This window comes from Pelophylax lessonae (genome assembly GCF_965119305.1).
Source record: "Pelophylax lessonae genome assembly, chromosome: 2".
Lineage (NCBI taxonomy): Eukaryota > Metazoa > Chordata > Amphibia > Anura > Ranidae > Pelophylax > Pelophylax lessonae.
In genome coordinates this window covers 634,233,955-634,306,043 of record NC_138769.1, presented here as the reverse complement: position 1 = coordinate 634,306,043, position 72,089 = coordinate 634,233,955, and positions in this window count along the sequence as shown.

Genomic DNA, 72,089 nt, shown 5'->3' with positions numbered 1-72,089 from the left:
GGCGGTAAGTCTGGGTTTCTTCCCCAGGATCGGCGCCAGTTCAACGTCAAGAAAGGACAGCCTACCAGAAAATTTGTGCCTGACCGGGCCAGGGAAGCTCGTTCTTATAGACCTGGTCGGGAGTTCAACCGGAACTGGAGATCCAGACAGTCTTCCAGGAAGACGACAAAGAACGTCTCCTCTGGGGACCGCGAGCCCACTAAGTCCTTTTGAAGGTGGGCCCGCTCAGACATGTCGGGTGGGTGCACGTCTACGCTCCTTCCGACATGTCTGGGCGGCTTCGATTCAGGACCCCTGGGCCGTCAGGACGGTGTCTTCAGGCCACAAGTGGGTCTTCAAGGAGAGGCCAGGCTCAAGGTTCCTGCCTACTGCCATACCATGTCTAGAAGAAAGGCGTCAGATTTTGTTTTCTTACGTCGAAGCTCTCATTGCTCAAGGGGCTGTCATCTCCGTTCCAGAGTCAGAGCGAGGCCAAGGAATATATTCTCCGCTCTTTCTGGTCCAAAAGAAGAACGGATCATGGAGACCAGTAATAGATTTGACCTTCTTGAACAAATTCATAAAAAAAGAAAGGTTCAAAATGGAGACCCTGTTGTCCATACAGCAGTCAGTCCAGCCGGCAGATTGGATGGTGTCCATCGACTTGAAAGACGCCTACTTTCATGTCCCTGTGGACGAAGATTTTCAAAGGTTTCTCCGGTTCGAAGTGGGAGGATTACATCTTCAGTTTATCTGTCTCCCATTCGGGCTCTCAACATCTCCACGGACCTTTTCAAAAATCTTATTGGCCGTGGTAGCCCTACTGAGATTGAAAGGTATCCGTCTTCACCACTATTTGGACGATCTACTCCTGTTGTCCCAAGACAGAGACCAACTATTAGTTCATCTGGAGCAGGTCGTGTCCACTCTCCAGAAGTTTGGTTGGTTACTCAACAAGGAGAAGAGTCACCTGATTCCAACTCAGTCCCTGATCTACTTGGGCGCTCTGTTCGACACAGAGAAGGCGACTATCTCTCTTCCAGAGGAAAAGATAGGGACTCTCCGAGACAGGATTCGCTTTGCCCTCTCATCCTCTCATCTTCAGGCACGTCAATGTCTGAAGGTGATCGGGACTATGGTCGCAGTAGTCCCCATGGTGAAGTGGGCCCTGTGGAGGATGAGACCTTTTCAGAAGGGATTCCTTCAGCAATGGGATACGTGGCATCTGGATCAACGCATCTTCCTAACCCCTTCAATGAGAGCGAGTCTTCCTTGGTGGCTATGCAGAGACCACCTGCTGAACTGCCACTCTCTGAAACCAGCTCCGTGGGTAGTGGTTACCTCGGACGCCAGCAACATAGGCTGGGGTGCCCACTGTCTGTCGGAGGTGGCACAGGGCAGGTGGGAGTTTTCCACTCGAGGAATAGTATCCAACATACTAGAACTCCGAGCAGCATTCCAAGCTCTTCGAGCATTTGCTCACCTGACAAAAGACCAACCTGTCATGCTGCGCCTGGACAACACCTCAGCAGTGGCATACATCAGGAAACAAGGGGGTACACGCAGCTGGTCCCTATTGAGGGAAGTGGAGCCGATTATGTCCTGGGCACAGAAAAATCTCTCGAATCTTTCAGCGGTTTATGTTCCAGGAGTCCAGAATGTCAAAGCAGACTTCTTGTCCAGAGTGGATCTGGACAACAACGAGTGGTCCCTTCACAAGGAAACGTTCGACTGGATCCTAACATTGGGGTTTTCTCCAGAGGTAGATCTCTTCGCCTCCCCCTGCAATCACAAACTGCCGAAGTACTACTCAAGATTCAGAGATCCACAAGCATCAGGGATAGATGCACTCTCGGATCAGTGGAGATTCCACAGGGCATACGCCTTCCCACCAATTCCGATTGTGTTGCAGTTCCTTCGGAGACTCAGGTCGGAGCCAGTGGAGGTAGTGGCGGTGATTCCCTTCTGGCCGAACAGGCCATGGTTTCCCCTTCTGACGCTACTCAGTGTCCAAGATCCAATCCCGCTACCCTTCAGACCGGACCTGTTGTCCCAGGGGTCTGTACTCCATCCGTGCCCAGACCGTTTACATCTCAAGGTCTGGATGTTGAGAGGAGGAGGTTACAGGCTTTAGGCTGTCCAGAAACGGCAATCTCGACATTACTTAGTGCTAGAAGAAGCTCAACGAACAGGGTGTATCAGAGAATCTGGGAAAAATTTTCTGCACAACTGAATACAAGGCCTGACCCTCAATCTTCAATTAAGATCCAGGATGTGTTGAGCTTTCTCCAATCAGGACTGGATTTGCCTCTATCAGTGAGTTCGCTCAGAGTCCAGGTCTCGGCTATTTCTGCTTTTACAGGGATCTCCTGGGCCACTCATGCCCTAATTCGTCAGTTCTTCCAAGGGGCAGTGAGAATCAGACCTCAGAGAAAACCCAGGTTTCCCAAGTGGGATCTGCCACTAGTTCTGGATTTCCTGGCGAGTCAAATTCAAGACATGTTTGATTCTTTGACCATAAGAGAACTTACACTGATAACAGTATTTCTGGTGGCTATAACCTCAGCAAAAAGAGTGTCGGAAATTGGGTCCTTTGGGACACAAGAGCCTTTCTTAACCTTTTTTCCTGACAGAGTGGTGCTCATTCCCATGCTGGATGCGAGACCAAAAAGGACCTCTGTCTTCCATGAAAACATAGAAACAGTATTACCAACCTTTAGACAGGAAGAGGAAGATTCTTCGGTTCATCCGCTGGATGTTGGAGAGTGTATTAAGAAATATTTAAATGCCACTTCCTCTTTCAGAAAATCAGAACATCTTTTCGTTACCTTTTATGGAAAAAACAAAGGTTCAAGAGCCTCGACGAGATCCATTTCCTCTTGGATCATCCAGACCATCCAGTGGGCTTATAGGGCTAAGGGCTTGACCCCTCCAGCAGTAGTTACAGCTCATTCGACGCGGAGCATCTCTACCTCCTGGGCAGTATCCAGACATGTGGCTCCTGAAGTCATTTGCAGAGCAGCATCGTGGTCCTCTATTAACACTTTCTTATCCCATTACTGTGTTGAGCCAGCGGCTCTTTCTTCTGTGAATTTTGGTTTGCAAGTCCTGTCTGTTTGACAAAATGCATTAAAACTTTTCTGTTCAGCACCTGCCCACCCTGTGTGTACGGCGAGTTATTTCCCGATACGTATGCTGCCATGGAGTCTGTCAGGAAAACGGAAAATTTATATCAAATACTTACCGTAATTTTCCTTTCCTGATGGACTCCATGGCAGCAGGAGTTCCCTCCCGGATTTCTGTGGAGGATAGTTACAGAACACGTGTGCTGAACAGGAGCAAAGATTTATGGGAGTGAGGTCCTATGGGTAGGTTTGGAGGCGGGGCCAAACCCGATACGTATGCTGCCATGGAGTCCATCAGGAAAGGAAAATTACGGTAAGTATTTGATATAAATTTTCCGTTTTCTTTGCATATGCTGTTCTTTTGTTGTTGTTTACACTTTTCCCCTCTAGCAAAGAAAAAAGTACAATGTATATTTTTCTCCATTTAAGAGGAGAAAAAAAAATACAGGGCCAGGCTATACTGTAACTGATTAGAGGCTATTACAGTGATCAGGTGATTGGGTATTGGGACTCCCAGTTCCCAATCATTAGTATGAGACTGAGCTTGGTGCGAGCTCAGTCTCTGTGCTGGGAACGAGCTTTCAGCACAAACACAGCAGTGCATTAATGTGGCCCCATGAATCAGGACTCATTTCCATAAGGCTGCGTGTATCCTTTTCCAGTGGAAAGGGGTTAAACTAGCAAAATCACATATTTTTGCTAGTTGCTGGTTTAAGAAGTCTCATATACTAGAAATTAGTGTAAGGGTTTCACTTTTAATTGGAATGTGGAAAAGTTACACCCCCCTGTCAGGTTTTGGGAAATCCAAAATTTTACATTTGTCACCAGAATAATAACATAAGAAATCTCCCAGTAGGGACACTTTTTTCAGGTACAGCTTTTAAGAGTTATTTCCCTCCTTTTTTAATTAACCACTTAAGCCCCGGAAGATTTTACCCCCTTCCTGACCAGGCCCTATTTTGCGATTCGGCACTGCGTGACTTTAACGGACAATTGCGCGGTCGTGCGACGCTGTACCCAAATGACATTGACGTCCTTTTTTTCCCACAAACAAAGCTTTCTTTTGGTGGTATTTGATCACCTGTGCAATTTTTATTTTTTGCGCTATAAACAAAAAAGTGCGACAATTTTGAAAAAATAACAATATTTTTCACATTTTTTTACATGAAATTCCCCCCCCCCAAAAAATGTAAAAATCTAAATTTTTTAACATTTTAGGCCAGTTTGTTTTCTGCTACATGTGTTTGGTTAAAAAAAAATCACAATAAGCGTATTTTGATTGGTTTGCGCAAAAGTTATTGCGTTTACTAACTAAGGGAAAGATTTTTGTCATTTTTATTGTTTTTTTTTAATGAGTAATGGCGGTGATCTGCAATTTTTTTTGTGGGACTGCGACATTGCGGCGGACAGATCGGACCCTTGACTGACATTTTTGACACTTTTGGGGGTACCAGTGACATTACTACAGTAATCAGTGCTATACATATGCACTGTTACTGTAAAAATGACACTGGCAGGGAAGGGGTTAACTTTATTGGTGATGCAGGGGCTAAGTGTGTCCCTAGGGGCGTGCTTCTAACTGTAAAGGGGTGTGGCTTGTGATGTAACCACAGAGACATACGATCCTGCATAGCAGGATCGTATGATCTCTGTTCTTACATAAGGGAGAATGACAGGCGGCTTTGTTTACATCAGCCGCCTGCCTTTCTCCCTCTCCACCGGGAGATTGCGAGTGACCGGCGGACATCGGGTCCTCCAGTCACACGTGTGGACATGTTAGGGAACAAGCGGGGGTGGGAGCGTGTCTCCGGCGGCGCGCGCTTACCCCCTAGAGGCTCCCAGGCTAGCGACGTAGTACTACGTCACTTTGCCTGTACGGGGCTGACTGCCGCAGTAAATATAGTTCCCAATGGTCGGCAAGTGGTTAAGCAGATTTCTCATACTTCCTGTTGTTTCTCCAGGTCAGGAAGGAAAGAGAAATCTTCCTAATGGGACAGGAGCAGACAGTGAGACGTTCGGGGTCATTAAGAGCATGATTTTCACACAATTTTCTATAAAATATTCTTGATATTATTTGTAACTAGAAGATAGGCACCTGAACAGCACTATAAAGAAAAAAAAAGAGGAATTGAAAAACTAGAGAAACAAGAAGCTTAATAGCTTAATGTATCGTCTACTGAGTCAGTGGCGACCATTGCCCAGCAGTCAATGCTGAAAAACATAACAAATCACTTTTAGGAAGGTGCTGGCAGGTCTCCAAGATGAGATCAATGTATCTATATATATATATTTTAATGTTTTTGTGATTAATTATCTCCTGTGTGACCTCACTGTATTCACAGACACGACTGCTATTTAAATTAATGATGGTAATAATAAAAAAAAGAAAAAAAAAAAAAAGAATATTTTAAATAACATTTCCTTAACCTGACCATCTGTGTGCAGCTCTGGGACAGACATAGGCTGCGTGCTTAGACTATTTCAGAACACAGCCTAGTCAATCTCTTATATAAACCCTGTACATTTGATAATAATGACCCATTCAGATTTATTTGACCTGTTGCAGAGCGTAAAAGTTGAACCCCCATGGAAATGTATTTTACCTGTGCAGCGAGTCCCTCTCCACACTGCGAGGGTTACCTGCTTGTTTTTCTAGGGGATGATGAATAAGGTTATATGCTTACCTTACATCTTGCTCCCGCAGGCCTCCTCCTTTTCATGTGACTGGTCTGCCAAAGTCTTTACCCTTTGTTACCTGACCTGCTGCAACTGATTTCATCCTGTGCAATTCAGGACTAGCATTCCTAGATTGTACAGGGGAAACTGAGGACCTGCCTACTACCAAGGACTAAGAATTACTTCAGGCATGTTTCCGAATCTATTCTTAACCTATGTGGCCAAGCCTGCTAGAAAGCTGTCACCTGTATTGGGTCAATCATCTGCAGGAGGAGCAGGTTGCTTGTGGAAGCAGTCACACTGCTTAAACCATACTACCACATGTATGGAAAGGGTTAAGTCTCCTTGCTCTTTCTCCAGCAATAGACTTGGTGATCTACATTGTCTTCAGGACACTCTCTAGCATCCCCTTTACTGACACCCGTCCACTGACTCCACTGACCCCCCCCCTCAGGTCTGACCCCTTGACACAGATCTGTACTCACTGTACTGCAGAATCAGATCCTTCAGTGTCTCCCCTCTTAGTCATCTCCACAGGACCTCTGGGTTCAGTTTCTCTCTAGCTCTTTAGGCCCTCAGGTTGACTACCTGAGGCGGCATGGCACTTCTAAAGAGGAGGAGGCAGCCGCCCCCTCCCTCCGGGACATCGCTATTAAGACAAAAGACTCCAAGCACATGTGCTCCTGGTATTTATACAGTATCCCAGCATGCGCCGAGTCACTTTTCCTCTGCCAAATCACCAGGGCTGTACTAAATGCCTGTGCACTCATTTGTCAGGTTTCCTCCCACTCTCCAATATGCCTCCCTATTGGACCAGTGTGAAACACTCTGCTGACAGACTGAGTTGCACCTGAGCATATTGAGAAGACCTCACTAGCAGATTCTGCTCTCTGGTAGGCAGAGAACAATATAGATTTACCTGCAATCCCTCTGGTAAGCAGACAGGATTTAAAACTATACTCTCTCTCTAGAACCTACCTAGGAGGGTGCTACATATATCTAGGACATGGGACAGTAGTGTTCTGGAAATTTTATAGATAGGCAACTCCTATCCTCATATTGATTAGTGGTTCCAAATGAATAACTACTGCAGTAGGGAACAGACACAAAAAGATACACTCCTCATCTTTCCAAAATAATTGTTTTGTTTTAGTTGGCGCAATTAAAGACTTTTATACACATGATTAAGTAGGTATATCATTAATATTAAAATTGTACTTTTATGGTAACAAGGGGTGCAACATAAGCAGGCTAATTCTAATCAGGACTCGAAAAAAGCAAACATTTAATGAAAACATTACTAGTGCCCTGTGCACACTGAGTAATATGCAATGTGCAATACATACAAAATAGAATACAATAATATACAGGATGTACAAATTTCCTTTACAATCTCCTCTCTTTTGATCAATATTTTGATCACTAACCATACCTGCTATCACCTTTAACCTGGAACCTCCACATGCTTAGTTGGAGGTATACCTGACCAAAGAGGAAAACTCCATTGTGAAGAATATAATAGCTGAGAGCAGCTTTTTTATTACAAAGTGACTTTTCATTGTTAAAAAAGATTGATAAAAAAAATATTTACAGAGTAATGGGCTGCACACTCCCGTGGCCAGAAAGGCCTTCTAACTTAACTGTGGACATGCTTACTTATCAGCATAGGTAAACACAGACAATTAGACACAGACAATTAGACACAGACAAGAAACGGTTATTATAAAAACAACCCTGGCACCAGTGGCAGCCCATCCATTGGGGGCGCAAGAGCGCCACCCCCCCCCCCCCCCATCCATGCATCTGGCCCCCTAATGTACATGCAGGGTGCTGGATGCATTGATTCCAATAGGGTTTTGTTTTTTTTAAGCACCTGATTAGAGCCAGAGGTTCTAATTGGCTTCAAAAAAGGGTGGGCTCGGGGCCCAGAGCACAGCGCCCTGAGTCCACCCAGTTGTATGACAATAGCAAAGGAATATTCGCTATTATCACACTGATTCTCCTCCCAGACAGATTGATTGGCTGAAAAGAGAAGTGATTTTACTGGCCATATAGGAAGAGGGAGGAGACGCAGAGGTGGTAAGAATGCTGGCTGTCCAGCCGGCCATCTGTCCCGCTGGCGGGGGGTTGTGGCATTTGCCTGCCGGCCGGACGCCCGTCCCGCAGGGGGGAATGGTGGATTTGCACAAGAAAAGTCTTGTTTTATAAGAAGTTGCCCCCTGTGGACCACTTGTTCTTCTCGTTCTGGGGTCCTTAAAGTTTAAATATTATTCCCAACTCTACTGGGCCAGAACTAGGGTGGAATCTGTGAGTTGCACAGACCCAGCAAGTGTCTGTGGCTACCTCGGCAAGAAGCTGGACGGCCAATCAATTAACTAGCATGTTTGATTGGTTTACCTGCCGAAGTAAAAACAAACTTCTGGCCCTTCAAATGGAACCAAAAGCTCTCTAAATCTCTACTATCTATATAAATGTATACTCTTTTGATAGCTCACAGGCATTGCTAAAGCATGGAGCTCTGCTTCTTCAGCTGGGGAAGAGGGATCCAATGACTCTGAATACAGAGCGCTCTTTTGGGTGATAATTGCATACTCAGTATGGTTATTGCCATACTGATAAACCGGGATCAGATCTACAAAAAAATCTAATATCTGGGTCTTTAGGGAGTGTGTCCTGCACTGGGCTCACAGTGACTGATTCCTACGTCATTTGTTTAAAACATGTAATTTTTCTTTGTCCTCAGCTTCCTCCAATACAGGCAATAAGGTGGCTGGGACAAAAACAAAAAAAGAGAGGGAACAAGGAGGTGTCTCCTCAGAGGGTTGCAAGAACAGAGGGGATGCTCAAATCTGATTAATCAAAAGATAAAAATGCTTTTATTGAAAAAGTGTTACAAAATATCATCTGGTACAGAGTCTACCAGTCAGAGCCGGTTCACACTGCCGCAAACCAATGTCGGAGCAACTTTTTACTGCGATTTTACAGCGACTTTAGCGCGACTTGTGAATTAATCTGCGCGACTTATATGACAGACGACTTTGTATTTGGCCAATCAGAATATGATGTGTTGTGACCTAATTCCCCTTTTCTGTTTTTTTTTTACTCATTTCCTCATTGCCCACCAGTGCCACGTATCAGTGTCCACCAGTGCCACTACCCGCCAGTGCCACGTATGTGTCCACCAGTGCCACTGCCCACCAGTGCCACGTATCAGTGTCCACCAGTGCCACTGCCCACCAGTGCCACGTATGTGTCCACCAGTGCCACTGCCCTCCAGTGCCACAAATCAGTGTCCACCAGTGCCACATATCAGTGCCATGAATCAGTGTCCACCAGTGCCACGTATCAGTGCCATGTATCAGTGCCACAAATCAGTGTCCACCAGTGCCACATATCAGTGCCACGTATCAGTGTCCACCAGTGCCACGTATCAGTGCCACATATCAGTGCTACGAATCAGTGTCCACCAGTGCCACATATCAGTGCCAAGAATCAGTGTCCACCAGTGCCACGAATCAGTGTCCACCAGTGCCACGTATCAGTGGTATGTATCAGTGTCCACCAGGGCCATGTATCAGTGCCACAAATCAGTGTCCACCAGTGCCACGTATCAGTGCCACGTATCGCACGTATCAGTGCCACATATCAGTGCCACGAATCAGTGTCTACCAGTGCCACATATCAGTGTCCACCAGTGCCACGTATCAGTGCCATGTATCAGTGCCACGAATCAGTGTCCACCAGTGCCACATATCAGTGCCACGAATCAGTGTCCACCAGTGCCACGTATCAGTGCCACGTATCAGTGTCCACCAGTGCCACATATCAGTGCCACGTATCAGTGTCCACCAGTGCCATGTATCAGTGCCACGAATCAGTGTCCACCAGTGCCACATATCAGTGCCAAGAATCAGTGTCCACCAGTGCCACGTATCAGTGCCACGAATCAGTGTCCACCAGTGCCACGTATCAGTGGCACGTATCAGTGTCCACCAGTGCCATGTATCAGTGCCACAAATCAGTGTCCACCAGTGCCACGTATCAGTGCCACGTATCAGTGCCACGTATCAGTGTCCACCAGTGCCACGTATCAGTGCCACATATCAGTGCCACGAATCAGTGTCCACCAGTGCCACATATCAGTGCCACAAATCAGTGTCCACCAGTGCCACGTATCAGTGCCACGAATCAATGTCCACCAGTGCCTCATATCAGTGCCATGTATCAGTGCCACAAATCAGTGTCCACCAGTGCCACGTATCAGTGCCACGTATCAGTGTCCACCAGTGCCACGTATCAGTGCCACATATCAGTGCCACGAATCAGTGTCCACCAGTGCCACATATCAGTGCCACGAATCAGTGTCCACCAGTGCCATGTATCAGTGCCACGAATCAATGTCCACCAGTGCCTCATATCAGTGCCATGTATCAGTGCCACGTATCAGTGCCACTAATCAGTGTCCACCAGTGACACGTATCAGTGCCACGTATCAGTGCTACAAATCAGTGTCCACCAGTGCCACGTATCAGTGCCACGTATCAGTGTTCACCAATGCCACGTATGCCTTGCTAATCTCTCTCTTCTTCCTGGAAAGTCTGATAACAAGTCGCTTCAATTAAGATAAGGAGGTGACTCCCATTGAAGTATATGGGACAGTCGGATCACAGGTCGCCTCAAAGTAGTACAGGACCCTTTTCTGAAGTCGGAGCAACTTCAGTAGTGCCAATTAAGACGGCACTGATTGATTAACATTGCTTTTGTTATGTCAGGCGACTTGAGGGCACACAAGTCGCCTCACAAGTCGCGCTACTGTGAATGGGCTCTCATAGTGGACAGTGATACCACTGAGGAACCGGAAAGATAAAACAGTGGACAAAAGACAGCATAAAAACAACAAAAACAAACACAACTCTCTTTTTTATGCAATAAGGTGGCTGGATTTAAATGTACGCTCTTATCATTGTTAGATTTGTACATAAACAACAATACAAATTCATATTTAAACCTTTCATTAAACAAATATTTAGTTTGGCTGTTTGCAATATTTTCTGCACAAAATGTGGACCATTAAAAGTTAAATAATTGACTAAAATAATGTCTGTAACTTTGTCCAGTAGAACCTTGCTGCTACTTTGATTTACCTTGGTGAATCCTTCATTATTGGGTCCAGCTTGCATGAGATATATTAAAATTGCTTGTTTTTTTCTATCATGCTGTTTGTGTAAAAACTCCAGTTACATGTTTCTAAAATAAAACCTTGTCCTGGCAATATTATACTTTCTCATTGCTTGTGCTGTTGTTAGTTTTAGCAATATAACACAGTCCTTAGTTTCCATCTGACAAAATAATATATTTCATAATAAATGATAACAATATTGTGCAGTATTGCATCAGTTTACCACTGCACTTACAAGGAAAAGGAACATATCATTTCACAATCCACACATTCTGCTTTGGAATTATACATAGATAAAAACAAAAACTACCAACAGAAAAACCATGAGCCAGATCAAAAATTATAAAACAGCTTAGCTGCAGGTGGCATCTATCCTAACAGGGTGTGTGGACTTGATGTGATGGGTCTGTTATTTAAAGAGGTTGTAAACTCAAATTTTTTATTTTTTATTTTTTTTCAACCTGAAAGAGAAACCCATAATGAACTAGTATGCATCGCATACTAGCTCATTATGAAATACTTACCTTAGAACGAGCCCCCGCCGTGCCGCCGGCTTACCTCTATGTCGCCCGTCTTCCGGGATCGCGGCATCCGGCCATCTGATTGGCCGGAGCCGCGGTGACGTCACTCCTGCGCACGCGCACGGGAGCCGACGGTCACGGCACGGGACTCTGAAGGAACGGCACCAGCGGCCATTCCTTCAGAGCGCATGCGCCAGTGATGTCACTGGCTGCATGTAAGGTAAATATCTCCTAAACGGTACATGTTTAGGAGATATTTACAGTACCTATAGGTAAGCCTTATCATAGGCTTACCTATAGGTACAACTTGCAGAGGAGGGTTCACTTCCTCTTTAAGGTTGTATTTATTACTCTCACATCATGGATCACACATCAAGTTATTATCAGACCTTTAGATTTCATCTTTTGTAGAAAATTCCAACGTACCCCATCTATCTTGGCTTTGTTCAGTATTATGGCAGCTGTATTATAATTATCAACCTCATCTTAATCTAAACTAACCCCAATATTAAAAGTTTTCCCAATAACCTGTATTTTATTTCCAACCAAAGGTTGTCTAAATCAATTAAAATATATTTATAATATTAATAAAATTGCTAACGTCACATCAGAAATTAATCCTTGAGTGATAATCTCAATATAACACCCTAATTTCAATATATTCCCACAGATATATCTCCTTACGTTTTACCTAATTTCCCTCTTTTTTTTTTAACCACTTCCATACCGCCTCATAGTAAAATGACGGCGGCAGGAAGGCTTTACCGATCCGGGCCGACGTCATATGACGGCGGCCTGTTCTCCCTGCTACTGGGCGCCCCCAGGGGTGCGCAGCACGGCGATCGGGGATGAGGCTCGTCCCCCGGACATAGCCCATCCACCAATCAAGGTAAATAGCCAATGAAATTGGCTGTTTACCACGTGATCGGCTGTGTCAATCACAGCCGATCACATGAGCAGCTCCAGCGCGAGCCGCTCGTTCTCTTCTCAATGTGCACCCCACGGGTACGCGCAGCGCGGCGATCGGGGACGAGGCTCGTCCCTTGGACAGAACCCATCCCCGATCTAGGTAAAGAGCCAATGAAATTGGCTTTTTATCACGGGACCCGCTGTCAATCACAGCCGGTCACAGAGTGTCAACAGAGAACACGGTAAGTAGCTGTCACCGTGTTCTCCTCCTCACCCACTGATCCTGTGTGAGGAGGAGATTGTGGTAACAGCTAGTTACCGATTACAGTGCACCCCAAAACACACTGATTGCCCCCCCCAATAATGAGTACCTGTCACCAGCCCATCAAAGTACCTGTCACTAGCCCATCAAAGTACCTGTCACTAGCCCATCAAAGTACCTGTCACCAGCCCATCAGAGTACCCGAGTATCTGTCACCAGCCCATCAGAGTACTGAGTACCTGTCACCAGCCCATCAGAGTACCCGAGTACCTGTCACCAGCCCATCAGGTACTCTGATGACAGGTACTCGGGTACTCTGATGGGCTGGTGACAGGTACTCGGGTACTCTGATGACAGGTACTCGGGTACTCTGATGACAGGTACTCGGGTACTCTGATGACGGGTACTCGGGTACTTTGAGTACCTGTCATCGGAGTGCCTGAGTACCTGTCATCAGAGTACCTGTCATCAGAGTACCCGAGTACCTGTCACCAGCCCATTAGGTACTCTGATGACCGGTACTCGGGTACTCTGATGGGCTGGTGACAGGTACTCGGGTACTCTGATGACAGGTACTCGGGTACTCTAATGGGCTGGTGACAGGTACTCGGGTACTTTGATGGGCTGGAGACAGGTACTCGGGTACTCTGATGACAGGTACTCAAGTACTCTGATGAAAGGTATTCGGGTACTCTGATGACAGGTATTCAGGGTACTTTGAATACCTGTCATCACAGTACCCGAATACCTGTCATCAGAGTACCCGAGTACCTGTCTCCAGCCCAGAGTGCACGAGTACCTATCTGCACCACGTCAGATTACCCGAGTACCTGTCTCTAGCCCATCAGAATACCCGAGTACCTTTCTGAAGCTCATCAGAGTACCCGAGTACCTTTCTGAAGCCGATCAGTGTACCTGAGTACTTGTATGCAGCCCATCAGAGTACCTGAGTACCTATCTGCCACCCATGCCTCCTAGATTATGTGTTGGGGTGTTTGCTTTCCAAAATGGGGTCATTTTGTGGGGGTTTCCATTGTCCTGGGGTTCCAGGGCCTTAAAAATTGTGATAGGTTGTAATGAAATTATATGTGTAATTTATCCTCCTAGAATGCCTGACGGTGCTCCTTGCATGTTGGGCCTCTGTATGTGGCTATGCTGTGACAAAGTCCCACATATGTGGTATCGCTATACTCAGGAGGAGTAGCAGAATGTATTTTGGGGTGTTATTTTTGCTATGTACATGCTATGTGTTAGAAATATCCTATAAATTGACAACTTTGTGTAAAAAAAAATATGTTTTCATTTTCTTTCCACATTTTCCAAAAACTTGTGGAAAAAAATAACATGTTCAAAAGACTCATTATGCCTCATAGAATATACATTGGGGTGTTTGCTTTCCAAAATGGGGTAATTTTGTGGGTAATTCTATTGTCCTAGTGCTCCAGGGCCTTCAAAAGTGTGATAGGTCGTTAGGAAATTATATGTGTAATTTATGCTCCTAGAACACCTGACAGTGCTCCTTGAATATTGGGCCTCTGTATGTGGCCAAGCTGTGTAAAAGTCTCACACATGTGGTATCGCCATACTCAGGAGGAGTAGCAGAATGTATTTTGGGGTGTAATTGCAAGTATGCATATACTGTGTGTGAGAAATAACTTGTAATTATGACAATTTTGTGTAAAAAAAAAAAATATTTCTTCAATTTCCCAAGAATTGTGGGAAAAAATTGCAACTTCAAAAAACTCACCATGCCTCTTACTAAATACCCTGGAATGTCTACTTTCCAAAAAGGGGTCATTTGGGGGGTATTTGTATTGTCCTGACATTTCAGGGCCTCAGGAAATGAGATAGGCCGTCGGTACATCAGGTGTGATACATTTTCAGGGATTGGCACCATAGTTGTAGACTCTATAACTTTCACACAGACTAAATAATAACCACTAATTTGGGTTATTTTTACCAAAGATATGTAGAAGTATAAATTTTGGCCCAAATTTATGAAAATAAATTACTTATTCGCAAAATTTTATAATAGAAACTAAAACAAAATGTGTGTTTTTTTTTTCCGCTCTTTTTTCACTTATATCGCAAAAAAATAAAAAACCCAGTGGTGATTAAATACTACCAAAAGAAAGCTCTATTTGTGTGAAAAATTATAAAAAATTTGATTGGGTACAGCGTTGCATGACTGAGTAATTATCATTCAAAGTGTGAGAGCGCCGAAAGCTGAAAAATGGTCTGGGCAGGAAGGGGGTATAACTGCTCTGTATGGAAGTGGTTAAATGCACTGTTTCCACTAACAAAGGATATCCCGAAATATCGGCAATATCAGTAACCTCCGTGGGGCGATTCTGATATATCGGGAAAAGTGCATATCGACCCTCGATATATATCGACTTTGCCGATAATCGGTCGATCCCTAAAAGATATATATACAGTTGTGTTCAAAATTATTCAACCCCCACTGAAATTGATTGTTTTGGCCAGTTTGACATTGATTTTGATCATTCAGTCATCCTGCTTACAATTAAATCAAAGAGGCACGTGTAGGTCAGACAAATATAACATAACATTTATAATGAAATAACCACAAATGTCTTTTCTGTGCTCACATCATTATCAGTTTTATTCAACCCCCAAGTGACATTCAATCATAGTACTTAGTACAACATCCTTTTACAGTTATAACAGCTTTTAAACATGAAGCATAGCTTGACACAAGTGTCTTGCAGCGATCTACGGGTATCTTCGCCCATTCGTCATGGGCAAAAGCCTCCAGTTCAGTCACATTCTTAGGCTCGTGCACTGCAACTGCTTTCTTCAAGTCCCACCAGAGGTTCTCAATCGGATTTAAGTCTGGTGACTGTGATGGCCACTCCAAAATGTTCCAGCCTTTAATCTGCAACCATGCTCTAGTGGACTTGGAGGTATGCTTGGAATCATTGTCCTGTTAAAATGTCCAACGTCTCCCAAGCCTCAGGTTTGTGACGGACTGCATCACATTGTCATCCAATATCTCCTGGTACTGAAGAGAATTCATGGTACCTTGCACACGCTGAAGCTTCTCTGTACCTGCAGAAGCAAAACAGCCCCAAAGCATGATTGACCCCCCGCCATGCTTCACTGTAGGCAAGGTGTTCTTTTCTTCATAGGCCTTGTTCTTCCTCCTCCAAACATAGCGTTGATCCATGGGCCCAAACAGTTCTAATTTTGTTTCATCAGTCCACAGAACACTATCCCAAAACTTCTGTGGTTTGTCCACATGACTTTTGGCATACTGCAGTCGACTCTTCTTATTCTTTGTAGACAGCAAGGGTGTGCGCCTGGGAGTTCTGGCATGGAGGCCTTCATTACGCAGTGTGCGCCGTATTGTCTGAGCAGAAACTTCAGTACCCACATCTGACAAATATTTTCTCAGTTCCTCAGCAGTCACACGGGGACTTTTCTCCACTCTACGCTTCAGGTAGCACACAGCAGTCGAAGTCAGCATCTTCTTTCTGCCATGACCAGGTAGCGTTTCAACGGTGCCCTTTGCCTTGAATTTGCGAATGATGCTTCCTATGGTGTCTCTTGGTATGTTTAACATCTTTGCAATCTTCTTATAGCCATTGCCCTTCCCGTGAAGAGTAATCACTTCTTCTCTTGTCTTCCTGGACCATTCTCTTGACTTCACCGTGTTTGTAACCACACCAGTAAATGTCTAGAAGGAGCTGAGTATCACAGTCATTTTAAAGCTGCCTAATTGGTGCTTATTATGCTTTATTGCTGCTCCCTGACATCCACAGGTGTTTTCAATACCTGATTGAAAACACTTCAATGAACCTCTGTTCTTTAGAGTGGTAGTCTTTAAGGGGTTGAATAATTGTGTCAATGAAGAATTCACAAAATAAACATTTACTACTGTATTACAAAACCAATTGATGTCATTTTAATTGCATATGGTTCTTTAAGAAGTCCTTGTAGGATTTCATTCTGAATACAATTACAAATGTACACTAAATTCCCTAAAACCCTTTACAGCATTGGGGGTTGAATAATTTTGAACACAACTGTATATATATATATATCTTTTAACAAAATTATAAACGCAACACTTTTTTTTGCCCCATTTTTCATGAGATGAACTCAAAGATCTAAGACTTTTACTATGTACACAAGAGGCCTCTCAAATATTATTCTAACTCTATTGAATTAGTGAGCACTTCTCCTTTGCCAAGATAATCCATCCACATCACAGGTGTGGCATATCAAGATGCTTATTAGACAGCATGATTATTGCACAGGTGTGCCTTAGGTTGGCCACAATAAAAGGCCACTCTAAAATGTGCAGTATTATCACACAGCACAATGCCATAGATGTTGCAAGTTTTGAGGGAGCGTGTAATTGGTATGCTGACTCTTGGAATGTCCCCCAGAGCTGTTGCCAGGGAATTGAATGTTCATTTTCTTTATCATAAGCCGTCTCCAAAGGTGTTTCAGAGAATTTGGCAGTACATCCAACCGGCCTCACAACCGCAGACCAAGTGTAACCACACCAGCCCAGGACCTTCACATCCAGCATCTTCACCTCCAAGATCGTCTGAGACCAACCACCCGGACAGCTGCTGCAACAATCGGTTTGCATAACCGAAGAATTTCTGCACAAACTGTCAGAAACCGTCTCAGGGAAGCATATTTGAATGCTCGTTGTCCTCTTCGGGGTCTCGACCTGACTGCAGTTTGTCGTCGTAACCAACTTGAGTGGGCAAATGTTCACATTTGATGGGGTCTGGCACTCTGGCACTTTGGAGATAAATCCCAGTTTTCTTAGATCTTTGAGTTCAGCTCATGAAAAGTAGGGGCAAAAACAAGTGTTGGAGTTATAATTTTGTTCAGTATATATATATATATATATACACACACACACACACACAGTATCTCACAAAAGTGAGTACACCCTTCACATTTTTGTAAATATTTCAGTACATATTTTTATGTGACAATACTGAAGAAATGACACTTTGCCACAATGTAAAGTAGTGAGTGTACAGGTTGTATAACAGTGTAAATTTGCTGTACCCTCAAAATAACTCAACACACAGCCATTAATGTCTGGGCCAGGGACTGGGCCGCAGCGCAGTATTCCAACATGATAACAACCCCAAACACACCTTCAAGATGACCACTCCCAAAGAAGCTGAAGGTAAAGGTGATGGACTGGCCAAGCGTATCTAGGACCTAAACCCTATTGAGCATCTGTTGGGCATCCTCAAATGGAAGGTGGAGGAGCGCAAGGTCTCTAACATCCACCAGCTCTGTGATGTCGTCATGGAGGAGTGGAAGAGGACTCCAGTAGCAACCTGTGAAGCTCTGGTGAACTCCATGCCCAAGAGGGTTCAGGCAGTGCTGGAAAATAATGGTGGCCACACAAAATATTGACATTTTGGGCCCAATTTGGACATTTTCACTTAGGGGTGTACTCACTTTTGTTGCCAGTGGTTTATACATTAATGGCTGTGTGTTGAGTTATTTTGAGGGGACTGCAAATTTACACTGTTATACAAGCTGTACACTCACTACTTTACATTGTAGCAAAGTGTCGTTTCTTCAGTGTTGTCACATGAAAAGATATAATAAAATATTTTCAAAAATGTGAGGGCTGTAGTCACTAATGTGAGATACTGTATGTATATATATATATAAATATATATATACTGTATATCTTTAAAGCATTTATTAAATTATTTTACCATCCATTTAAAACAACATTGCAATCCTTACGAATGTGTTTAAATACAGCTTCTGACTAAATCACTTTTTCTGAAGAAAAGCCATAATGACCTAAAGAACAGTGTGGGGCCATCCTCAAATAACAATTGTGAAACAAACGAAAAGCTGCAAGAGAGGCTTGCTGCATAGGTACAGTATATATAAATTATTCAATGCTTTGCAAGAAATCAACAAATTTCAAAATTAGCTACAGTGACTGCATTGCTAAACATTGACTGATTGGGAATATTTACCTATTATGTATTGCGGGCAGTGGTATGGTACAGGTCCAACATCTATTTTATTGTTCCAGTTGTTCATCAAAATGTAGTAAAAGAAATTGGATGGTCATGACACCAAACTTCTTGGTTGATGTAGAATTTTCGATTCAGTATTCTGATTTAAACGCGCTTTCCATTTTATGCCAGTATAACAATTTATATGCTTTTCAAACAGTATATACATGGCAAAACACCTTCTTTACAGTGACGTTGTCTGGATAAATAAGATAAATTGCACTCCAAGGATCCATTTATTGTGTAAACAGCACAGATCTGGTCCATTCATTGTCCTTTTAAATAAATAAAAGGCTGTCGTTAGAACAGTTAAGCTGGAAGTACAGTATATCTAAGAAGAGGGAAGTTAAAACCCATGTCAGATTTTTGCCATCTTCCCTTAGGGAGCATTCTTCACTTCTCAGGCAAGTAGACAAACAGGAAGTACGAGTAAATTTATCCAAACAAGAAAAATCGCTACTTCTAAAGTTGTCAAAGGGACAAACAAAAAAGTGTTAGCCTTAAAAAAAAAAAAAAAGCCTATATATATATATATATATATATATATATATGAATATATACTGTATATATACAAATACATAATAGAATTTCTCTGACAGGTAAGGCACAATATGATAATAAGTCAAGTGTTTTGTGCTGATAAGCACCCAGAATGCTTGCAGAGGAGACTGTGATCTAATTAGGCTCTCAGCCTATTACCTACAGCAAAAATGTTGCATTAAGCCTAGGTTCACACATATGCGATGCGGGAACCAGCGTGATTCTAGTGCAAGTTCCCGCATCGCATCTCCCCGCAGACAGTTTACTCTGCCCTCTGCGAACTGCTGCGGGTGTCAATACAAAGTTAATGACACCCCCCAAATCGGTTCGCAGATTGCTGTGTGAACTGTGAGTTCGGACAGGAATTCGGACACCCATGTGATCTGAATCCAGTGCGGGGAAGAGAAACGTTCCTGCACCTTTTCCGTGCAAATCCAATGCGAGGTCAATTCACGTTTGCACAGACATCGCATGTTATCTGCACAGCAATGTGGTGTGAATCACATGCTATGTCTGACATCCCATATGTGTGAACCCAGGCTTAAAAAAGAACAAGTTACTGTAGGAATATAACAGCATATATATTATGTTTCTCTTAATTATTAAGAAACTCAGGAGAATACATCTACAGCTGAACCAGAAAAAAATCATACAAGCTGCAACTATACCAGTGAGACTTCTGTGGATAAAACTTTGCTATATGCTCCTACAGACTTAGCTAAACAAAGAGCATTGAAAATGAGAATTTCAGTTTGAGGGCAGTAAGTGCAATTGTACATAGAACCCATCTAAAGCCTGGTGCATGCAATGAGATTATCATGATAATGATCCTCAAATGATCCCCCGTTTTTTTTTTTTTGCATGCTACTCTCCATGTCAAAATTGAATAGGTTACTAAAGTCCTGAAAATTCTCGTACGACAGAATAAAAATTTGGAAGTGATGTAACATTTTGCAGTGTATTTGTATTGTATTTTCGGGCAATAACTGTACTCATTAAACAAAAATCATACAACTTGGTATTGTACGAGAAATATTTTCTTGTTTGTGCCTCTAGATAATTCTGGATGAACTGTCGTGATCAGGTCCTGAAAGCTGTGTACTAACGATCAGATTATCGTACGATCACTTTGAAAGCGTTACTTTTCATATGATTTTCTGATCGTGTGTACGGGCCTTAACTCTGCTAAGTGTCGGTTATTTTATGTTCAGTCTCCAGTCATTATATTTTGTGTTCAGTCTTCAGTCATTATAAACACAGATACCATCTGAAAGATTTCCAAAGACATACTGCTTTATAAATATATACATCCTTGAACTACCAGAGCAGTCATGTGAGGTTCTCTGATCTGATGACAGAACCTCAAAATCCTTAGAAACAGCTCTGCAATATTTGCATCCCCTTCTCCTATCAACTCTAACTAACCACAGGTATGAACAAAAAAAAAAATTCAAATGCCTAATTTACTTACCTGGCAGATAATCCTTCTTTCTTCTTCTCTTTACCTCCTGGGGTCCTTCTTTGAGTGTCCACATCACTGCCTGCACAATGTGGACATATCCTATTGGTAGAGGTGACCTTTGCAGCACACAAGGACCTCTCTCATAGGCCCCATAGGCTGGAGAATTCAGTGGGTGGTGAAGGGACCAGTGCCCAAGAAAATAACAGGCACAGATAAATGCCTTGTTCTCAAGGAAGGAAATTAGCTCATAGAGGAAACTGTGACTTTGATCCATTGCACTAAAGGATGGCTTAGCAAGAATTGTTGGGAATCAAGACGGAATAATAAGGTCATTGATGCACAATGCACTTTTTAAATTCCATTTTGGATTGGAGTTTGGCTTTACAGTAGTTGTAAACTCAAGGTGTATTATTTTTATATTCTAATAGACAGATGTGTACCTTTAAGTAATCTATATTTCTACTTTTTAAATAATGTTGCTTTCATAGTTTTTTTTGGAGTATGTAAGATGCATCTTATGCGATTGCTTTTCATTGCTCAGCGCATCATGGACCTGCAGGTGGGCTTTGACTGACTACTGGGGAAGCTGCTGTCAATTAAGGAAGGAAGGATGGGCGGGGGACATGGCTACACACTGACCTCAGACGATACCGGCACAGTGTGTGTTTGGACAGCCTGCCTGTGTTTCAGAACAGAATAGCATCCTCCAACATAAGTTTTACATGCTTATCTAAAGCTTTCTCACCTCTACAGCAGTTCATAGTACAGAATTGACACCACATTTCTTAGCTCTAGGAAACAGTGGGCAGGGATCTGATGTCACACACTGGCACTGCACAACATAGAGCACAGCTCTCAGTGTAATTTGAGGCCTGAGTGGAGGGAATGGACACCCCTCCCCCTCTCTATAAAGTCTTATAGGGAAACATGCACAGCCAAAGTTGTCAATCATCTGCTGGGATTCATGCACATATCAGAGGGAGAAGAGAGCAGAAAGAAATTACACTAGGTGCTTTGGATTGAGGCAATCACACACTATTTCAGAAGTTTACAATCACTTTAAACAATGATTATATTGTATCATTTGAATAATCACAGAAATAAGTCAGTTTACAGCATTTATACTACATACTGTATGTTGCAGGTCATAAATGTCTTCAGTCAGAAAAGTTTATGTTTATCAGCTAGACATTTTTTCAATAGTAATATACAGTATGAGAGCATGCAGATCACAGAATTCCCGAATAGCACTTTCCTTGGAGAAAGAATAAGAATACTGAGTTACCCTGCAATCCCCAAAGTCATTGCAGTTAACAGGCTGCCATAGGGAGACAGTTCCAAGAAGATGTAAAAAGAGTTGACATGGAGGCACTACACCACTGCTAAGAGGTCCAGATAAAACTTTATTCCATTAAAGGTTAGGGTTACAATTTAAAAAAGTAGACAATGAGTTTCTGGGGTGCCAAGAGATAAGCAGAAGAGAAGGGGAAACTTACACTTTGCCTTATCAGGTACCACTCCACTCACATTGGGAGATTTTCTGATTTTCTCTTATTTCTTGTCCTGGTGGCACTCTGTCCCATACTGACATGTAGGGTATTACTTGGGACAGGGAGTGTAAGCAATCTATCCAATGGAGACTAGGGATGATCAAACTTTTGAAAAGTTTGGTTCGAGCAGAACACCCAAATTTCCCGAAAGTTCAGTTCGGATTCCCTGGCCCCATTGAAATCAATGGGACCCGAACTTCAGGAATCAAAAAACACCATTTTGAAGCCCTAAAACCTAATAAATGCCCATAAAAAGTGCCTAGGGTTCTGGGTCATGCCCCAGGGACTATGAATCAGGCAAAAAAAATTCTTAAAAATTGTCGTTTTTGATAGAGAGCCAATTATTGAAAAAATTGAAAAAAAAAAATTTAGATTTCTTTGGATTTAGTGTCTGTGGGGTCTAAAAAGTGTACATGTGAAGTTTCAGCTCAGTAGCATGTCCAGAACCAGAATTATAGCATGCCAAACCTTCAAAAATTAATTTTTTGCTTAACCGCGCCTTTCTTTTGCTCCTAATCAACTGCACTGCCAATGTGTATGATGGGGGACATAATGCAGTGCACTGGGAACAAGATTAGAGTTTTTTTTGGGAAAAAGGGGCTGTCTCATTAAATGTGGATATAATTAACGGGTGTATTTTCACAATGGGGCTATTATTACCAAATGTTTTCAAGAAGTCATGTAGATGCACTTTATTTCATGTAAAATGGTGTTTGGTGCACTTTAACTTGAATTCTCACAAGAAACAGACATATATGCATGGATACATTGAGGGTTAGGGTTAGGGGTAGGCGCCACAATGTAGTGCACAGTGAACAAGATTAGAGATTTTTTGGATGAATACTGTTGTCTCTTGACTTTGAATAGAAGTAAAGGATGCTTAAAAATTGGGCCTTTGGTGGTGCCGAGGATGCCTTGACAATGATATGCATCTGTGAAACAGGTGCGCAAAAATTGTTGTTTGGGTGTTGGCGGAGCCATACCACTGTAAGCCCAAAGAGCTGGTGTTGAAGTAGGCGAAAAAATTAGGAAGATGTGTACCTATGGATCAGGTGAGCAAACATTGTGTTTTGCTTGTTGGCGGAGCCTCCCCACTGTAAGCCCAAAGAGCTGGTTTTGAAGAAGGCGTAAAAATTATGAAGATGTGCACCTGTGGAACAGGTGCGCAAACATGGTATTTTTGGTGTTGGCGGAGCCTCCCCACCGTAAGCCCAAAGAGCTGATGTTGCAGAAGGCCAAAAAAAAAAAATGTATCTTTTCTAGTGGAAACTAAAATGAGGTTCTGTGAACCCAAACAGAACGAGAGGAGGGTTGGAGGGTGGAACCCTGGTCCAGGCTTAAACTGAGGCTCAGCTGCCACATCGCAACGATAGACTAGTCTACAAGGTCTGCATCAGGTGCCATCAAAGCTTGATATCCATGACTGATTCATTTTAATGAATGTCAAACGGTCGACTGAGTCGGAGGAGAGTCTCGTTCGATGGTCTGTGATGAATCCTCCTGCTGCGCTGAATGCCCGTTCTGATAGGACACTGGAAACAACTCCATGGCATACTGGGCCAGTTCTGGCCAGTGGTCTAATCTTAAGACCCAGTATGCCAGTGGATCGGATTCGTCACATGAAAAGCCCTCTGTGTCACTTTGTGCCTTGACGTAATCGTCCACCATGTGATGCAGACGCTGTCGATGCGATGTGGCAGCTGAGAGGCCTGGGCAGTGAGGACTTAAAAAAGACCGAAAGGTATCCGTCAACCGCACGCCTTCTCCAACGCTCCTCTCGTGACCCGCAGTAGAGTCCATGGTAGGTTGTTCCTGCCCCTGCACCCTACGGCAGTCGGGGAACGTGTTCACCAGAATCCTCTTGAGACTGTCCTCAAGGGATTTGATCCTGTGGACTCTCTGGGTGGATGGGAAAAGCTCAGAGACTTTTGACTTGTACCGGTGGTAAAGTAGGGTGGCCAACCAATAGTGGTCAGTCTCTTTAATGGCCTTGATTCTGGGGTCCTTTCGCAGGCTCTGAAGCATGATGTTTGCCATGCGTCGCAAATTTGCAAAGGCCTGAGAAGCTGACTCCTCGGGGTCACTCAAAACGACATGATCTTAAACGTGCTCCTCCTCCTCCCAGCCACGTACTACTCCAAAGTGTCCCGAGGGAGTCAAACTAGGCCTTGCAGATTGCCGCATGTCTTCCTCCTCCTCAAAGCCTGCAAAAGTTCCCGAAGAATCGTCCTCCTCCTCCTCTTCCAACTCTGGATCCTGCTCGGGCCTCTGGGAGCTAGGCATAATGGGGTCAGGATAAAGGTGGCCTTGAGAGGCAAGGAAGTCCTCCTCTTCCTCCTGCTGCTCTGTCTCCAGTGCCCTGTCCATAATGCCACGCAGAGTGTGCTCCAACAAAAACACTATCGGTAGGGTGTCACTGATGCACGCGATGTCCCGGCTGACCATCCTTGTGGCCTCCTCCAATGGCGAGAGGACAGCGCATGCATCCTTAATCAAAAGCCACTGCCGTGGCGAAAAAAAGCCAAGGTGCGCTGAGCCAGTGCTGGTGCCGTACTCGCAGAGATATTCATTGAGGGCCCTCTGCTGCGTGTACAGGCGCTGCAGCATAGCCAAGGTGGAGTTCCAGCGGGTGGGCATGTCACAGACGAGGCGGTGTACCGGCAGGTGAAACTCGCGCTGCACTTCGGCCAAACATGCAGTGGCACTGTACGCCCGCTTAAAGTGACTGCACACTCTTCTTGCCATCCTTAGCACATCCTGCATTCCTGGGTACGAGTTCAAAAACCGCTGTACCACGAGATTCAGGACATGCGCCAGGCATGGCACATGGGTCAACTTTCCCTGCCGAAGGGCGGCCAGAAGGTTTGACCCGTTATCGGAAACCACCATTCCTGGCTGCAGCTGGCGTGGTGTCAACCACCTCTGGGCCTGTGCCTGCAGAGCCCCAAGAATCTCAGGGGCAGTGTGCTGCCTGTCCCCTAGACACACAAGCTGCAGCACTGTGTGACACCTTTTGGCCTGAGACATAGAATAGCCCTTTGAACGCTTACGAGAGACCTTATCATATTCAAAGGACCATTCTGCAGAGGAGGGCATGGAGGAGGATGAGGAGGAGGAGCAGGAGGGGGTAGAAGTGATCGATCTACCCGGATCAGCGACACCACCAGCTGTTTGCAGATGTGGGGGCAATACTGGCTGCAGCACCGAGCCCTGGCCACAATCCCTTCTGCTGGCAAGCAGTGTCACCCAATGAGCAGTGACAGAAATGTACCGTCCCTGCCCATGTTTGCTTGACCAAGTGTCAGCCATCAGGTGTATCTTACGGCTGACTGACTTGGCCAGGGACGACACTACATTGCCTTCCACATGTTGGTATAGGGATGGCAGGGCATTACGGTCAAAGTAATGCAGACTTGGCACCTGCCACTGTGGAACTGCACATTTTGCAAAGACGCGGAAGGGAGCAGACTCTACCAGGTTAAATGGTAAGAGTTGCAGAGCCAGTCATTTTGCCAAACTACTGTTTAGACGCTGGGCCTGTGGGTGGCGGGGAGTATACTTTTTATTTCGTTCCAGCATGTGTGGAATCGAAATTTGCCATCTAGATGTTACAGCTGGTGGCGTGCTGGAGGTAGATGCGACACTGCGTGCTATATCATCATCCCTGTCAGTGGAGGCTGCCAACAGGTGACGAGTGACTATAGCAGGGACAGACTGATGTGCAGGTGGAGCACGAGGAGGAGCGCGAGGACTAGGAGGCCGACTGACCGATCTTTGGCCCTTTTGCGGGTTCTTCAAATGCTCCTGCCAATGGGCCAAGTGGTGGGTTGTCAAATGCCTGGTTAGGCAGCTTGTACCCAAGTGGTTGACATTTTTGCCATGTTTTATTCCCTTATGACAAATCTTGCAGATCGCAACTGTTCGATCTGCATGAGATGTCTCAAAAAAGGCCCAGCAAGAAGAGGTTTGTATAGTGGCCCGGGAGACAACAGGTGCGGCCTTGGATGGAGTGGGCCATCTGCTCTCCCCTCTTGCTTGCTCTGCCTCCTCCTGAACCTCAGACCCAACATCAGACTCCATAAAGGACTGAGCATCAGGCAGGAGTAGATGGCCGACACTGTGGTCAAACAGCTCAGCTGACTCCTCTGCCATGTCTGAAGTTGGGTCTAAGGGAGGACTTGAGGTGGACATGGACTCATCTTTATTTGCTCTGCCAACTGCAGAAGACTGACCACTTTTCTCTGCCTGGGTCACTGTAGTTGCTGATGATGACGATGATGAGGGTTTGGTAATATAGTCCACCACCTCCTGTACGTACTGTGGACGTATAGCTTAGCCACTGCGGGAGAACAATCGAAATGGTGGCCTGGCTGAGGACTGACCACCACGTCCACCCTTGCCTCTAGACACCCTAGAAGATGTGCCCCTTTCCGCAGCAGGGCCACGTATGCCTTTCCTTGGTCTACCTGACATAATTGTCACTGAGGCTTTATCAACTGCGCGATGTGAAAATCACCTGCAAGACACACACTGCTATGCGACCCAAAGTTGTCGCTAAATAAAGCAGATGTGTGTGACGCAGAGTAGCAAAGCCTTTTGCAGTGGACTTAACGCTTACAACAAGAACACGCGTTAACTTGTGACTGAGGCTTTATCAACTGTGCGATGTGAAAATCACCTGCAAGACACACACTGCTATGCGACCCAAAGTTGTTGCTAAATAAAGCAGATGTGTGTGAGGCAGAGTAGCAAAGCCTTTTGCAGTGGACTTAACGCTTGCAACAAGAACAGGCGTTAACTTGTCACTGAGGCTTTATCAACTGTGCGATGTGAAAATGACCTGCAAGATGCACACTGCTATGCGACCCAAAGTTGTCGCTAAATACAGCAGATGTGTGTATCGCTGAAATGTATTTTGCACAATAGCTGACTAGCAAGCACGTATACCTGCTGTAGATATATCAGCAGTGCAACGTGCTCACTAGACGGAACCCTGACACATAAAGTATCCCTACAAAAACTAGATTATTGAATCTAGCTATAGTGGTATATAGTACCCTAATTACACTGCGTATCCCTTTCCTCACACTAAAAGAACAGCTCCATACAGCAGAAGATAATTTCTAACTGACACTGTCCCTTTAAATTTTTTTTTTTCTAACTCAAACAGCACAATCGCTGTATTTCTAACTACACTGACAATCTTTCTGTAAGCTGACTGCTCTTCTGCTGATCTGGAGCTTTACAAGCAATCGGCTATGCAGCAAACGTTGTTTAACACAGCAGGAGAAACACAAATGCTTCCAGTCTCTTCCAAAGCCTCTGTATTACAGTGCTAGAGGTTAGGTGGGGCTATGTTATATACTGTGGGGCGTATTCACTCCTGATTGGCCTCTGGTCCCCGTAGTCACTCCAATCACGTTCCTAGCATACTCCTGCCCCCTCATTGGCTTTTACTGACGTTTCTGGGCCAATCATGGGCTTTTAAATCCCACTTCCTGTCCCATTGCATTTTGGGTGCTTCGGGTGACCCGAATTCCAAACTTTTACCGCAAAAAGTTCGGAATTCGGCCAAATTTCAAACACCCAATGTTCGGGTCAAACCGATGGTCGACCCGAACCGTTTGATCATCCCTAATGGAGACCCAGTCAACAATGCAATGCTGGTGGGGGTTCCACCTCTTTTGTACACTATCCAAAAATAACTAAATTTAAAAAAGAGTTTGGTGGAGTTGGTCAAAGCAAACTTGGGCATAGGGAGATGCTGACATCTTTCTGGAGATGTTGGAGATGCTTGGCTGTATCTGATTTCAATTTTTTTGGGTCACTGACCCAGAACAAGCATGCAACCAGTAAAGTGAGGAGTCCTGGACTGCATGCTTATAATCAAATCTGTACAGTTTGGGCATTTGGTACCAAAATTTGACATAGAATGAATCCTATGATTCCTACCTACTCTGACAAAGGAAATCCTATGATCACATCTACCAACCAGTAGTCATAAACAGTCAGTTCTCTCAAAACTGAAATTTCAATTTTTTTTTTAGATGCTGGGGAACTACACCACCTAATCTTTTTTTTCTATATGTCTTATGGACTCTGGTGGTGAGACCTCTACACTGGAGTGCCCATAGCAGTGTAGCTATCCTACTGTTTGTGTTGCCTTCGGTATGAAGTCTAATAATTGAGGAATAATTGTGCTTGTAGAGCATCTTTTTCCCAAGAGGCTTGCACTGCTGTACCAACATTCAAGAAGAGGTTTTGCTGCAGTGAAATCTAAAATTAGAGCTTCTAGGTTACCTTCTGGGCTATATGAAACTTTGGGGGGGGGGGGGGGATGGAACTTCACTCTCTCAATCAACTTTGACAATTTTTTTTTATTAAGGGATTTTATTGCCATATGCACAAAATTTGCAAAATACAGATACATGAAACATATAGCAGAACACATACCCTGCCGGACCCAAAGAAAAGTCAAAGTCACCACCCAAAAAAAAGGTCACACACTCTAATATTTAATTGGACCGCCTATAGCTTTGATTATGGCACGCATTCGCTGTGGCATTGTTTCAATAAGCTTCTGAAATGTCACAGGATTTATTTCCGTCCAGTGTTGCATTCCTTTTTCACCAAATGATGGGAGAGTCCGACCACTGCTCAAAGCCTTCTCCAGCACATTCCAAAGATTCTCAATGCGGTTAAGTTCTGGACTCTGTTGTGGCCAATCCATGTGTGAAAATGATGTCTTCTGCTCCCTGAACCACTCTTTCACAATTTTAGCCCAATGAATCCTGGCATTGCCATCTTGGAATATGCCTGTGCCATCGGGGAAGAAAAAATCCATTGATGGAATAACCTGGCCATTCAGTATGAGGTAGTCAGCTGACCTCATTCTTTGGGCACATGCAGTGACTATCCAATAGGATAGAAATAAAATTAAAAAGGTCATGGGACTTTAAATGAGACCAGCAACTTTACCAAAATTGGTATGCAGAATACATATGGTAATACATTTATTGAAAAAACAACAAAGCAAAACAGCAAAAATATTCCATTGTCGTAAGTACAAAATAACAATTCCTGAATATAATTCCTGAATATGGTAAAAACATATGAAATAAAGATCTGACATGTAAAAATTTGGTAAAGTAAATACATAATAAACTAGTACATAATGATATATGCGTAAAAAATAAATACATACTTGGTATAAATATAATACACAAAAAATGTTGACACCCTGAAACTCGACGCATTTCACAGGACCCTGTCCGCTTCTTCAGGAGTGTGATGCAAGAAGATGTCTATGAATATAAGTAAATATGAAACATGTATAAAAATAATAATGATGAATAGTTCCAAAAAAAAAATGATTACTCACAAGTCAGCTCAACAAGTGAGACCAGCATCTAAAAAGAGGGGTGAAGGGGCGGTAGACACACGTCTCCGCCGTGGCTGTGGCAAGAGAACCCATCCAGGTGGAGGGGATATCCAAAGGGCAGGCCAAGTTTGGAGTGTGATCCATGGAATGAAAAAAAGATGTCCAGCCCATATTGATCCAAAAAAATATAATATATGTGTAATATACATAAAAGTGAAAGGTAAATGATGAATAGGGTAGTGATGTTAATAACTTAAGAATAGGTCCTACAATTCCAAAGGAAAAAGCTCCAAAGTATGTGAAAATAAAGAGCAAAGCTCATTGAAACAAATGGTGACAAGAGGGAAGGGACCAAGTGAATGGGTATAGGAAAAAATAATAAAAGTGAGATGAGTGAAAAAACTAAAAGTGTGTGTGAATAAAAAGCATGCGCTGGAAAAATAGCAAGGAAAAAGTGTTGGGATAAAAGGTGAGCAACCCCCTCCAAAAAAAAAAAGGTAAAAATTATTACATGTGTAGTCCATATTGGAGAGATGTCCCAGTTCCCCTTCAAGTAGCAATGTGCAAGAAAGATCTCCTGACCAGCATCAACCTTTATATCCCCGAGACCAAAGGCGGGTCTCAGCCAGCGCCATGCAGACGCCGAATAATGAGAGGGGAGAAGGCGGGATCAAGCTCCACATCCGGCGCAGGCCGGAAGTGGATCCACACCAATCACCCCTCCTCCATCGGCGCCCATACACCCCTCACATTTTTGTAAATATTTTATTATAACTTTTCATGTGACAACACTGAAGAAATTAGTGTACAGTTTGTATAACAGTGTACATTTGCTGTCCCCTCAAAATAACTCAACACACAGCCATTAATGTCTAAACCACTGGCAACAAAAGTGAGTACACCCCAAAGTCAAAATGTCCAAATTGGGTCCAATTAGCCATTTTCCAACGACATTCAAATACAATATGACTTGTGTCGCAATATATGCTATATTATTTTTTCTTTATTTTGCAATTTTTATAGATTGGTCTTTTCTTTCCTATGCTCCACAGTGTTCAAAGCAGTTTCCCTTATGCTTGTTGGAAGGCCTCTATGACTGTTCACCAACTTCCCCAAAAGGCCTCTGAACTTGCCATCCATCTAAGCACACTTCCATGACCCTGCCCATATTATGCAGGCAGTCAGAAGAGTAGTAGTCAGGCTGGGCACATCTACATTTACAGGAAAACATGTGGGGTGTCCTGACAATCCCTTACCCTGGCTGCCAATGACTACAAATTTAAGTTTGCCGTGTGATGTCAAAACACTTAAAATAATGAAAATGGAGGCATTTAAATGAAAACAAATGTTAAAATTATTTTAATGGGTGGGAGAGGAAGTAATGTGAGGAATTAAAACTTTGACTTGCCTATCTGGTTTAATGTATTATCAAATACTCCTTAGAGGACTTCTAATGAATGATTCTCCTGGATGAATCTCTGGAAATACCAAAGTGCCGATTTACTTCAGCAGAGGGAGTTGACCATGATTGCATTTTTTTATTTTTTAAGAATTAAAGCTCTCTTTTAGTTAAGTCAAGCTTTATAATATTTTCTTATATTGTAAATTAGGTTAAGTAATCATGGTATCCCTGATTAATTATTATTATTTTTATTAATTTTTTTTTGTAAGTCTCTTTTCAGATCTGCTTACCACATTCCTTCTGACTTTGTATTTTTCTGCTTCATTGGCAGCAAATTAATTACCTTTGTCAGCAGGCATGTAACATTTAGTTGGTGTTTGTTTCATACCTCAATTGAATTAATTGAGTCATCGTATCAAACAATTCTTTATGCACCATGAACATGCTGCATTAAAGCTAAACTAAATCCATGCTGGGTTCAGAAGCTCTTGCTGTAATATGCAGATATGCACCACAGCATACATTGTATATTACAGAACTCTCACCCTCTAGTGTACCCTCTTCCGGCAATACAAGGCAACTTTTTCAAGTTTTCTTTTGGGTCCCCCATGGGCCAGCCACTGGTGATATTACTCCTGCACATAAACTCTTGAGTTTGTTAGCAGTTGCAGCTAACTGGCTGGCCACTAGCTAGCTAGATGGCTCTGTTTTATCATAGCATGGTAAAGGGGAAGTTATATGCAAGTGATAGCTCCCCTTTTTCCCTTTACCCCTTATATCTGTCTTTCCTTAGGGATATAATGGGTGTAGTCAGTGCCCAAAGAAAAGCCAGGTTGGCAGGAGCCTAAGTGCAGTTGGGGCATGGGAGTCAATTATCCCACATCTATGCAGATGTTTTCAGCTCAACAAAGGCCCTGCTCAGGGCAGATTTCCCAGGAGAAGCGTACAGAATTCAGTAGGGCTGTAGCAGTTATGACTCTGGAACAACTAGAGGAGAGTTGTGAGCTGGATGCACAAAGCCTATTGTCATGTCAAAGCCCTCTGAGTAAGGACAAATGACTCTATGAGCAAGATTGTAAATTCAGGGAGCTCTATGGAGTACAACTTGAAAGGAGAGACTGGTGTACTAAAGAAGGAGAGCCATGTTAATTTGGCTGACAGAGCAGGGTGCTTCACATTGTGAATCTCGGTTTGAATAGGGCAGAATTCTGCAGGTACAGTCAGGGGCGTCTTTAATATGGATTGGACCCTGGGCAAACATTTTTTTTGGCCCCCCCCCCCCCATGCAATTTAGCTCTCCACCCCAACATCTCAATCTCTGTGGAAAAGTTTTGCACAGAGCAGCCCCGATCCTCCTCTTCTTGGGTCCTCCAACAGCATTCCTTCATACACAAATCACAGTATCCCTTATCACATCACAGCGCCCCATTACATTGCAGCCATTTTCACATCATAGTGCCCCTTTAAAAATTACAGTACACCTTATCACATCACAGCGCCCCATTATATTGCAGCCATTTTCACCTCATAGTGCCCCTTTACACATCACGGTACCCCTTATCGTATTACAACACCCCATTACATTGCAGCAATTTTCACGTCATAGTGCCCCTTTACACATCACAACACCCCATTACATTGCAGCCATTTTCACATCAATGTGTATACTAGTGCGGTATGATTTAAACATGCAGGGGGACCAGTTTTTTTATTTGTAAATTACTTTACTACTGCTTTAGGCCTGATTTACATGTATGCGGGTTGGCGGCCCACATTTTAGAAGGGACAGCATCCTATTCATTTGAATAGGCTGCTATGCCTGCATTTCACATAGAAAAAAGGTGCATGCAGCATTTTAAAATTTCAGTGGCCTTGAAATCCATCCTGCTTTTGCACCATGCGACTTACCTGCAGTTCCTGCACTGGCAAGCTTTCTGCGTTTTTAGGTATGTGGGCCATGAATTTAAAAACACAGTGCGTTTGCATGACAAAGTTAACGCAAATGCACTGTGTTTTTAAATGCATGGCCCACATACCTAAAAATACAGCAAACTTGCCAGTGAAGGAACTGCAGGTAAGTCGCATGGTGCATGATGCCACTGAAATTTTAAAATGCTGCATGCACCCTTTTTTTTCTGCGGAAAGCAGCTCATTCAAATGAATAGGATGCTGTGCCTTTGAAAATGTGGGCCCCCAACCTGCATACATGTGAATCAGGCCTAAAGTAGGCCCATCAAGCATTGTCTGGTCTGGTGGTGGCCCAGAGTCATGCAGCGTGCTCTCTAATAAATAAATCCTTCTGGACACAGCCTGGCAGTGGCGGCTGGTGCTCAAAATTTTTTTTTTGGGGGGGGGGGGGGCACAAACAGAAAAATGTAATAGGCATTGCTTTGCGGCAAAAAACGCTGTAAAAAAATTGCATGACTTTGAGGTCACAAAAGTGTGAAAGGGGCCTTCAGTAATTAATATAGTATAGTGTGCCCCCCTTTCAACGCAGAGAGACCAGCGTGCCCCCTTTCAATGCAGAGAGACCAACGTGCCCCCTTTCGATTCAGAGAGACCAGCGTGCCCCCTTTCAATGCAGAATGACCAGCGTGCCCCCTTTCAATGCAGAATGACCAGCGTGCCCCCTTTCAATGCAGAGAATGACCAGCGTGCCCCCTTTCAATGCATTGTGACCAGCGTGCACCCTTTCAATGCAGAATGACCAGCGTGCCCCCTTTCAATGCAGAATGACCAGCGTGCCCCCTTTCAATGCACAGTGACCAGCGTGCCCCCTTTCAATGCACTGTGACCAGCGTACCCCCTTTCAATGCAGAGACCAGCGTACCCCCTTCAATGCAGAGACCAGCTGTTCTGTCCAGCCAGGGTTTCATAACCATTTGCCATAGTCTGTCAATAATAGAGTCCATTAGCTAGGTTATAGCACCATCTAGCGGTGTTAAGTTGTACTACATCTTGTTTTTCTTATTGTAATATTTCTGCCTTGTGGGCGGCTCTACTCTTTGTGGGTTCTTGCAAGGCACTCTGGGAAGAAGAAGGGGCTGTCCTCAGTCTCCTGGACACAGAATCAGAGCTGTCTCTTCATGTCTCTCTTCTAAAACTCCACCATCTGTGTAACAGCATATCTGGTGAGTCACTTACCTCTGTAATAGGGCATCTAGTATGCAGAGCTGTGTAGTTGTTTGTATTACTACTCAGGAAAGTTAACCGTGTAGATGTTAGACTGTTAGCTAGCCATGCAGTCCTATGTATAGGCAGTCATTGTACCATGTGCTTCACTGTTATGTAATATATGATGCATGCAGTTCTTATACTCTGTACTTATACATGTCCTTTTGTATTCTTATAGTTTTACCATATTTCTACAACCCTGTTTGCCATCACATAATAAACCTGTTAAACTACATACAACAGGCCTTTTATTTGGGAGACAGGAATGGTTTATGCTGAATGTTGGACTACACACTGTATGAACGTGTAAGAAGACAGAACAGTAAAACAGATGCTAGTCACCAGCGATAGTGGATCTGACTATACGGAACCGCCATCAGCCACGTGCTCCCGCGCACATGATTGCAGCGGTTGCCACACAGTCACAAGAAGTGAGAGTGTAACCCCCAGCAAGCACAGCTCAAGCCATACCACACTGAAGTCTGTTGTTACCTAGACTGAGCCTGCACGGAGTCATTAAGCAGCCAGCAACAGAAACACCATGTCCACCAGCCAGGCATCATCATACAGGACAAGGTCACAAGCGAGCCGCTCTAGCAAGTCCTCCATAAAAGAAATGGCTGCTCTCGCCCGTGCAGAAGCTGAGGCTGCAAAAGTAAGGGCTTCCTTTGCTGCACAAGAGATGCAACTAAAGATATCACTGGAAAAACTTGCAGCAGAGAAAGAAGCGGCAGCCGCAATAGCCAAAGCAGAGTGTTTAGAAGCCATAGACTGTTCTGAATCTGAGAAACACAGCCAAGTACTCGGACCAGACTTAGCAGCCGCAATAGTCAAAGCAGAGTGCTTAGAAGCCATAGACTGTCCTAAATCTGAGAAACACAGCCAAGTACTCGGACCAGACTTAGATCAACAAGATCCAGCACAGCGCGTCTCAGAATATGTCTACCAGCATCCCAAGACAGATGACACCTATGATCCGGTATATCAGCCAGCGTATACAGTGAGTCAAAGACCCTACCTTGAATCACAGTACCTCGAGCAAGAAGGTATGCGGCAAAGTGATCGCGACCACAACTACCGCTCTACGGGACAAAAGCTACGACCTTCGCTTCAACTTAAAGGGACACCGTTCGCATCAGAGCGGTATTATACAGATTTTCCTAAGCCAGAAACTTCCAAAAGGTATGGTGATACACCACACACGCAGCATAACAGCACACCGGGTAGTGTTGGCGCCAACCATGCGGTCATGGACTTTGCTAAGTTCTTTGCTAAACGGGAACTGGTTACCAAGGGACTTATAAAGTTCACTGATCGACCTGAGAACTACAGGTCATGGCGAGCCTCCTTCCAGAACGCCATACGGGACTTAGATCTTTCCTGTAGTGAAGAGTTGGATCTCTTGGTAAAATGGCTTGGAAATGAATCTGCTGAACATGCCAAAAGAATCAGAGACATTAACATAAACTACCCGGGCAAAGGTTTAAAGATGGTGTGGGAAAGACTAGATGAATGTTACGGGTCAATAGAAGCTATAGAAAATGCTTTATATAAAAGAATTGAAACTTTTCCCAGAGTGGCTGGAAGGAGTTACCAAAAGCTCAGGGAACTCAGTGACTTGTTAATAGAGTTACAGGTTGCTCAGGCAGAAGGAGATCTACCAGGGCTAGCATTCCTGGACACTGCCAGAGGTGTTAATCCGATTGTCCAAAAACTTCCTTATAATTTACAGGAGAAGTGGATCACACATGGTTCTCATTATAAACAGTCTCATAATGTACCATTTCCTCCCTTCAGGGTGTTTGTAGACTTTGTTGCTCAACAGGCAAGGATCAGAAATTATCCCAGTTTTGATTTTACACTGTCATGTCCCACTGCCCCTGGTGTCAAACTTCACAAAACACCAGTGGCAGTCCACAAAACTAATGTTGCTTCCACAGGTTCTCCTTTCAGGTCGTTCAAGCCTTATCAAGAAGGGAACAAACTGGAAGACGTTAGCAAGCAATGCCCATTGCACAAGAAACCACATCCTCTACAGAAATGCAGAGCCTTCAGGGAGAAGTCTTTAGAGGACCGCAAAGAATTCCTCAAAGAGAACAACGTCTGCTTCAGGTGCTGCACTACAACAACACACTTCGCCAGGAACTGTAAGGTCAGTGTGACATGCACAGAATGTGGGAGCACGGAACACAACACGGCTTTGCACCCTGGACCACCCTCTCAGGTATCATCCCAAGCAGAGGAGCATGACAGAAAGCAGATAGACACCGACGTAGACACTGCAATAGTCACTTCTCAGTGTACAGAGATATGTAAAGGACTTACAGGAGGGAAGTCCTGCTCAAAAATCTGCCTTGTCAGAGTTTACCCGGCCGGTTACCGAGACAAGGCGATCAAGGTATACGCAATCTTGGATGACCAAAGCAACAGGTCTCTAGCTAAATCCACCTTCTTCAACACATTCAACATCATAGGGCCTGGTTCTCCCTACTCCTTAAGAACATGTGCAGGTACCGTTGAGACGGCGGGGAGGAAGGCAACTGGTTACAAAGTAGAGTCCATAGATGGTCAGACCTGCTTGTCTCTGCCAACCATACTGGAGTGTAATCACATTCCTGACAACCGATCTGAGATACCTACACCTGAGGTGGCAGCACACCACCCCCACTTGAAGCGTATAGCTCACCTGATACCGGAGCTGGACCCAGAAGCTCGAATAATCCTACTCCTTGGAAGAGACATACAACAAGTTCACAAGGCTAGAGGACAGAATAATGGACCCCAAAACGCTCCATACGCCCAGAGACTTGACCTAGGATGGGTCATCATAGGAGACGTCTGTCTAGGAGGGGTACACAAGCCGACCTCAGTCTACAGTATGCTCACCAACACACTTGAAAATGGACGTCCATCCCTATTCCAGCCATGTCAGAGTAGTTTCCTGATAAAAGAATTTCCACACAGAGATCCTGTGCCTTGTCCTTATGTGGATTCCTCCTGTGAAGATCATGCCTGTGATGGTGAGCAAGATCACCTAGGGTGCACAGTCTTCCACAGAACAAGAGAAGACAACAGGGTTGCAATGTCCATAGAAGACAGGCTGTTCTTGGATATCATGGATCAAGGAATAGTAAAAGACAAATCAAACGGCTGGGTCGCACCTTTACCGTTTAGACCCCAAAGACGGCGCCTACCTAACAACAAGGAACTTGTTTACAATCGATTTATCTCCCTCAGACACAAACTCCAGAGGAACCTAGTGATGAAAGAACACTTCTTTACCTTCATGGAAAGAATATTTCAGAACAACCACGCAGAGATGGCACCCCCCCTACAATATTCAGAAGAGTATGTGGACGACTTTTTGAAACCTACACCCACGACTGAGACCGCAATCAGTCTCCTGAAAAGAGCTCAAGAGATGCTCGCCTTATCTAATTTGAGGTTGAACAAAATCGCCTCCAACAGCCGTGAGTTAATGGAGGCCTTCTCACCCCAAGACCACCCAAGTGGTCTAAAGGACTTGGATCTTAGTACAGACTCCCTTCCTATGCAGCGAAGCCTTGGTTTGCTTTGGGATTTAAAGGCAGACACATTCACCTTTCAAATCAGCACAGACGAAAAACCCTTCACACGCAGAGGAGTCCTGTCTACTATAAACAGCTTATATGATCCTCTGGGATTCGTAGCGCCAGTTACCATCCAGGGTAAAATGATGCTAAGAGACTTCACCACAGAAAACGCTGATTGGGATGATCCACTTCCCATGGAAAAAAAAGACCTGTGGATAGGATGGAGAAAGTCTCTTGAAGGTTTGTCCAGCCTTCAGGTAGCACGACCATATGCTTCCGTGTCATCAACTGAAGTCAAGATGCAAAGACTGTATATTTTCTGCGATGCTTCAGTCAAGGCGATTGCAGCTGTAGCGTACCTAAAGACTATAGATGTCAAAGAACAATGCCATGTGGGTTTCGTTATGAGCAGGACCAAACTGGCACCACTCCGCGAGCACACGATACCCAGATTGGAACTCTGTGCTGCGGTGCTTGCAGTGGAGTTGGCTGAACTTATAACAACAGGACTACATCTGGAAATCGAGGAAGTCGAGTTCTACACAGACAGCAAGGTAGTCCTAGGATACATTTGCAATGAAATAAGACGCTTCTATGTCTATGTCAGCAATCGGGTACTTAGGATCAGGAGATCCACTTGTCCTAAACATTGGCACTATGTGTCCACACACCATAATCCTGCAGACCATGCGACTAGATCTGTCGCAGCAAGCCATCTTAAAGACACGATGTGGTTTAAGGGCCCTGCATTCCTGTACCGTTCTATGTCTTGCAACATCGAATCTGACTTGTTCGACTTAGTAGACCCGGATGCGGATGAAGAAATCGGACCTGAAGTAACGGTTCTACATACGGTGACTTCAGACCACCAACTCAAGTCTCATCGTTTTGAAAGGTTCTCCACCTGGATGTCACTTGTTCGCGCTATAGCCTGTCTTGTTCACATAGCTCAATCATACAAGTCGACATTTCCGGTGAACCAGAAGCCATGCAAAGGTTGGCATCACTGTAAGCACGCATTTACTGTTATAAATATGGAAAGGTCCAAAGACTTAATAATTCACACTATACAAGGTGAATGTTATGCTAAAGAGAGAGACTGCCTCAACAAAGGCCAAACAGTCTCCAAGGATAGCGCTTTGAAGAAGTTTGATCCCATCATTGACAAAAATGGGCTGCTCAGAATAGGAGGCCGTCTTCAAGAAGCCAAAGTGGAATTTGGGGAGAAACATCCTGTAATAATTCCCGGACATCATCACGTCACGACCTTGCTTGTATGGCACCATCACATTCAAGTGAAACATCAAGGCCGATTGTTTACCGAAGGGAATCTACGAGCTGCCGGACTATGGATAGTTGGCGCTAAGAGGTGTGTGAGCAAGCTCATCTTTAACTGTGTCACCTGTCGCAAACTTCGTGGCATGTCCCAGAATCCGAAGATGGCCAGTCTTCCAATTGAAAGGCTCAGTACAGATCCTCCTTTCACCAACGTTGGTTTAGATATATTTGGTCCTTGGTCAGTGGTTACGCGGCACACTAGAGGTAGTCATGCCAGCGCAAAACGTTGGGCGGTCATGTTTACTTGTATGTCCAGTAGAGCTGTTCATATAGAAGTGGTCGAATCCATGGACACTTCAAGTTTCATAAATGCACTTCGACGGTTTATTGCCATCAGAGGGCCTGTGCAGCATATTCGCTCAGACAGAGGCACGAATTTCGTTGGAGCAGTGAAAGAACTTCAAATTCCTTCCAACTTGGACACTACCAATGTAGAAAGATACTTAAATGAACAAGGATGCACCTGGACCTTTAATCCACCACATTCTTCCCACATGGGTGGCGTCTGGGAAAGGATGATAGGGATAGCGAGGAAAATACTGGATTCCATCTTCTTGCAGGTGGGGAGCTCAAGACTCACACACGAAAGCTTGACCACCTTCTTGGCAGAAGTTTCAGCTATCATGAATGCAAGACCGTTGACTACTCTTTCCAACGACCCTGAAGATTTGACCATCCTTACTCCTGCCATGTTACTTACGCAGAAGACCAGCATTCCGAGTGCTCCTCTCGGAGATTTCAGCGACAAAGACCTCTACAGACGACAATGGAGACAAGTGCAAAGTCTTTCTAATGCCTTCTGGGACAGGTGGAGGAAACAGTATATCTCTACTCTTCAATCGAGAAGGAAGTGGCAAACTAACAAGCCGAACATCAGACCTGGGGATGTCGTGCTCATGAAAGACAACCAGTTGCATCGAAATGAGTGGCCATTGGGCCTCATCACCAACACATTCCCAAGCAAAGATGGGAACGTACGCAAAGCCGAAGTCAAAGTATGGAAGCTTGGCGAGTGCAAGTTATTTCTTAGGCCAGTGGCGGAACTTGTTTTGTTGTTTTCACCTAATCTACCTAGTAGTGGCGTCAGTTGACGCCAGGCGGGGAGTGTTCTGTCCAGCCAGGGTTTCATAACCATTTGCCATAGTCTGTCAATAATAGAGTCCATTAGCTAGGTTATAGCACCATCTAGCGGTGTTAAGTTGTACTACATCTTGTTTTTCTTATTGTAATATTTCTGCCTTGTGGGCGGCTCTACTCTTTGTGGGTTCTTGCAAGGCACTCTGGGAAGAAGAAGGGGCTGTCCTCAGTCTCCTGGACACAGAATCAGAGCTGTCTCTTCATGTCTCTCTTCTAAAACTCCACCATCTGTGTAACAGCATATCTGGTGAGTCACTTACCTCTGTAATAGGGCATCTAGTATGCAGAGCTGTGTAGTTGTTTGTATTACTACTCAGGAAAGTTAACCGTGTAGATGTTAGACTGTTAGCTAGCCATGCAGTCCTATGTATAGGCAGTCATTGTACCATGTGCTTCACTGTTATGTAATATATGATGCATGCAGTTCTTATACTCTGTACTTATACATGTCCTTTTGTATTCTTATAGTTTTACCATATTTCTACAACCCTGTTTGCCATCACATAATAAACCTGTTAAACTACATACAACAGGCCTTTTATTTGGGAGACAGGAATGGTTTATGCTGAATGTTGGACTACACACTGTATGAACGTGTAAGAAGACAGAACACCAGCGTACCCCCTTTCAATGCAGAGACCAGCGTACCCCCTTTCAATGCAGAGACCAGTGTACCCCCTTTCAATGCAGAGACCAGCGTACCCCCTTTCAATGCAGAGACCAGCGTACCCCCTTTCAATGCAGCGACCAGCGTACCCCCATTCAATGCAGAGACCAGCGTACCCCCTTTCAATGCAGAGACCCGCGTACCCCCTTTCAATGCAGAGACCAGCGTACCCCCTTTCAATGCAGAGACCAGCGTACCCCCTTTCAATGCAGAGACCAGCGTACCCCCTTTCAATGCAGAGACCAGTGTACCCCCTTTCAATGCAGAGACCAGCGTACCCCCTTTCAATGCAGCGACCAGCGTACCCCCTTTCAATGCAGAGACCAGCGTACCCCCTTTCAATGCAGAGACCAGCGTACCCCCTTTCAATGCAGAGACCAGCGTACCCCCTTTCAATGCAGAGACCCGCGTGCCCCTTCCAGGCTGCTGTCATGTGCATTACCCCCCCCCCACTCCACTCCCAGGGGGGGTGGGGGTAATGCACATGACAGCATTTAATCCAGTTAGTAAATCCTGACCATTCCAGGCTGCAGTGGCTGGATTAAATGCTGTCATGTGCATTACCTGCCCCCCCTCTCCACTAGCGGTGGTGGTGAGGGGGGTGGCTGGGAGGGGGGCAGTGGAGAGCAGTATAGGGGAAAGTATACTGCATGATGGGAGGGGAACAATGGAGGACAGTATGGGGGAGAGGGATGGGGGAGAGGGACAGTATGGGGCGGGGGGAGCAGAGTGACAGTCAGTTGGACACCTGGAACACTATACTTGCTGGGCAGTGTATTTCCCGATACTCTGCTGTGGCAGAGATTGTGTGTGTATCTAATTGAGCAGCCTCGGGGCAGGGAGCATTTCTCCTACCTGACCAGCGGCAGGGAAGAAGCAGGAGTTGAGTCGGAGTCCGGGGGGCGGAGCTAGGAGGCGGTCCTAGGAACAGATGACTACTTGTCAACATCGTGAATACAGCTAGTGCCAGGCTGGATAGGAGGTTGGGTGGGGCGGCATATGGTAGAAATAATCCCGCCCCTGCAGCCACTGACAGCCCTGCAGGAGCTAGGAAGAGAATGGAGGAGATCGGTTCTCCTATATTTCACCCCTCCTGCCTATACACCCTCGTGCTAGCTGTTTCCAGTGTGGACAAGTGACAAGCAATAAACGTATCCGTACCTAGGACCGCCCCCCAGCTCCGGCTAAGGCAAGCTACGGTATGTCTAAACTTGACAGAGGACCTGTGCGGGCCCCCTGCAGGCTGCTGTCATACACAAGGAGGGAGGGGAGGAGGGAGAAGAGGACTTTGACGCTCCTCCCCTCTGTCTCAGCTCACCGAGCACCGCACTGTCCCGCTCTTCTGTGCACCCGGCCACCCCCCGCCGCCCGGGATTGGTCCTGCTGCCGATTTGCGGCTTAAGGGGCAGCTCTGCTTTGGGCCCCTAAAGATTGACAGGGCCCTGGGCAGCTGCCCCTTTTGCCCTGCGGTAAAGACGGCCCTGGGTACAGTATATAGGGAGATGGGTCCCAACACTATGGTACTCTCTAGGAGAGAGAGATTATGCAAAAAGGGAAGATGACTTAAGAGTGCTATGTGATGTGCTGCTTTCACATAATGACTGCTATGGTCTGTGCACCACATGTGTGATTAGCAAAGTAATGCCAAGCGATCCCAGATAGTAGGTCTATGTGATGGGATGTGTCAATGTCATCTTTTGGACCTCAGCAGGTGTTATGGCTGAGGACCTGAAGGAAGCTGGACTTAAGGAAACTTGCTGAAGGAAACTCACCTATGGAAGTGTCAGGGCACCAAAGGCAGGGGAAGGACACCAGGACTCAGCACCCATCAGGGTAACAACGGTAGGGGAATGACTCTAGGACCCAGCATCACCACCAGCACTTCACATGGGTCTTTATAAGGAAGCCTGCCAGTAGTTGTTGTCCAGTATTGCTGTCATTCCTTGCTCCAGTGACCCTTAGTTATCGACCCGGCTTGTTCCTGACCTGTCTCTTGCCTGCTCCAGTCCTCGACCCCGGCTTGTCTTATGGATACCCTCTGCCTGCTTGTGTTTGATCTTCCCACCTGACTTTTGCTGCTCTGTTACCACCTGGCTCCTAATCCTGGCTTGTACCAACTATCCTTCTGACACAGTGATTCCACAGACCTGTTACTACTCACTGACGCCATCTGCCTGCAGCCTCTGGCTTTACCCTCTTTCTGCAGGATCATTTTGTGGCAGTAGAAGTAGGAAGAGATAGCCCAGGCCACCGCACACCTTGCCTGACCTGAGTGGTTAACAAGTAAAAGCAGCTTGAGCTCGATTCATCGAAGCCACACCCCTAACATGTTTCACCCCGCCCTCTATGGTTAAGCCCCAGGGGCGAGGAGAAACATGTTGGGGGCATGGCTTTGATGATGGGAGTTGAGGCTGCTATTACCTGCTAACCACATGAGCCAGGTGAGGTGTGCGGCGGTCGGGCTTTCTCTTCCTACTTCTACTGCGTGCTTTGGGTTTGGACAAACCTTTTGTCAGTCTGCACCCTCACTAGTCAGCAACATCTATATTATTGGACCTTGTTAGCCTGAGCAGGGGCTACTAAGCATTTATTGTGGATCATTTTGTGCCTGCTATAATAGGGCTATAATAGGGCTATAATAGGGCCTCATAATGCTGGAACATGGATTTTCAGGGAAACTGTCCTCCAAAATTTTGCATCATGAGTATTCTCATAGTATTGTTTCTAGATCTGCAATAAAAGGTAAAAAGGCTAAACCTGAATTTGTTGATGTGCTTCTGGGACTGAACACTGGGCAGGCAACCATTGAACAGGTAAGGGGGACCTGTATATTTCCACCAGCCCCTCCAGGGGTCATAAAGTTACAGCAAATGTTTTACCCTGTATTGAATAAAATCAAGTGTTAGAACTATTCTTTGAAAAACTAAGCAAATATTAATAAAGGAACAGGACTTGAAATAACCTCTGCTGCTATAGGTTAAAAGCATCATTATTGGGGGGGGACAAGCAGTACCATTCAACCTTCTTCATATCATATATCGACTGGTTCAAACTGATAGGTGCAGTTTAAATGATGAAATGATGGTGAGCAGGAAAACAATGCCTTTCTGCTATTTTACTATACAAGGGTGGATTTCTAACTATGGTGTAAAACAAAGTCATTCTTCCCTTGGGATATTTTGTTTAACCACTGTCAAACACATCTGCAATTCACTTTTGAAATATTTATAAGCGCATCAAGATAATGTCAAGACTGTAGCCTCAAAATCGTTCTAAGCTGCTGAAGACTTTTATTAGATTTAATGTTTAAACTGGGAAAGAACAGAAGTTTTTTGATTTTTCACTTGGAGGCTCAGGTCTCTGTAATCAGATAATTGTAATTCACTGATGGCAGCTCTCTGACTTTACTGTCTAGGCTTTGAGCTACATCAAAATGCAACAGTCTGATCTCCCATTATATAACTTCACATTCAGAGCTGCCGTGGCTACTAGAGAGAACAATATCTGGATGTCTGAAGTTTGATATTAACCACTTAAGCCCCGGAGGATTTGGCTGCTAAAGGACCAGGGTTTTTTTTGCGCTTTTTTACTGCGTGACTTTAACGGACAATTGCGCGGTCGTGCGACGCTGTACCTAAACGAATTTGACGCCCTTTTTTTCCCACAAACAGAGCTTTCTTTTGGTGGTATTTGATCACCTGTGCGATTTTTTGATCACGCGCTATAAACAAAAAAAGAGCGTAAATTTTGCAAAAATAACAATATTTTTCACATTTTTTTATATAAAATTCCCCAAAAAAAAAGTAAAAATCAAAATTTTTTAACATTTTTCGGCCAATTTGTTTTATGCTACATATGTTTGGTAAAAAAAATCGCAAAAAGCGTATTTTGATTGGTTTGCGCAAAAGTTATCGCGTTTACTAACAAAGGGAAAGATTTTTGCCATTTTTGTTTTTTTTTTTTTTAACGCGTAATGGCGGCGATCTGCGATTTTTTTTTCGGTACTGCGACATTGCGGCGGACAGATCGGACCCTTGACTGACATTTTTGACACTTTTGGGGTTACCAGTGACATTACTGCAGTAATCAGTGCTATACATATGCACTGTTACTGCAAAAATGACACTGGCAGGGAAGGGGTTAACTTTATTGGACAGGGAGGGGTTAAGTGTGTCCTAGGGGCGTGATTCTAACTGTGTAGGGACATTCCTATTGGTGTAAAAGCAAAGATCAACCGTTCTACATAGTAGAACGGTCAGATCTCCACTTTTACACAGGGAGAACTGACAGGCAGCTTGTTTACACAAGCTGCTCTGTCTTTCTCCCTTCACAGGAGCGATCGCAGTGTGACTGGCGGACATCGAGTCCGCCGGTCACACGCACTGACTTGCCTGTGAACGAGCCGCGGCGGGTGCGCGCCTCGGCGGGCGCGCGCCCGCCCGCGATAGGCTCGCAAGTCAGTGACAGGCGAGTGACGTACCGATACGTCACTCTGCCTGGCCGGGGCTGACCGCCGCAGTATATAGTCGTGCGGCGGTCGGCAACCGGTTAATGAAGAACTCCATCCTTTAGTGAGACAGGTTAGTAAAATCATAACCTGAATTAAAGTAGTATTAAAGTAAAAATGTTTTTTTACAATAATGCATTGCTGTCATTAAGGTAAAGAATTTTTAAATTCTGTCCCCCACCCCCAAACACTTACCTTAGTTCTCTATCGATCCAGTATTGTGCCCGGCTGTATCTCTTCTCTCTTCATTTCCTGCTCTCACAGGCTTATTGTGCCCGGCTGTATCTCTTCTCTCTTCATTTCCTGCTCTCACAGGCTGCACTGATAGCAGCAGGAGCCATTGGCTACTACTGATGTCAGTCAAATTTTGTGAGGAGGAAGTGTGGGGGGGGGGGGGTAGGGCCCAGCCGTGCTGTGTATGTCTATGGGCGCACACAGCCTGGCTGTGCAGTTTTGACTAAAGGTAAATTATGCCCTGGCTATAGGAGTAGGCCATTTAGGTACCACCAGAACCTGTCTGAAAAACTCCAAGAAAAACTCCTGTCTTGTTGCTGCGATGTTGCTAACACACTTCTAGCTGATTCAAACACCTCACATGCACTCTCCCTCCCCTGTCACAGTAACTCTAAGCTTAGCAATGCTACCACAGAGGAGAGAGTGGACCACATGTGTACAAGGGTAAAGGAGCTCGCTCCTGTGATGACGGGGGTGAGTGGAAACAACTAGGAGTGTCTTAGCAATGTCCTACCAACAAGGTAGGATGACATGATGTAATCTATAGGAGTTTTTCAGCCAGGCTTTTGGGAGCTACGTAGATGGCCTACATAAATAGCAAGGGCATTATCCAACTTTAGTTTGTTGTTTTTATCTACAGGTGCCCCTTACCTGTATAAGCAGATTGTTGGTAAAGGTGAAGTAATCCTTTAAGAATATCTGTTGAAGCTGTGCACCACCTAGAAAGTAAGTCTACCCAAAGTGAATGAAAAAAAAAAGTGCCTGTAAACACAGACATAAAAATGCCCTTAGGGTGTGTCTATTGGTCCCTTTCCATAGAAGAAGGACCCCCCCCCCCCCCCCCGGACACAAGGCTCCTGACAGGGGCAAGACAAACTCCTGTCCACCTAGCCAAAAGTCCTGGCGGACCCTGCTCCTCATTCAGCCAAATCCGACCAAAAAGTATTAAGTGAGGGGCACTCCAAAAGAGAAAAGGAACCTGATGGCCATACTTCCTCCCTTTAGACTTCAGAGTAGGCACAAAGACCCACACCCCTCTGCCTGGGTGAAATGGAAAACACAAAAAATATGTGCAGGGTAACACATGTGGAGAGCAATATTTATGCAAAGTTAAAATGTGCCAGCGCGAGTGCATTGACTAGGTCTTGGGTCTAACAAAGGTTAGCTCGTTATAGGTGGAGCCTGGAGGTCAGCCCTTAGATTTTTATATGTCTTGGATGCTTCAACCATGGGCTATAACCTCTGTAATACCTAGCTGTGCTCCTATATAGCTGAGAGTGTTATGGATTTATCCCCCCCCCCCCTTGCTTTTTGCAGCTTCAAAAGTGGCATGCACGATTTTTAGTGTGCTTCATTTCATTGAGAATAAATAAATGGACTTCTAGTAGTAAACCTTGAAAAACAAAACAAAGAAAATCTTCCCCCTGCAAGTTAATGTCATAATGTGCTAGTATGCAACTGTTGTCCTTATATAGGCCAGTGAATACTAGCAAATAGCACGCTTGGCGTATGCCGGTTTGCCGGGCACACACAGGTTCGCCATTAATGGCCGTTCGCAGCCTCCTGATGCCCAGACGAGCCCACTTTTCTCGGAAGTTTAGGAACGTGCACATTTTTTGCTGGGTCCCATAAGTTTTCCTCAGGTGGATATCCTTTCCATTTAATGAGGTATTGCACTTCCATAGTTTGCCCAGAATGGTGATTGGTTAGTAGATGCATGGACTGAATTGTTATAGGCAAATTCTGCACACAGGAGAAGGGATGCCCAATTGTCTTGGGTGAATGTAGAGAAACATCTCAGGTACTGTTCCAAAGTCTGATTGGTTCTTTCTGTCTGTTCATTACTTTGTAGGTGGTATGCAGAGGACAGATAAACTTGAATTTTCAGGGCTTTGCGCAGCGTTTACCAGAATCTGGAAGTAAATTGTACCCCTCTGTCGGAAACAATGCTGCTTGGTAATCCATGAAACCGCACAATTACTCATGGTAGGATGGTGGCACTTCTTGTCTGGTACTGGTGACAGGCTGGACAGTCAGACAACTAGGAGGTTTACTGGGTTCTGGGGCAAAACAGTGCTGCAAACAGTATTCACATGTGAAAGAGATCTTTCCTAAGGGCCAATCGATGTGTGGGTTATGTGCCCGAAGCCACGGAACCCCTATAATGATAGGGAACATAGAAGAACTTATTATGTCAAAACAGAGAAAATCTTGGTGACCAGAGTTTGTCAGGGTTAAGATAGGTCTCTTGTGTCACAGGTCCTGATCTTGGCATGGTCCCATCAGCCAGATGGACTTGAAGTCTCGGTTTATTGTTTCTAAGCGGAATTTGCAATTTTCTTGCCAAGGTAATGTCCAGGAAGCAACTGCATTCCCCAGAGTCAACGATTACTTGGAGCTGGATCTCCCCTTCCGCCACCTGCAATGAGATGGGTAAGACAAGGTGAGTTGGAGAAGATCCAGAGACTTGGAAGTAGACAGGACATGGGAGGAGAGACTTACTGTGTCTCACAGCGCAGTTGCGTAGGAAGTGCCCAGGACCTCCTCAATAGAGGCAGAGGTTGGCCTGCTGCCACCGCAGCATCCTTTCATTTGGAGATAAGGCACCACATACCAGTCCAATCTCCATAGGTTCTCCTTCAGTAGCAGGAGCGGGTGAGGAAGAAGGCACTGGTGTAGGTAAGGGTGAGACTCTGGGCAGCATCCAAGAGGATCTGTAGAAATTAGCCTTTTCTGATCATCGGTCCCGCAAGCAGCGGTCAAGCTGAATGACTAGTTTTATGAGGTCTTCAAGGTTAGCAGGAGCCTCAACACTGGTTAATTTATTCTTAAGGGCTTTGGACAGACCGAGCCGATACTGGTATTTGAGGGTGGCCTCATTCAAACCAGTATCTGCGGACCCTTTATGGAAGTCTACTGTATAGTCCTCAACTGGGTTTGGCCTTGTTGCAGGGTATGCAGGGCAGTCTCTGCAATTGACATGCATTGAGGATCATCATAGAGTTGTGCCATAGCGTCAAGGAACGTAGAGACGGAGTTTAGCACAGGACTCTTCTGGTCTAGCAGGTGGTGGGCCCAAGACTGAGGTTCATTTGAGAGTAGGGAGATGATAAACCCAACTTTCACAGTTTCCAGAGAAAAAGTCCTTGGCTGGAGTGCAAAATATAGAAGACAAGCATTCTGGAAGGCCCTAAACGTCTATTGGTCCCCTAAGAAATGTGTTAGGACTGGCACCCTGGGTTCAGGAGGTTGCATCACCACAGTGGGAGGAGGCAGAATGCTCTTGAGCAGGAGCAACATCAGTGGAAGATGCAGCAGGCGGATTCTGGTCAATAGGTGAAGAGCGTCACATGAAGGTTCTGTAGGAAACCTTCCAACTGGAAGTAACCCTCTTGTAAATTCTTTTCCGCTTGGGTAAGGGTGGCAACTTGCTGGCACAGAGACTCTAATGAGGAAGCTGGATGCTGAGGTGATGAGAGGGCTCCCCTTGCGGCTGAGTGCAGAGTACCCCTGAAGGTCGTGACAGAGGGTGCTATGCCCAAAGATGCACGGGTTGCCTTGAGATGAAGCTGCCTGATGATTCCAGATGTGAGGACACCCAAGAGCAGAGAAGTAATCACTGTAGGTGATTCTCTGGAGGTGCTGGCAGGTCTTGACAGGTGGGTGAAGCAGAAAGCAGGGTCACAAGCCAAGCCGGGGGTCAAACACAGATAGTCAGTCAGGAGTAGAGGCAGAAGCATGGTCGAAATCAAGCCAGGGTCAAACACAGGAAGTCAATCAGGAATAGGGCAGAAGCAGGTCCGTAGATTCAGAGCCAAAGGAGAAGCCAGAGCAGGTCAGAGGCAAGTCGGGTCGGTAACAGGTAATCAAGCAGAAGTAGAAGCACAAATCACAGGAACACAGGATACAGGGCTGACGATAATACAGAAATTTGTGAGAGCAACTGTTGTCCATACAGTATATAGGCCAGTGAATAGTGACAATTAGCACGCTTGGCGTATGTTGGTTCGCCGTTGTACACTTAGGTAAACCATTGCGTACCGTTCGCTAATGCGCATGCGTGAATTAATGCGGCCATATTTGCCAGGTCTTCTCGGGATTCTTCTCTGACACAACTATTCCTTAAAGGCCCTCTATCGCAAAGCATTGCCATGGCAGCAGCCATTTCCTGTCTCCTGTGCTAAATATACGTTTTAGTGACAGTATGCACCATGTGAATTGGTGCATTTATCACTGCCTAATCCAGTGTTTTGCTTCATGACTGAATCCCTTTAAAGGTGCTGCTACACACTTGAGGCTTCAACTAACAAAAACAATGAGCAAACAGCTCATCAATTTGTAAGCAGAAAATGTGGAAAAAGGGCCAGACATATTACCTGTTGTTCACTATGTTTGGAATGAAAAATATTCACCATGCAATCAAGCTCTTCTATTAGTGCATCCTTATGAACTGCAAGTGCTACGCCAAAGCCACCAATAAGTCTCTCTTTTCCAAATATGATATTTCAGTAAGTGTTTGAAGCAATTGAGTGTAAATAAATGCAGCGTAGCTTAACACCAAAATCCACCTATAAATAAATCAAAGTCCAATAAAATAATAAATGTCCAACAATATAATATGAATAAATGTGACCAATTATTGAAAAATAACATGAAGAGTTAACGTGAAGAAATGTAAAGCACCCAGTGTCTTCAATCTTCATAAGTAGTGCATATCCTTCACCAGATAGAGTAAAGTAGGCTACTGAGGAAGCCCAATCATGGGCCGCAACGCATCGGGGGAGGAGCTGAGCCTGTGACTTCACGTGGGAAAACGCTGTTTATGGTGGTGGGCCGGCTGGGGAGTTTCTTTTAGTGCTATTGATTTTATCATCTTGTAAGTGTATTTATTGCAGGATATTTTAATAAGTTAATCAATTAGAGTACACTATGTCTGTTCCCTTATGCCTTATATGACATTTCAAGTATTTCAAGCAGAGGACTGGAGTATTGGGTTTCAAGGAGGAGACGTGATTTATCTGGTTTGGAGTGTGATGAGCATGCTGTTCATCACATTGAGGTAAGCAGATTTATTTATAGGTGGATTTTGGTGTTACGCTGCACTGCATTTATTTTAGGTCAATATCTTGTTGATGTGAAAACACTGTACAGTGTCTGGCTGTGCAAGACATATTTGAATTGTTTCTTATTATTGAATATTTATTATTTAGAATTTTTGCACTGATTGCATTTATTTTCTATTTTTATTAGTCTTTGAAGGAAGCTTATATCAGTGAGGCAGTCTGGACAATTAAATAATACTTTAAAGCCCATCTCCAGGCCCACCTTACTGCTTAGTGTTTCTGCCAAATACATCTTAGCAGCCAATCGTCCTCACAGTCCCAGTTTGCTCCATGGGTAATGGCAACTTCTTGCCCTGGGAACCAGCCATTATACGCAGGTCAGTATCCTTTCAGGGACCAGTCCCCTTACTGCCACTTGTACCTCTTTTGGCGCTGAGTGATTTGAGAGGAACCTGCCGCTGGAAGCTTTGCAACAGCCTATAGGAAGTGTCCACATTCTATAGACAGTGATGTGGACATCCGGAGGAAAGACCCAGTGGATGTACACAGAAGAGGTGAAAGACTCAACTCTGGTGGATCGTGTGACTGCAGCTTAAGGTAGGTGAAATGGGCGTTTGGTTAGGTTTTTTTTTTTTATTCTATATTTTGTCTTTATTGAGTTTAGAATACAAGATAGTTTTTTTTTTTTTTTTTAATCCAGTGCTCAGGTAGGGAGGAATAGGAGGGGGGTTAATGGGCTTTAACCCAAGGAAAAATGTAGTAAATAGAAGTTTACCAATCCCTAAAGTGTATCTATACCCATTTGTACATGGGTTTAACTATGGTGTGCAGGGTTGCCAACCATCAGTATATTTACTGACAGTTTTTTTCAAAAATCAGTGACTTTTACAACTGTCCGTAAATATCAGGGGACAATCATTTGTCATGCTGTGTTGACCTTTGTAAGTGTAAACCAGGCAACTTTCTTGTTATGGTATTGTCAGTGCTTCCATATCGTGTTTAAACTGTTTAAATATTAACTGTGTTAGTTTTTAATAGGAGTTCTGTCATTTTCCAGGTTGTCAGTAAAAAATGTACTCCGTCAGTAAATTTCCAATGTTTTGTCAGTAATGAATGCAGTTAGAGGCTGCAAACCTGATGGTGTGTGTGTGCCCTTGTGGAACATTGCTAGATCTGTGATTGACAGAGCAGTATTTCCTAATTCCTTCTCCTTGTCATCTGATCTACATGATGCTTTTGCACACACACCTTGTAAAATAGGAAGTAGTGTGCTGTCAATCACAGTTCTAGTGGCGCCCCATAATACTGGAAAAGCCTAACATAGGGTGCTGAAGAGATTACCAAGAGTTTAGTTTTAATTTAATAAAACAAAAACTCATGACGTGCATGAGTGTCACATGACATCAGATCGAAGAACTTGTAAGCTGTATTACATTTAAGTTTTGTTCTTTGGTTTAGATAAAGGTAATGTTAACTTGGATTCATTGAGCTTTACATTTCTGCAGCTCCTGGCAGCAAGCAAATATAAACATTTTGCTAGAGACACAATGGCTAATTGTAATAGCCTGTAAATACACTAAGATATGTAATACTGTATAATTTACAAATCAGTCATTGTAAAGTTTGAAATTGGATTTATTGTGAAATCTCTCATGATGACCAATCAGATACCTTCGTTGTTGGTCATATTTAGGGTTCATACTGCCTTAGGCATGTATAAAAGATGTCTCCTTTCATAGATCTTCTTCTCGCATAATTATTATAGAAAAAGAAGAATTAACTTTTAGCCATGCACTAAGTTCTTATGGTAAATATGTCCGTTTTAACACACTGTAGAAAAATGAAATCTAGAATCAAATCCCTTGGGTTTGGCAACACACTTGTTTCTTTCATCATTTTTTTTATAAATTATCTCTATAGTATTTAGTTTTCAGTAATTGAACGATGATGTCACATTATAGCTGGGTACAATGGTCCTTTTCTAAAAGGTGTAACCTTTTTGGATGAATTAAAATATCCAGACACAAGTCATTTCAGGGGATGATTTAAATCCCTTTTTCCAATAATGTTCTTCTAGTTCAAGGACATGTAATGGCAGACAGGAATAAATTATACAATATTTGGTGCACATTTTATACCTGGCACAATTGCATGCAGTACTCAAGCAGCATACAAAGTAATTGCATGTTCAATTTAGCTGCTCTAACACTTTTTTCTTTATATAGAAATTCCAATTTTTTGTTTTATAGAGGGAAAGGTTGGGCTGTATTTAAACCAGATATTACGAAGAGAAGGACGCATAAAAAAAAATTTTCATATTTATATTCCATGCTGGTTAAGAATAGTAATAAAATAAAATAGTAAGATGCCTTGTTAAAAGTGAATGCTTTGGTATTGAAATATTGGTGTAAAGTGTTACTAAACCTGCATTTATTATATCTGGTTTTCCACAGTATGCAGAACATGAAAATGCAATTACTTTAGTAAATATAAACTGCTACCTACCTTTTCTCATCAGCAGTATATAGCAGTCTTGTGACTTCTATCAGTGCTTGGTTAAAGCTTGTAGGAGGAGTTTTCATACTGCACTGGCTGTCCTATCAGGATGCAAGACCTTTGACCCTCTGTCTGGACAGTGCTGATTTGCCCTGTGCTGATCACATGCACTCTCCCAAGAAAAACAATGTGCTTTAGCAATACACACAAAACTGCGCATGTGCAGACTGACTACACTTATATACATGTAGCAGGTTTTCCAGGTATTGGGCCTGATGTGGGTCTGCCATTGTTACCAGTTACCTCTCCAGCCCATGTGAGCTGCGACCCTGGGTGTGAGAACTGAGACATTGACAACTCCGGCATCTTTGTTTTGTGGTTTTATTGTAGATAAAGGGGATGGGAGAAGGGAATGAGTGGGATACTCCTTCAGGCTTACTTAGATACAATTTGGGACTTTATCCAGAAAAATGTCTGTTAGCGCTGCCTTGACGTCAGCCGACGCTAGTGTCAGCAACAGGTGTGACCAGAAATGTGTGGACTGACACAGAGAACATTAGACATAATTAAGGTGTAAAGAATATAATTTATTTAAAAATAAGTGAATAACACAAATGTAAACGCACCTCCAGAAAACTATAACTGTGTAAATCCAATCAGATACCCAAACAATAGTGACACACAGCAAACAACTGCTCAAACCAAATATATACAAAACAGGATAAATGAATAGTAATAGTAACAGAGCCGGGGTCATACACGGGAGATCAAGCAGAGGGAGCTGGGAGCAAGACAGAACAGAGAGAGGGTTGCAGGAGACGGAGTAAGCAAACAGGAAGGAAGGAATCAGGCTGCAGGGTCAGGGTCAGGGTCAGGGTCAGGATCCAGGATCAGGATCAGGATCAGGATCAGGATACAGGGACACAGGCATGCAGGTCAGGCGCACATGGAGACAATACCAAGGCAGTGAGAAGAAGCATACACAGGGTTTAAATATACTTCCTGCAACCAGCATCAGGTGATGACTGATTGCATAAGATGTTCGCTTCTGACTACTGAGAGACACCCGCTGGTGGACACTGGAACTGCAGCTTATGGATCTGGGAGCTACAGTGCCACCAGCAGGTGAGCTCTTTCCTGACAGTACCCCCCCTCTAAGGAGCGGCCTCAGGACGCTCCAAAAAACCCTAGCTAAACCAGTCCATAAAAGACAGTCATTTGCTGCACAAATCCAGAGCAAAAGTTCCTTGTAGGCTGAAGAAGTGCCGGGTTCCAAGCGAGATGCCCCATTGCCAAGATCCAACAATAGGCAAAGTGTCCCACCGCCTGGGTCAGGTGACTGACTGGGTATCCCACCGCTGAGGTCAAGCAACTGGCTGGGTGTCCTGCTGGCCAGATCCTCTGACATGTACAGAATTTGATACTTCAAGTCCCTCAGAACAGCAGGTACCCCATTGCTGGGGTCCCACGAGTTGCCTGCAGACTTAGCCATGGGGTCATGTGACAATACCAGAACTCTGACACAGAAGTGTCTCGCCATAACCAAGTAGCTTGCCTGGTTTCCAGGACTTACTCTGCACTTCAAAAGCCAACTAGGTATCTCTGAGGCACTGGTTACCTGACCCGGGTCCCCTAGTGCACCCAAAGCTGGGGCAAGCGCATCCGGATCATGGAGAGGCACAGATAGTACCCCTCCATTCCCCAGGAGCTTACCATGACCAGGGCCATGAAGGCAAATGCAGCTACTAGTTACCATGGGCATGTCCGGACCACCAGGCTTTGGAGCCATAGGAACAACACTCTGCCAGAGGGACTCAACCGAGGCAACCGACAAACGAATCTCAGGCCAAGCAGGTAACCCATATAAAGCATGCGAGGACTCAGAGCTTTCAAACCCATTAGCAGGTGAACACTTTGTTTTTGCATGACAGTCCAACCGAGCAGCTGGTATTGAGTCAGTAGAACCCGGCTGGGTGGTAAGTAGAAGAGAAGTAAGATCAGGCTGGTCAATGGTAAAAGGATCATCAGACGCATGCTGGACATCAAGCATGGGATCATCAGGCTGGACATCTGTCACCGGATCAGAGGCAGAAGAAGGCAGGTTGTCAGACAGCAGATCCCTAGGGGTAGACGTGTCATCGAGCAGCAGACCATCAGAGGCAGGCAGGTTGTTAGGGACAGGATGTCCAGAGACAGGCTGGGCATTGGGCACCTGCCCCTTTGGCTGGGCAACAGGGACCGAAACTTCAAGCTGGGCAACAGGGACCGAAACTTCAAGCTGGGCAACAGGGACCGGAACTTCAAGCTGGGCAACAGGGACCGGAACTTCAAGCTGGGCAACAGGGACCGGAACTTCAAGCTGGGCAACAGGGACCGGAACTTCAAGCTGGGCAACAGGGACCGGAACTTCAAGCTGGGCAGCAGGGACCGGAACTTCAAGCTGGGCAGCAGGGACCAGAACTTCAAGCTGGGCAGCAGGGACCAGAACTTCAAGCTGGGCAGCAGGGACCAGAACTTCAAGCTGGGCAGCAGGGACCAGAACTTCAAGCTGGGCAGCAGGGACCGGAACTTCAAGCTGGGCAGCAGGGACCGGAACTTCAAGCTGGGCAACAGGGACCGGAACTTCAAGCTGGGCAAAAGGGACCGGAACTTCAAGCTGGGCAAAAGGGACCGGAACTTCAAGCTAGGCAAAAGGGACCGGAACTTCAGGCTGGGCAAAAGGGACCGGAACTTCAGGATGGGCAAAAGGGACCAGAACTTCAGGCTGGACAAAAGGGACCAGAACTTCAGGCTGGACAAAAGGGACCAGAACTTCAGGCTGGACAAAAGGGACCAGAACTTCAGGCTGGACAAAAGGGACCAGAACTTCAGGCTGGACAAAAGGGACCAGAACTTCAGGCTGGACAAAAGGGACCAGAACTTCAGGCTGGACAAAAGGGACCAGAACTTCAGGCTGGACAAAAGGGACCAGAACTTCAAGCTGGGCAAAAGGGACCGGAACTTCAGGCTGGGCAAAAGGGACCGGAACTTCAGGCTGGGCAAAAGGGACCGGAACTTCAGGCTGGGCAAAAGGGACCAGAACTTCAGGCTGGACAAAAGGGACCAGAACTTCAGGCTGGAGCAGTTCGGCTGGCGTGGAAGTAGGCTAAAGCAGATCGGCTGGCGTGGAAGCAAGCTGGAGCAGATCAGCTGGCATGGAAGCAAGCTGGAGCAGATCGGCTGGCGTGGAAGCAGGCTGGAGCAGATCGGCTGGCGTGGAAGCAGGCTGGAGCAGATCGGCTGGCGTGGAAGCAGGCTGGAGCAGATCGGCTGGCGTGGAAGCAGGCTGGAGCAGATCGGCTGGCGTGGAAGCAAGCTGGAGCAGATCGGCTGGCGTGGATGCAGGCAGATCGGCTGGTGTGGATGCAGGCTGGAGCAGATCGGCTGGCGTGGATGCAGGCTGGAGCAGATCGGCTGGCGTGGATGCAGGCTGGAGCAGATCGGCTGGCGTGGATGCAGGCTGGAGCAGATCGGCTGGCGTGGAAGCAGGCAGATCCGCTGGCGTGGATGCAGGATGGAGCAGATCCGCTGGCGTGGATGCAGGCAGATCGGCTAGTGTGGAAGCAAGCTGAAGCAGATCGGCTGGCGTGGAAGCAGGCTGGGGTAGATCCGCTGGCGTGGAAGCAGGCATGGATGCAGGCTGGAGCAGATCCGCTGGTGTGGATGCACAATTGGATAGTGGCAAGATTTTGCAAGTTGGGAAAAACTTTCGTTTCTTTTTGGGTTTTGCCACTGAGGTTCTGCATGTGAACACAGGGCTGTGAGTAGGGAGAGCAGCTGGTAGCAAAGAAAAGCTGGGGGGTTTTGAAAAAGAGGGAGCAGCAGTGGCGGAGCTAGACTTTTAAAACAGGGGTGGCAAAGGGGTGGCTAGGTATTATTTTGGGGGGTCAATATACAAAGTGTAATTTAGTGTCAGATTCGTCCACCGCAATGTCGCAGTCCCTCTAATGATCGCTGCCATTACTAGTAAAGACAGGATACAGGTGGTGGTGATCAGAGGATACAGGTTTGCCCCCAATGATTATTGCAGAGTGCGACAGCAATGCCCCCAATGATTATTGCAGTGAGACAGCAATGCCCCCAATGATTATTGCAGTGAGACAGCAATGCCCCCAATGATTATTACAGTGAGACAGCAATGCCCCCAATGATTATTGCAGTGAGACAACAATGCCCCCAATTATTATTGCAGAGTGAGACAGCAATGCCCCCAATGATTATTGCAGAGTGCGACAGCCTTGCCCCCAATTATTATTGCAGAGTGCGACAGTAATGCCCCCAATTATTATTGCAGAGTGCGACAGCCTTGCCCCCAATTATTATTGCAGAGTGCGACAGCAATGCCCCCAATTATTATTGCAGAGTGCGACAGCCTTGCCCCCAATGATTATTGCAGAGTGCGACAGCCTTGCCCCCAATTATTATTGCAGAGTGCGACAGCAATGCCCCCAATTATTATTGCAGAGTGCGACAGCCTTGCCCCCAATTATTATTGCAGAGTGCGACAGCAATGCCCCCAATTATTATTGCAGAGTGCCACAGCAATGCCCCCAATTATTATTGCAGAGTGCGACAGCCTTGCCCCCAATTATTATTGCAGAGTGCGACAGCCTTGCCCCCAATTATTATTGCAGAGTGCGACAGCAATGCCCCCAATGATTATTGCAGAGTGCGACAGCCTTGCCCCCAATGATTATTGCAGAGTGCGACAGCCTTGCCCCCAATTATTATTGCAGAGTGCGACAGCCTTGCCCCCAATTATTATTGCAGAGTGCGACAGCAATGCCCCCAATGATTATTGCAGAGTGCGACAGCCTTGCCCCCAATGATTATTGCAGAGTGCGACAGCCTTGCCCCCAATGATTATTGCAGAGTGCGACAGCCTTGCCCCCAATTATTATTGCAGAGTGCGACAGCCTTGCCCCCAATTATTATTGCAGAGTGCGACAGCCTTGCCCCCAATCATTATTGCAGAGTGCGACAGCCTTGCCCCCAATTATTATTGCAGAGTGCGACAGCCTTGCCCCCAATTATTATTGCAGAGTGCGACAGCCTTGCCCCCAATGATTATTGCAGAGTGCGACAGCAATGCCCCCAATTATTATTGCAGAGTGCGACAGCCTTGCCCCCAATGATTATTGCAGTGAGACAACAATGCCCCCAATTATTATTGCAGAGTGAGACAGCAATGCCCCCAATGATTATTGCAGAGTGCGACAGCCTTGCCCCCAATTATTATTGCAGAGTGCGACAGCCTTGCCCCCAATTATTATTGCAGAGTGCGACAGTAATGCCCCCAATTATTATTGCAGAGTGCGACAGCCTTGCCCCCAATTATTATTGCAGAGTGCGACAGCAATGCCCCCAATTATTATTGCAGAGTGCGACAGCCTTGCCCCCAATGATTATTGCAGAGTGCGACAGCCTTGCCCCCAATCATTATTGCAGAGTGCGACAGCCTTGCCCCCAATTATTATTGCAGAGTGCGACAGTAATGCCCCCAATTATTATTGCAGAGTGCGACAGCCTTGCCCCCAATTATTATTGCAGAGTGCGACAGCAATGCCCCCAATTATTATTGCAGAGTGCGACAGCCTTGCCCCCAATGATTATTGCAGAGTGCGACAGCCTTGCCCCCAATTATTATTGCAGAGTGCGACAGCAATGCCCCCAATTATTATTGCAGAGTGCGACAGCCTTGCCCCCAATTATTATTGCAGAGTGCGACAGCCTTGCCCCCAATTATTATTGCAGAGTGCGACAGCCTTGCCCCCAATTATTATTGCAGAGTGCCACAGAAATGCCCCCAATTATTATTGCAGAGTGCGACAGCCTTGCCCCCAATTATTATTGCAGAGTGCGACAGCCTTGCCCCCAATTATTATTGCAGAGTGCGACAGCCTTGCCCCCAATTATTATTGCAGAGTGCGACAGCCTTGCCCCCAATTATTATTGCAGAGTGCGACAGCCTTGCCCCCAATTATTATTGCAGAGTGCGACAGCCTTGCCCCCAATTATTATTGCAGAGTGCGACAGCCTTGCCCCCAATTATTATTGCAGAGTGCGACAGCAATGCCCCCAATGATTATTGCAGAGTGCGACAGCCTTGCCCCCAATGATTATTGCAGAGTGCGACAGCCTTGCCCCCAATGATTATTGCAGAGTGCGACAGCAATGCCCCCAATTATTATTGCAGAGTGCGACAGCAATGCCCCCAATTATTATTGCAGAGTGCGACAGCCTTGCCCCCAATGATTATTGCAGTGAGACAACAATGCCCCCAATTATTATTGCAGAGTGAGACAGCAATGCCCCCAATGATTATTGCAGAGTGCGACAGCCTTGCCCCCAATTATTATTGCAGAGTGCGACAGCCTTGCCCCCAATTATTATTGCAGAGTGCGACAGTAATGCCCCCAATTATTATTGCAGAGTGCGACAGCCTTGCCCCCAATTATTATTGCAGAGTGCGACAGCAATGCCCCCAATTATTATTGCAGAGTGCGACAGCCTTGCCCCCAATGATTATTGCAGAGTGCGACAGCCTTGCCCCCAATCATTATTGCAGAGTGCGACAGCCTTGCCCCCAATTATTATTGCAGAGTGCGACAGTAATGCCCCCAATTATTATTGCAGAGTGCGACAGCCTTGCCCCCAATTATTATTGCAGAGTGCGACAGCAATGCCCCCAATGATTATTGCAGAGTGCGACAGCCTTGCCCCCAATTATTATTGCAGAGTGCGACAGCAATGCCCCCAATTATTATTGCAGAGTGCGACAGCCTTGCCCCCAATTATTATTGCAGAGTGCGACAGCCTTGCCCCCAATTATTATTGCAGAGTGCGACAGCCTTGCCCCCAATTATTATTGCAGAGTGCCACAGAAATGCCCCCAATTATTATTGCAGAGTGCGACAGCCTTGCCCCCAATTATTATTGCAGAGTGCGACAGCCTTGCCCCCAATTATTATTGCAGAGTGCGACAGCCTTGCCCCCAATTATTATTGCAGAGTGCGACAGCCTTGCCCCCAATTATTATTGCAGAGTGCGACAGCCTTGCCCCCAATTATTATTGCAGAGTGCGACAGCCTTGCCCCCAATTATTATTGCAGAGTGCGACAGCAATGCCCCCAATTATTATTGCAGAGTGCGACAGCAATGCCCCCAATTATTATTGCAGAGTGCGACAGCCTTGCCCCCAATTATTATTGCAGAGTGCGACAGCCTTGCCCCCAATGATTATTGCAGAGTGCGACAGCCTTGCCCCCAATGATTATTGCAGAGTGCGACAGCCTTGCCCCCAATCATTATTGCAGAGTGCGACAGCCTTGCCCCCAATTATTATTGCAGAGTGCGACAGCAATGCCCCCAATTATTATTGCAGAGTGCGACAGCCACAGCATTTGCCCGCAATCATTGCAGAGTGCCAGCGTCCCCCCCGTGAGACCAGCTTACTTACCTCACGGACGGTCCGCGGCTCCCTGCATCTTCTCAGTCCTCCCGCCGGCGCCTCCTCGACCAATGGCACAGCGTTTGCCATTCGGCCAATCAGGAAGCGGGAGGACCCGCTCCCTGATTGGCCGGAGGAGGATCCATGTGACAATAGCGAATTTTCATTCGCTATTGTCACAGAATGGGCGGGCTCGGCTTCGGGAGTCGGGACGCACTGCTTTGCTGCTCCCTGACCCTGGCCGCCAGCTTAGAGGGATCAGCCGGTTCTGCGAACCGGCTGATCCCATCCCACCACTGCCTGTGATTCTCCGCTGCCAGCCAGGATCGGGGTGGCAACAGGGGTGGCAGGGACTTTTTCTGGGGTGTCAATTGACACCCCAGCTAACCCTCTGGCTCCGCCACTGGGGAGCAGTAACTAAGGAGGATTTCTGAAGGATTGGTGCAGACAGTGGAGAAGAGGTAAGCTTCAAGGAGTTAAAGGCAGGGTAGGTGCAGCAAGTGGGAACAGGGTACTGACATATGGTTGGTAGAAGGGTAAACTGGGCTGCAACTGTGGTTGCTGTGGGTGATGGAGAGAGAGATGTTTGAGCAGGCAGGTGTCTAGCAGTAGGAAGGGGTTGTTGCAAACTGACTGAAGCTGAGTGCAATATATCTGACCATGCTTGTAATAACGATTGAACAAGATTCAGTTTACACTCTGCCTGTCTGACAAGAGACTGCACTGCATTAATACAATCTACTAGCACCTGTTGGGAACATGCTGAATAGTGCTCAAAGAAATAAGAGGAGTCATCCTCCAATAACCATACCAGTGATTCTACCTGAGCCATACTAAAGGGGGGAGAAAAGTCATCACTTTCTTTAGGAATACTGGACAAAGCCAACTCTGCACAAACTTGAATCAATGGCTGAACATCATCAAACAGCATCCTGCCCTGATCAACTAGGGAATGAGCAAGACGAATGCATTCTAACAGCTGGTCCCTGGCCCACTCCTTTAATATCTGGCAGCAGTATTCCTTTTCCTCTGTCACCAGCAAAGAAAAGTAAATTACCTCCTCAAGATGCATCTTGCCACAAACAACAGAGCTAAGATGGCTTCTCTGTGCAGCCACTTCTGGTCAGGACTGGCCTTGGTATTCTGTCAGCAACAGGTGTGACCAGAAATGTGTGGACTGACACAGAGAACATTAGACATAATTAAGGTGTAAAGAATATAATTTATTTAAAAATAAGTGAATAACACAAATGTAAACGCACCTCCAGAAAACTATAACTGTGTAAATCCAATCAGATACCCAAACAATAGTGACACACAGCAAACAACTGCTCAAACCAAATATATACAAAACAGGATAAATGAATAGTAATAGTAACAGAGCCGGGGTCATACACGGGAGATCAAGCAGAGGGAGCTGGGAGCAAGACAGAACAGAGAGAGGGTTGCAGGAGACGGAGTAAGCAAACAGGAAGGAAGGAATCAGGCTGCAGGGTCAGGGTCAGGGTCAGGATCCAGGATCAGGATCAGGATCAGGATCAGGATACAGGGACACAGGCATGCAGGTCAGGCGCACATGGAGACAATACCAAGGCAGTGAGAAGAAGCATACACAGGGTTTAAATATACTTCCTGCAACCAGCATCAGGTGATGACTGATTGCATAAGATGTTCGCTTCTGACTACTGAGAGACACCCGCTGGTGGACACTGGAACTGCAGCTTATGGATCTGGGAGCTACAGTGCCACCAGCAGGTGAGCTCTTTCCTGACAGCTAGCCAGCGCTCACTGACACTTGGAACACACTGTAACTTGACAGAAGTGCTGAATCCTCTACTCTAGGTCCAAAAGACTCAGGACTGTGAAGCATAGAACTACTGACACTGCTGAAAGGCTGAAAGTCTCTGACCACTCTCTCCAACCTGGCACTGACTGGAGGTAGCTTGCTGTGAATTTCTGTATAGCTGCAAATCTCAACTGGTGCTCTGTACAATTCAGGGCCCAAACCGCAGGCACCCCCTTTACACTTTAAGCTCTTCAGGGTCCACTGGCTATGTACCCCCTTTACTACTTCAGGGTCCTCAACCTAGGTACCCCCTTTACAGCTATCTGACACTGGATCCCAGAACCTCCTCCAGAGTGGTCTCCTCTAACTCTTCAGGCAGACCCCCAGGGGCAATCCTCAGTACTCACGACCTATGTAGGCTTTCCTGGGACTGGACCCCTCTCACTCTCCGCTGGTTCTCGGCACACTGGATCCCCTCAGCTCAACTCAGCTCTCTCTCTGGATTCTCAGATGACACCCCGAGACATCCTCTTCCTCAGACAGGAAGAGAGACAGCCGTTCTCTCCCTCCTGGGACTCTGCTCCCACCAAAGATACCGTGTCACGCACTTCCCCCAAACCTATACCCACTCCCAGAATCCTTTGCAGCATATTCTGTCTTCTGGGGTAGTTACAAGCCTGGATGTGTCCCCTGACTGGGTTTCCTCCACTGCCCTATCAGAACCACTAATAAAGCCAGTGGGGAGACTCCTCTCTCAGGAGACACACTTTGAAACCATGACAACCTACCTAGCAAAAAGAAACACGGCCCTGCTGTTAGGCAGACACTATGCATTTACCTACCACCTACCTGTAGGGTTCTACATACATATATATTTATGTAAATATAAGGCATTTATATATTTTTTATAACCCCCCTCTTAAGGTGGACCTATAAATGCTCTAAGTATAAAGCTGATGATGAAGGTCAGAGTTTGATGGTGATGATATCAGAGGGAGGGAACTGTCTGGGCCCAGCCTGTGTGAGCATCTGCAGAACTGGATTACTATTCCCCCCGCCTTGGAAAATGGTGTCAGCAATGAACATGGGCATGATCGACTAGATAAAACACTACAAAGATTGCTGAATGGGTTTGATTTACATTTTGCTGGGATTTGGACTTTAAAGCAGTATTAAACCCAAAATTAAACATTTGTCATATTTCAGCTTACCAACCCTTAGATATGATGGCTGCATTCATTTTCTTTTTTTAGGCCTTCTTTCTTCTATTTTCATCTGGTAATCCAGCCAGCAAGTCTGTTGTTTTTCAAAAGTGCAAGCTGTTCAACAGAATGAACTAGTGTACGTGGATGAGACAAACACTGGCAGGGGGACTTAAAATGATCAACTTTTATTTATTCGTGTAAACCTTTATCCCAAAATGAACAAAACTGTTTGCTGTAACTGATTGTAAAGTGTGAGCTGGAGTTTGGCTTCAATTTTTTCGTGTATTTAATTCTGCAAATACATTTAACACCCCCTGACCCAAACTGTGCCTGCTGGGCTTATTCTGGCAGAGTTGTGTCTCACTAATACAGCAGGTGTTTTACTGGCCAGATCACCAGGTGAAAACAGAAGGAAAGAAAAGAAAACTGGTGCAGCCACCACATCTAATCATTGGTAAGCTGCAAAATAATACATTTTTGGTTTTGGGTTTAATATTGCTTTAATTATGATCAAGCAGTACATTGAATATTTACAGTGCATTTCCTGACATGTGACATTGCTAAGGCACTCCAGTTACTGTAGAGTCAAGGATAATTGCATCTCTGATTACCCGCTATTCCCATGAGATTTTGAGCACTGTATTACTAGTTTGTGATGTCTGTACTATGCTGCTTGCTGTCCTTCTGAGGGCTTGTTGAAGGGGAGTTGTATCTAGGGACCTGCAGTGCAAGGATCTACCTGCTTTGCTTGGTTTATTCTGTAGATCTGTACTTTTTCCACTTCTACTGCTACCACCTAATCATTTTCTTCAATTAGACATCACATTTAATATAAGGAAACAAAGCCAGTTCCTCTACCAAGGTATCCACTTCCAAATAGGAAAATGATGGTGAACTATATGACTTGTTTTGTACACTTGGCAAGTACAGTAAATAGTACATTGTCAAAAGTATTGGGACACCTGCCTTTACACACACATGAACTTAAATGGCATCCTAGTCTTAGTCTGTAGGGTTCAATATTGAGTTGGCCCACCCTTTGCAGCTACAACAGCTTCAACTCTTCTGGGAAGGCTGTCCACAAGGTTTAGTAGTGTGTCTATAAGAATGTTCGACCATTCTTCCAGAAGCGCATTTGTTAGAAGCCCGAAGGTGCTACTTGCATGTTGGGCCTATGTATGTGGCCAGTCTGTGGAAAGGTCTCACACATGTGGTATCGCCATACTCAGGAGGAGTATTAGAATGTATTTTAGGGTGTCATTCTTGGTATGTACATGCTATGTGTTAGAAATATTTAAACAAATGACAACTTTGTGTTAAAAAATACATTTTCATTTTTTTTCCACATTTTTCAAAAAACTTGTGGCAAAAAATAACATGTTCAAAAGACTCATTATACCTCGTAGACCATACATTGGGGAGTTTTCTTTCCAAAATTGAGTCATTTTGTGGGTAATTCCATTTTCCTGGTGTGTCAGGGCCTTTGAAAATGTGATAGAAAAAAAAAATATGTAAAAAATGCCAGACGGTGCTACTTGAATGTTAGGCCTCTGTATGTAGCCAGGCTGTGGAAGTCTCACACATGTGGTATTTCCATACTCAAGAGGAGTAGCGGAATGTATTTTGGAGTGTGATTGCAAGTTTATCTCTGCCATGTGTAAGAAATAACTTGTTAATATGACAATTTTGTTGAAAAAAAAAATATTCATTACCCAAACTGTTGTGGGCAAAAAATTGCAACTTCAACAAACTCATTGTGCTTCTTACTAAATACCTTGTACTGTCATCTTTACAAAAATGGGTCATTTGGGGGTTATTTGTACTGTCCTGACATTTTAGGGCCTCAAGAAATGAGATAGGTAGTCAGTACATCAGGATTGATCAATTTTCAAGGATACGTAGCCTAGCTTGTAGACTCTGTAACTTTCACACAAACCTTTTCATATCCTATCATATACTTATCAGGATTTTTTTAACCAAAGACATGTAGAAGAATACATTCTGGCCTAAATTTATGATAAACTTTGATTTTATTGGGTTTCTTTTGAAACAAAAAATATTGTTTTATTTGTTTTTTTACATTTTCGCTTTTTTTTCACTTATATTGCAAAAAAATAAAAAAACAGTGGGGAATAAATACCACCAGAAGAAAACTCTGTTTGTGTGAACAAAATTATACAAATTTCATTTGGGTACAGTGTAGCATGACTGAGTAATTGTCATTCCAAGTGCGAGAGCACTGAAAACGTAAAATTGGTCTGTGAAGGAAGGGTGCGAAAGTGCCCAGTATTGATGTAGTTAAATAAATGGCCAGTATGAAGATGGCCATAAATCTTCAATGGTGACCATAAGTGGAGAAATTATTCAGTTATCAAAGGATCCTTCCACAAGAACATTTGCATTTGTATATCTGATTATCTGTACATCAGGAGGAGAAAATAGGTTTTGCTACCGCTGAATCGGGGGTCATACAACAATTGTCTAATGTGTGTATAGATTCTCAACTGTACTTAATGCTTTGTTTTATCAGGAAACATTATAGTTCTTCAGATAGATAACACACATTTTATCTTTTCTATGGTTCATTTTGCTGAGAGTTTGTGCCTAGTATTTTTCATTTGGAAAAAACACAGAATAAACAATATATAATACAATTCTAGTTTCATTGTAGGAAAAAGTCTCTACCACGCTCTATTCAATACAAAAATAAACAGAATTCCCTATTTCTTACAGCTGTTGAAAGAGCTGAATGAAATGCTGAAGAAGAAATAACTCATAAGAAGAAGTTGAGTTGGATTCTGGAGTAGACCTTGATGTTAGAGCTGAGAAAATGTAGGGGTATTCTAATTGATATAACTAATGATTCACAGTTATAGGGGATATAACAAATAATTGCAAGTATGTTGGGAACATTTTTTTATTATTTTGGAAGGTAGAGACAGTATGAAAATGTAAGTTATGTGGGGTAAATAATGTTTAGGAGATGTTGTTTGGACAGAGGGTAGAAACTGCAGAACTGTTAGGGGTGGGGCATATCCAAGATGGCTAACAGACTAGAAGTGTAATCTTGGAGTTTAGCTGCTTAACACCATTTCTTTCAAGGTTTACAGATCTGAACCTTCAACCTCTGAAGTGTCTGGTTGTAGCTCTTCTTGCTGTGTCACCTGAGAGGTTAGACAGCTCCCTTGGACAATCTTGCCTTGCCTCTTGTTTCTGGTGAACCTTGAACCCTTAGCTCCTCGCATGAACTTCCTGATTTAGGACAGGTCTCTGCACTTCCTCATTGCCAGATTATTGTGCTCTCTCTAGCCAATATCTTGCTCCTTTGATTTCCTGCAGATGTCCTTATCTTCACTACCACTCTGATCTTTGGCTTGTTCATCGACTACACTTCTGCTTGATCCCAATCTGCAACCACTTATTACCGACCTTAGGCTTTTTTACTGACTACGCTTTTGCTTGTGGCCTACCTGCTATGTCTGCTACTAGACCCTGGCTTGCTCAGTTCCTGGTCGGGCAATCCCGAGGACCAAGATCTGATACTAACTTGAAACATCCCATCCGAACCATCGGTCTGGTGAATACCGGTTGGTGCTTAGACCCCGCACTTCAGATGAGCCTGCGTCATCTGCCAGGGTGATCTGCTTGTGAACTTATCCAGCTGGTCAGTGGGAGCCTCTCTGCTGGTCTCTGAGCCTTACCCCTGTCTCTGACAATTCCACAGACCTTTTCCAGCACCAGAAGTGACCCTAATACCTGCAGTACAATCCTGGGCTGCCTGTGAAGTCACGGATATAACTAGGGGCAAGTAATCTATAATTAGTCCATGATTCTGTGCAGTTCTATGGCATTACGCAGCATTTAGCAAGGCCGTGACCTCTGCTTCTAACTCAGTGAAGAAGATGAACCATAATGCACAGGAGATAACTCAGCCTGACTTGTAAATGTTATATCTGTCATAATGACCTGCCTGTCAACCATAAAAGACCACCTCCAGACAAACATAGGGCTTATCAGGGAAAAACTGTTGGAATGTACACAATGTGGGAAATTAATGTAGTTGGTGGAAAGTGTTCACTTTATATTTGTTTGATAAATACATTATAGATACTCAGAGTTTTCTTAGGAAAAAAAACATTTAGGGGGTGAAGAGTTGTTCTAGGACAAGTTGTCGAGGATGAAAAACTATTGAAGAAGCAGAATGTATGGGTTGCAAAAAGGTCAATGCGGCGGAGTAAGGGGGGCTGCAAAGGTAGAGTTGGTTATTAAAGTCCATTTAAAACGACATGTCTAGCTAAGACTAGCCTGGCTACAGGTGACAATACTACTGTGTAATTTTACTGGAAATAAACAGAATTGTTACCCTGTTAAAGGAAGTGAACAAAATGATCTACTGACAATGATTAACATTTTTATTTTTCTGTGTCCATCCCTGTAATGGAAAGGCCTCTGAAAAACAAAAACGACTTTGTTAATGTCAGCGACAGACTGCATTATATAGTTTTTCGTTTTGTCCATAGTTCCCCTTCAAAGCATGGAAACCAGATATGCATATACTACATTGTATCCTGTTTTTGCTAATATCTTACAGGGTCTCTGGGAGGAAATGCAGCCTCTGATCACATGATGCTTTATTGTTGTATTCAAGTACATGTGAGCTAAGTGTAAGTATACACAGAGGCCTGCATTTCCATGGCTGGGATTTAGGACAAGTCATATTTAGTTAATTAAAATGATATATGTGGAGTAAGGTCACCTTTTTTGAACTTCTGACAGTTCTGTTGAAGAGAAATAAAATCTCCCAGGAAACTGTGGCCAATATTGCTTTACAGGATAAAATGTGTCCCTGTTATCCTTGAAAGTCTTTCTAAAGGCTCCAGATTTTTTTACCTTCTTGCATTCTATGCATAAAGTTAAAAAACATTTTCTGTGCAGCAGCCCCCCCCCCCTCCCAGGGGACTCTCCTTTCTCATTGGCTGAGCCATTGGCAGTCACAGCCAGTGAGCAAATGAGGAGTGAGAGGGAGCGGTGTCGAGCTGCGAATGGACACACAGAGCAGTGGCTCGGGAGAGAGCCTGCTCGGGTGCCCTCATTGCAAGCTGCTTGCTCTGGGGGCACTCAGAAAGAGGGAGGGACCAGGAAAGCCGGTGGGGAGACCCAAGAAAAAAAGGAATCAGGGCTGCTCTTTGCAAAACCGATGCACAGAGCAAGTAAGTATAACATGCATTTGGCCATGTAAACGTCATGATTGACTGTCTTGCAATCAGGAGTTTTTCGTAGCTGCCAGTCACTGGCCTGGGAGCGCGCACTGCGTGTGCTTTTGGCACAGCTCTATGGGCATATTGAATGCAAATATGCTGCCGCTCGGCACCAAGACATGGCAGCCGAGAAGCCGTATTTTTGTGTGCGCTCGGCGCCAAATTATAATTGTGGATGTCCTTGAATTTAAGAGTTGTCAAACTCTTGCAGTGGGACTTTCCACTGCTTAAAGCCCTAGAGACCCTTTAGCTTAAATTTTCTAAATACATTCCAGGTGCATTAAACAAGATATTTTCAAAGCCTTACATTCTGCTTTCTTTAAAAAGCAGTTACAACCTTTTAATCTCTGTGGAAGGAGTGGTCTTTCTGCAGAGGTCTGAGATATCCCCTGCTGAGTCAGCAAGGAGCATGAACTTTTCTGATTGGGCAGCTCTAGATCTGACACAGCGGGGGCATCAGGGACCTCTGCCGAGAGAATAGTGCTTTCATACTGAGAGAAAGGTCCTTCTCTACAGCATGCTGTTGCTGCTTTCTAAAGAGAACAAACTGTAAGGCCCCATTCACGTGACCAGACTGATCGGGTCCTCAAGCCGGCTTTTCAGGCAGACCTGATTGGGCCACCCATTGACTTCTACGGGGAGGCGGATGTCAGCAGAAATGTGTCCTCTGACGACCGCCTGGCATCCGATCCGACAAGATCAGCTGAAAATAGACGGATGGTGATATGTTCACCATCCATCCAGTGGGTTGGATCGGATGAAAATGGACAGGCTGTCCGTTTTCATCCAATCTCCCCATAGAGGAGAGTAAGTCTCTGATAGGTCCATCTCTGCACAGTGAGTGGAGACGGACCTGTCATCCGCCTGCTCAGCGGGGATCAAAGGGGATCAAAGGGGCCTACATACATACATTCATTTTGTTTTGATGCATCTGATATATGTTTAGCTGATTAAAACTGAACCTTTTTTTGGTAAATCTTCTTTCCTCCATATCCTGCATATTAAATATACAGTCAAGTAGAAGCTCAACAAAAGTTTTAATTAAAAAAAACCTGTACTGCAATACTTGCCTTTAATCCAAAGCTGTCACCTACAGCAATCACTTTCTACCACAGGTTGCCGCTAGTCTAGTTCGGTTTAAGTTGATCCACTTTCTCTGAGTCCTGGCTCTTGTGGACCTGCCCCCTGGGCAGAGTGTCATGACACTGTCCTGGGCTCAGAACAACATTGCACTGAATGGCGTTCACATGTCATTAAATGTACACCATTCAGTGCAGGAATATGGCCTGCTGCTGCCAGCAGAGAAAAGGAAAGAACCCATGACAAGGGTGGGGATATCTTTAAACTGGAGTTCCATTTTAAACCCTGAGATGCAAGCAGGGGGCATGGCCTATTTGCTTGTTTTCTAGGCATTGCTGTAATGTACCAGCTCATTTTTGTAGCAATCTAGTGGTCAGTGAACCCCAGGATATGGGAGCATTATTCACAAACATACCCATTAGTACCACCTGGCTGTCTCTCATATGCAGAAAACCTGATATAAAAAATGTCAAGTTTCTCACAGCCAACACCCAGATTCAGTTCTTCCTTGAAAGAATAATTATGATTCTTAATACAGAGAGAAGAAGCTAAAGGCTAACTTAACAAGCCATCCACAGAATAAATGATTAAATTTGGCTGATTCGGCTGGAATCAGCTGAAATTCGATGTGCCTATATTCAGCATTATGACTAAATTTACCTTTTCCAAATAATAGTGAAGGGGACCCAGAAGATATTATAGAAACTGTGCTGCTTGGGAAAATGTTTAATAATTTTAATTTCATACCTGTAGAATATTTGGGTCCCCAAAAATCCTGGACAAAAAAAATCCCAGTTAGCAACCCCCACATACTGTCTTGTTGCTGGGACATTAAATCCATTGGTTTTTGCACTGGCAGTGTGGGAGTGTCAAATTATTTTCATGTCCTAGCAAGGCAAGACATTGAGGTTGTCTTGATGTTTTTAGCCTGGGGGATCCAAATGGCCTACAGGTATGACAATAATATTATTGAACATTTTACAAAGCTGCACAGTTTTTTAATAATTACTGGGTCCCCTTGACTGCATTGACTTATTTTGGAAAAGGTGAACTTAGCAGTTACCCTGGATATACACAGATCCAATTTCAGCTGATTCCAGCAGAATCAGCAGAAATTAATTCTGTGGGTGGCCTGTTGATACCACCTTGCATGACTTTTGTCGAAGGAGCTGGATGGAATCTTTTTGGCAAAGCAGCGCCTGCATCCAATCAGGTGCAGGCACTGTTCAGGTGTTCTGACATTCAGCACATAAAGATTTGTTCATCCAAGCTGTTTAGCGTGGATAGGGAAATCAAGTGATTTCTCCTTAGGGCTGGAGACGAGAAATCCTAACGTGTATGGCTGGCTTTACACAGCACAAGTTTTTTGAAAAATGCACTCAGTAAATCTATGAGAGCAGCTGCAGGAAACTACAGGAAATTTAGATTAGGACAAATGCATTTCCGATTTAGTACAGCTGCAGAGTTTGCTGGAAAGCATTAGTATTTCAGTAATTTGTTTAAATTTTTACCTGTAAGTGTTTTTTAATATGAGTGCACCTTAGTGCCAAAGTATTCCTACAAGACCACATTATACAACAAATCTTAGAAACTATTCAATTCAATTTGACCACTCTAAAAAAGTGGATGGCCAAGAGCTAGACACGGGTGATTAAATATGGTAATTTGTAATTTTCCTTCATTGTAATGCACAATTCATTAGTCTGTTCTATGCTTAAGGTGAAATCTCACTGGATGAAACAGTAATCTTTTGTAAATAATTTAGTAGTCCATTAGCTGTCTTAAACACATCTGCCTGTACAATTAATCATCTGCTTTCAGTTCCGTAGAAGTGTAATTACAAATTTTAATATCTCAGCTAGTATTTTGCCATTTTCTTTATTTAATTATCTTTAGCAAGCCTAAAGAGAAAAGTTTTTTCTTACACAGACATTAAAGCATAAGTGTCCTTTCAAACAAAGTACACTCTTCCTTTTTGATCCCCACCCCATCCCCACATGGGTACATAGTTCATCTCTTTTCTTGGTATGTGCATGGCATAGATTATATATAG